This window comes from Ctenocephalides felis, unplaced genomic scaffold (genome assembly GCF_003426905.1).
Source record: "Ctenocephalides felis isolate EL2017-DRISC unplaced genomic scaffold, ASM342690v1 CF-g0.4_SCAFFOLD_01170, whole genome shotgun sequence".
NCBI classification, from domain to species: Eukaryota; Metazoa; Arthropoda; class Insecta; order Siphonaptera; family Pulicidae; genus Ctenocephalides; species Ctenocephalides felis.
In genome coordinates, this window is record NW_020537324.1 from 87,267,829 (window position 1) to 87,339,917 (window position 72,089).

General features: G+C 23.6%; 4 protein-coding genes across 4 annotated transcripts; all 4 read right to left on the minus strand.

Moving 5' to 3' along the window:
* Positions 1 to 19,097: 19,097 nt before the first annotated feature.
* Positions 19,098 to 23,309, minus strand: LOC113367907 (uncharacterized protein DDB_G0290685-like). Its single transcript, XM_026609481.1, has 7 exons — positions 23,114 to 23,309; positions 22,951 to 23,049; positions 21,004 to 22,881; positions 20,769 to 20,961; positions 20,259 to 20,638; positions 19,415 to 19,474; positions 19,098 to 19,138 (listed from the first exon to the last, which is right to left on the minus strand). The coding sequence occupies exons 1-7, from the start codon at positions 23,307 to 23,309 to the stop codon at positions 19,098 to 19,100; spliced, it is 2,847 nt and encodes a 948-aa protein (XP_026465266.1).
* Positions 23,310 to 30,617: 7,308 nt separating this feature from the next.
* Positions 30,618 to 32,140, minus strand: LOC113367908 (glutamic acid-rich protein-like). Its single transcript, XM_026609482.1, has 3 exons — positions 31,975 to 32,140; positions 30,961 to 31,017; positions 30,618 to 30,889 (listed from the first exon to the last, which is right to left on the minus strand). Exons 1-3 carry the CDS (start codon positions 32,138 to 32,140, stop codon positions 30,618 to 30,620), a joined length of 495 nt encoding a protein of 164 aa, XP_026465267.1.
* A 14,699-nt stretch (positions 32,141 to 46,839) lies between these two features.
* Positions 46,840 to 50,696, minus strand: LOC113368125. Its single transcript, XM_026609689.1, has 4 exons — positions 50,590 to 50,696; positions 50,061 to 50,108; positions 49,921 to 49,986; positions 46,840 to 47,131 (listed from the first exon to the last, which is right to left on the minus strand). The coding sequence occupies exons 1-4, from the start codon at positions 50,687 to 50,689 to the stop codon at positions 46,887 to 46,889; spliced, it is 459 nt and encodes a 152-aa protein (XP_026465474.1). The 5' UTR covers positions 50,690 to 50,696; the 3' UTR covers positions 46,840 to 46,886.
* Positions 50,697 to 60,540: 9,844 nt separating this feature from the next.
* Positions 60,541 to 62,267, minus strand: LOC113367909 (holotricin-3-like). The gene is made up of 3 exons (XM_026609483.1): positions 62,189 to 62,267; positions 61,827 to 61,997; positions 60,541 to 60,689 (listed from the first exon to the last, which is right to left on the minus strand). The coding sequence occupies exons 1-3, from the start codon at positions 62,265 to 62,267 to the stop codon at positions 60,541 to 60,543; spliced, it is 399 nt and encodes a 132-aa protein (XP_026465268.1).
* Positions 62,268 to 72,089: the final 9,822 nt, after the last annotated feature.

Genomic DNA, 72,089 nt, shown 5'->3' on the forward strand with positions numbered 1-72,089 from the left:
GTTATGGTTATGGTTATGTTATACCGTTTAAGAGACTTCAATTTCCAATATACAGTGTTAAGAATTGAGACTCATCATCTTATTTAAAGCAGTTCTACATTTAACATCGCTCATATTATAAATGTATATGCATTTTGGCGTAAAGAGTAATTTAAAAAACAATAATTATTATTTTTAGTAAACGGTAAATATTAGTATATTGTATTTTAAAATTTGTAGGCATCGGTACAGGACAACGTCTGTCGGGTCATCTAGTTTATGTATATAAATAAGTAAACAACTAATTTATTACAATTCAACAATTGAGATTAACAATTAGCCAATATTAAACATACGCTGTTTTTTCATAATTTGGGTGTTTATTATTCTGTTCGTTCTTTTTCTGAAGATTTGGTGCGGCTGCAAAATACAATATTATTATTAGCAATTATATCATTATATAGATAGTGTGATGTAATACCGTTTTTAGTATTTTTACCTGGTTTCTTAGGTTTTGGTGTATCTATATCACTTTCAGTTTTTTTGATTACATGACCACCACCTCCAGTTGCCAGCATTAAGGCTCCTGCCCCAATTGCTCCAGTTACCAATGCGCGTCCGACTAATAAATTTTTATTAATTTATTCAGCATATTCATTTGAAAATAACAAATAAATTTACTGAATCAACAATGAAATTTCTCATTTGACATACTCGATACTTTTCATCTTCCCATAAGGTGAGTTACAGTAATGGGCCGAAAATCGAAAATGAAATTTTTTGCATTTCTCGACGTTTTCACTTATACTGTGCTTAGCTTGGCGGCATTTTCACATTTTTCAATAGTTTTCACAAAATTGGAAAAGTGCTCCATGCATAAACAGTCTAAACGCACTTGGTAAACATTTGTACCAGAGTGGCGCTTAGACTGTGCTTAGCCTGGGAAATTTTTTCAATTTTTAATATATATATATATATATATATTTATGACATATATCATAGTTAATTTAAATAAAATCAAAATTTAATAAAATACTGAAAAGAAAAAGTGACACTTACAATTAGTATAGTATCATTTTTCACTGGTAAAAATACTTCAAAATAAAGAATAGTTTGAAATTTATGTTAATTATTAAACAATTTCGAGAATGCTAAGATAATTAAGAACTAGTGGTGTATGGCACCTAAGGCAAATTGCTGCAACTTACTGCAACCCGTACCGTAATGAAATATTCGAGAAATTTTAAACGTTTCAAATATATTATTACAAATACCGTAACTTTCATTATTATTGCTATCTTGTTATATCTGAGCAAATCAAATGAAAGTCATAAATAAATAAATTTATTTCCAGAACATTAACAATCGTCATTTCATTTCGAATTCAATTTAAATTAAATAGTTTAGTTACACAAAATTGTTAAAGTGCTCCAATACTTAAACAGTCTAAACGCACTTGCGAAAACATTTGTACCAGAGTGGTGCTTAGACTGTGCTTAGCCTGGGTTTAAATTAAATTAAATTTTTTTAATTCAGAATTACAAAATATTTTATCGAAAATATAAAAAGATGTAATATTTTTTTATCCTCAAAAGCAATTGTTTGTCAATACAAGCAGAAACTTTTTTAGATCATTCAAATCGGACGCTTAGTTCATTCAAAAACTGCCATTTTTTGCACATTTAGCTCTGTATCTCGAAGAGCGGGACCTGTCTTTGCCAAAAACTAATCACCTCTTCTGCCCTTTCTGCTCTTTATCTCCGTAAATGCTGGACCTTTTGCCAAAAACTTCTGCACTCTTTGCGTATCCCGAAAACGTGGACGAAAAAAAATGCGGACATACAAAAACACACACACATACACACACACAGATATTATATGATATGGCCCCAAAATGTTCAGAAACCTTCAAAACGTCGAGAAATGCAAAAAATTTCATTTTCGATTTTCGGCCCATTACTTAACTACCCTACGGGAAGTTAATAAAGAATAGTTTAAAAATTTGTGTTAATTATTAAACAATTTCGAAATTGCAAAGATAATTAAGAAAAAATATTTAAGTGTAACTTACGGAATCCTTTTTTTAGGCCTAGCATTCAAAGGTTTTATTATTGTACAAAACAAAATAAAAAATATTAAAAAACTTTTAATATTCATTTTATGCAGAATTTCAATTTAATAATTGTTGTATCCAAAATTCATACAATGAATAATTTGTTCTTACAAAATGATGCTCTCTATATTTTTTGCCACATTATTTCGCAAGAATAAACCATATTTATTTTTTTCAATATTTTGTACATTTTTGTGAAAAACTAATATTTGATTTGCCAAATATTTTTTTGGTATTTTATGAAATATTTGTCTTTTCTTTATTGATTTTTAAGTATATGAAAAATAAGAAAAATTTTAAACACTACATAAATATTTAACGTTTCATTAATTTGTTAGAAAGTTATAGTAAAAAATTATATTTTTATATTAACTCAAATTTTAAAATATTTAATTTATATTTCTTACTCATTCTAATCAAAAAAGTGATTTTATAAATTTGTACTCTTTGTGTGTGTGTGTGTTCGGATGCAAATTTTCGTCGACCATTTCGTTTTTTTTTTGAAATTGAATTTGAATTCAAATGACGATTTTTTATGGTTGGTTTACATTTGATTTGCATTTCGGGAACACGGATGTAGCGATTTAAATAATTCAAAAAGCATTCGATTCTTATTGATAAGGAGACGTGCTGATTAGTTTTTGGCGAAGGCAGGTCTAGCCGTTCCGAAGATACGGGGCATAATGTGCCAAAACCGGTAACTCAGTTGTTAAGAGAACTGGGCGTCCGATTTGAATAATTCAAAAAATATTTCACTTTTATTGACAAGATGAAGAACTGATTCATGAAGGCAGGTCTAGTAAAAATTCTTTCAGTTTCTGACTTTAAGATTTTTATGATGTTTTCGGTACATTTTACGTGTGGTATTTTAATTATTTTTATTATGTATATGTATTTATTTAATTAATATATTTTAAACAGAGTATATAAATAAATCAACAACTAAATTATTACGATTTCAAAATTGATATTGACAATATTGAATAGTTTTAAAACGTGACTGTTCTGGCTTTACTTGATGCTTTATTATTCTGTCCGTCCCTTTTCTGGCGATTTTTTGCAGCTGCAAAATACAATATTATTATTAGTAATCATATTATTATATATACATTGTGGTATAATGTTGTTTTTAGTTTTTTACCTGTTTCTATATGTTGTTTTGTAAGTACATCACTTCCAATTTCTTCGATAGAATCTTTACCATTTCCAATTTTAACTTTACTTTCTCCAGTTGCTGCCAGTGTTGCTCCAAGTCCAGCTGCTCCATTTACCATTGAGCGACCTATTAATAAATTTTTATTAATTCTACATGTTTTAATTACTATATTATTATACTATATTTGTAACATCTAGTAACAGTAATAAACAATCATATAAATTTAATAAAAAGAGCACAAAATAAAGGATAGAAAATTGACATACTTGATACTTTTTATTTATTTTGTTTGAATGAATTAATTATGTTGAAAGAAATGCATTTTAAAATAAGAAAAAAACTAATTCAAGCTCAAGTATTTAATAAAAATAGATAAGAACATATTTCGGAATTTTGTGCTTGTATAATAACATATATCATAGCTAAATTTAATAAAATTTAAAAATTGTTAAAATACTGAACGTTGAAAATTGCTACTTAGTATAGTATCACTTTTCACTCTGCTTGTTGTAATCAATTTTTTCAATATTTTTGAAGTGTATTGTACTAGGTGAAAATTTTTTAAAATAAAGAATAGTTTAAAAATTTATGTTAATTATTAAACAATTTGGAAAATTGCATTACTGCAAAATAATGAAGAAAAAATATTAAAGCTTAACTTACCCATTCCTTGAAGCAAACAATTCAAAGGAATTGTTAAATAAAACAAAATAAACAATATTAAAAAACGTTCAATATTCAGTTCATGCATTATTTCAAATTAATAATTGTTACATCCAAATTACAAAATGATGTTCTCTAGATTTCTTTGTCACAATATTTCGCAAGAATAATTCATATTTATATTTTGCAATATTTTTACACTTTTGTGAAACACTGATATTTAATTTGCAAAATACTTCTCTAGTATTTTATCAAATATATTTCTCTCTTCTTTTCAAATAACAAAAATTTAAAACACTACATAAATATTTAACGTTTCATTGATTTGTTAGAAAATAATTTTGTTAAATCGTATTAAAAATTTATATTTTTATAATAAATATTGTGATGAAAAGGGGATTTTGAGATATCATAATCATCCAATATTTAATTTATGTTTTTTACTCATTCTCATCAGTTTGTATATAGTGTATAATAAAATTTATAAATTAAAAAAATAATAAATATTTAAACACATTTCTATTAATATCGATACTTCTTAAAATCTATTTAAAAATTATTAATTAAAAAGTTAATTTTTACTTGATTTTACTTTACTGCATAAAATAGATTATTAATTAAAAGAATAATTATGATAACACGTATAATAATAATACAAATATGATAATAATTTATATATATTTATATATATATATATATATATCTATATAATTTAACTTTTTGACATAATAATACCTACTAAGAATATTTTTTAAATTAAACTAAATAATGATAATAAATAACAGTAATAATGCATATAATATTATTTAGTTTTAATATAGATTATAAAAAAAACATAGCTTTTATTTAGTTATCTATTTTATGACTTAACTAAAATATTTTAATAATTAATATAATATTAAGCAAACTGCAGGAACAGGTAAATTTGAAAGTTGACCCAATAAGAGATATTTTTATGATTAAATTTTTAATTTTTCTTTTATTATTATAAGTTATCTGACCAAAGACAGGTTCATATTTATTTATAATATTAAAAGATGGCATTTTACTTGTCCTGTTAACAACTTCTAAATTTTTGTATTTTCAATACATAAATTCATAGCTTCGGATTAATATTCAACAATCGTATTATGAATCCAACCCAGTTTCTTTCAGAATACTTCCAAATTTTACCTGACTTATTTATTGATTATCATACTCAATATATATTAACTTCTTTATTCATTTTATTATATCACATTTTACTAAATACATAATTCTAGTCTTCACACATTTTATTAACAATTTTATAAATTGTTGTTTTATTTTACTCTAAACATAGGTACATCATTTTTTGTTTATTAGCGACCTAACTATTAAATTACAAATATATTCCATAAATGTATATTAACTTTTTGGAAAATTTTGTAACTAAAATAGACCAGTTTGCAAAGCTGTTTGAACACTGGATTTTTCTGTAACAGCACTTCCAGAACTGCTGAAATGAAAATCCAACATTAATAATTAATAATAAGAATATTATTAATATTTTTTTACTTTTGTTTTAATATATTTAAATTGTATATGGTATTTTTTTTTCAAATTAAATAATACATTTTTAAATTCAGCTTAGAACATAAAATATATATAAATATAATACTAAATACAGAAATACAAATTATTACAACAAATGTTGAATTGATTTGAACAAATGAGTACAAAATTATAACAGAAGGGAATAGTTTTTTTTTGGAAAATTACTGAGTTTGAGATTTTTTAAAAATGCAATATAAAATTAAGAATATTGAAATTTTGTTAAAAATATCTAAATTTTATATTGCATAATGAAATTTCATAAAATATTTAAAAGAATTCTAATTTTTAAGAATTTCAATAAAGAGTAATGATATTTTCTAAAATATATAAAATGCAATAAAGAAAATTAATAATTTATGTAATAAGTTGTAAATTTATAGAAAATCTGATAAACTTACCCTTTGGCTTTATCATCAGGCGATGGAGCTGTAATATTTTTATTAAAAAAATATCATTAAATTTAAATTGCTTACACATTTTAATTTTTTTTATATTAAAATTTATTTATTTACCAGGCTGCGAAAAACAATCCGTTACATAAAAAACACTCAAAATAAATGCAATAACAAACATAAAATTCAATAATTTCATTTTGAAAATATAATATATTATTAACGACGATTAGGAAGAATTTGTGGAAATAATTGTAGAGTGATTAAATTTATAATTTTAGTATACGCAATAATAATTGTTTGATTTGGATATTTATATTTGTTTAAATCTTACACAAAACTTGATTTGCGCAAAATGTACGCATTTAAAATTTCTTAACATAAATGAAATTATTATACATTAAAATTTATTTATTTATGTATGTAATGAAAAATAAAAAAATATATTAATTTTAGAAACTTTTGTTTTTGCACTTAAATGTTAATACTAGTACAATTTATGAAATATAGGTAACTAATATTTTAAGGATAATTTAGGGAATTTTTAACAGTATTTTAATTCAAACTAACGTACATTTCCGGAGCATTCATATATTTAAAATTATTTTGTATAAAAAATTACATGGTCAGAAAATTAACACAAATAATAATGCATTAAATATTTTACAACACAACTCTTCTACCTTGGTTGTGTTTTTTAGCTTCTTCTTCTTTTTTCTTTTTTTCTGCTATAATTTGTTGGGCTGAAAAATTGAAAAAAAAACAATTTTAAAAAAACCTTAAAGTATCAAAATATTTTTAAACTATTTATACTATACAACAAATTTTCAATATTGTTATTAAAATTCCAACGCACTATTCTAGCAAATATGTAGTTTAGTTAGTTTTAAATTTATTTTTAACAAATTCTATTAATTTAATATTATATTTTATTTATTACCTCGTCTTTTTTGATCTTCTGTAATTATTCCTCTACCAATATTTTCAATAGAATCTTCACTTTCCCCAATTTGTATTTTACTTTCACCCATTGCATTTGCAAGTGCTCCAATAGTTGCTGCTCTATTTGCTGTAGTTTTTCCTGAAAATATAATTTAAAATTAGAGTACACAAACCTTTAGTTAATTTAATTACTTTTCAAATGACATATATAATTTTTTTTAATTTTCTTTAAAAAATTTTAACGTTGAAGCAAAAGCCTAAAAAATGTAGCGATCGTACAAAAATTAAGAGAAATTTAGTTGACTCGAAAAATTCGTAATAATTAAGGCAACTAATTATACTAACTTAAACTAATTCTTAATTGATTTTAAAATATTTTTGACTCAATCTTATATTCATGTTTTTTCAGACTCAAGAAATACAATCTAATCATGTTGGAAAAATGTGATAAAAATATAAAATAAAATATCTATATATATATATATATATATATATATATATATATTTGTATTTTATATTTTTGTATCACATTTTTCCAATTTAATTAGTTAGTATTTCATTAAAAAAATTGTTTTATTTTTATCTTACCTGATTCTGTAAATTTTATGCAATTTAAAGGAACCACAGTACAAATTATTACAAAAATTATAAACAAATTTGTCAAATACATTTTTGTATTTGTTCACTACTTAGTGGTCTAATATTAAAAAATTATTTGGCATATTTGTTATTTATATTTGTTGTCAAAATAATGTTTTTGTAACAATTATGCAATATGTTTTTGATAAATTTTCAATTGAAATTTTCCTAGTGCAGTTATTTGTGTTTACTTAATAAAAAATATTTTTAGCAAAATATTAAATAAAACAATCAAATAAACTAAAAACACATACACATACATTTAATAATAAATAATTAACATTAATAATAATAATATTTTATATATAAATATGACTAGCTTGGTAAATTATACAAATCTTATCATGCTTTTTTTAGATGCATTTTTTTGCTATTTTTGACTTCTTTTACATGATTTTTTATCTCTGAAATATTCAACAACCCCATAAATTTATTTAAACATTTAAAAAATTTATAACAAATTAACAATAAAAATATTCAATATAATTTTATGGATAATTACTTCATTAGTAACATTTAATTCTTCAATAATTTTAAAATTTATCATATTTGGCATAATTTTATTACAAATTTTCTAAATTAATTTCTCTGTGCAAAACATAATCATTTTCATTTTAAAATTTTATTATATTTGGCATAATTTGATTACAAATTCTCCAAATTAATTTCTTCGTGCAAATACTCACACATTTGCATTCTTCTTTTATATTTTAATCTAAGTCCAACCCAGTTTCCCTTTCACTTTAGATTTAAATTTAATTGCGTTATTCTTCACTAGAAGTTTCAATTTTAGATCACATGTATACTAAAACAAAATTCTAATTTTTGTCTAATATTTTTTTTTGTTTCAGGTGTGTGAAAAGATTTTCTATTATTCATATTGAATATGCAAAAATGGTATGTGGAATTTATTTAATAAACATATATATATATATATATATATATATATATATATATATATGAATATGAATATATCTCTTAGAAATTTATTATGTAAAATATTTTTCTTACAAATTTTTTACCAACCACTAGAAGTGCATTTACATCTTAGAATACGTTTTAACTAAATATTTAATAATCAAATATATATAACAAAAAATATATTACAAATATATAAGTATATAAATATATATAAAAAAATTATAGACTATTAGTTCTTTAACACAAATTTTTATTTATTGAATACAAAAAAGTATGCAACAAATAAACAACAAATAGAAATGTCTTTTGATACGATTTTATAAAAAATAGTAACTGCTGTCGATTTTTTTAAAATTTTATTTCAAAAATAGCTTATACAATATTGCTTAATTTTAATTTCGTTTTTTGTCTTTGGGAACTTTGTATGAAACATGGGTAGTTTTTACATTTTTTTCATTTGTTCCATATTTTAGTAGTTCATTTACTGCACCATATGTTATACTGGTTTGTGGAGTTTTTACAGGATAATTGTAATTATAACTTGATTTGAAATTGTTTCCTAAAAAATAAACATTTGAATTTAATAAATTTACAAAAATCTTCCTTTAATTTGAACTATACTTGGTATTAAAAAATGTATTAAAAATTAACGCATTACAAGTAACATTCACGGTTATTTGATTTTTATTTATTATCTGATTTATTCTGTATAAATTTGTAATAAATTCGGTATTTTTAATTTTCATTTAAACTAAATTTCAACATAATCATATATATTTTTAAATTCCTGAATCACTTTCTAAGTAAAAAATTACTAATACCTAAAAAATGAATAACGTGGAAAATTCTTAAAAGAAATAAAATTTGATGACGGTTAGATAGATTTTTAATTATTTTCACATAAATTTATACCAAATATTTTTTTTAAATTCAAACATTTAAACTAAAAATCTCAAATATTTTACACATATTTTTTATTTTATTTCTATATTTACCGGTATATTTAGTTTCACCAGGTGTATCAAATTGTTTTGAAAGTTGTTCTATTGCTCTTTGGCCTGAAAGAGTACTATAAAGATAATTATTTGCATTTGGAGTATACTTTCCAAAAATATTTTTTAGACAATTACACGAAATTAAAATTATGAAACATATTATCCACATAAAATTTATTTCAACTTCTTAAAAAACAAAAAAAAATCGTTAGTTATTGTAGTTAAATTTTTATATTAAATTTCGTGAAGAAATTTTGTTTTACGTGACATTTACTGTTTTTTTTTTACTAGACAACGATATTATTTAAATATATTTTTGGAAAGACTTGCGAAACAAATATTATTTTATTTTGTTCCAAAAATTGGTAAATATTCATATTTGAACAAGTATATTTTGTAACATTTTTGTCTGTTTGTATTTTTATACAAATGAAAATTTAGCAAAATACAAGATTGATAAAATGTTGTGTTGAATTTATTAAATTGTGTTTATAAATTTTTGACAAATTGTAAATTTAAAAAAAATATTAGTTATATAACATTTTATTCATTTTTCATTTTTTTACGAAATAGGTTTATTTGTGCATTTCGAATATTGAGTAAATATAAAGTTCACTACAAAATAAATTTTGAAAATAATTTTTAACTTCCCGAAGGAGAAGTTTATATTTTCGTAAAAAAATCCGACTCGCTAATTTTATGTTTTCTCGACGTTTCAAGCCATTCTGAATCGAATGAGACGAAATTTAGAAAAAGTACGTGTGTGTGTGAACAGATTTTTTGCCTTAAATCGACATTTTCTCAAAAACGGCTGGACCGATTTTAAAAATTTAAAAGCCATTCGATGTATCTCGATGAGGACTATTGTTTGTGTATTGTTTGCGTGACAATCTGCCAAGCCGTTTCTTTGTAATTTGGAAAAAAGTGTTAAACTTTCCGTCCACATTTAAGCTCATACTACCGACTCGATTTTAAAAAATCAAAATTTTTCGAAAGATATTAGTTGGGAATGATATGATTAGTTTTAGGTGAAAATTTTCCGAGCCGTTTTCTTGTAATTCATTGTTGAAAAAAAAATGAGCCGATTTTTATGAAACTTTTTTTGATGATATATTTCATGGTCTTATACAACTTACTGAAAGATCACGGCCTTACGACAAGTAGTTTAATTTTAAAAATTCATCAAAGTTTGAGAAAATGAGTAGTTTTTTTGACGTTTGTTAAAATTAAAATTAGATGATTTACTTGGTATAACGATAGAGTAATTGGTCTTAATGAACATACTAAACCATTAGAGTTCTACGACTGGTTCAATTATAAAAATTGTTGATTTTTAAAAAATTGCCTTTAGAAAATACTCCGAGTCAAAGTGTTTGTTCGTTTTCAATTATGTGTAATAAATCCACTCGGAATACGTTTAATGACTTATAAATTAATTTATTTTTTATTGATTAAGTCGATTATTTATACATATTGGGAAGTTCATGTAACTTGCCTCAAGGCAAAATACCAATACCAACTAGTTTTTCATTTCATTAAAAAAAATAGTGGCAATAGCAAAATATATATATATATATATATTTCTTATACTCCAGAATTTTCTCAATTTATTTAAAGAACTTTATTATTATTAATTAATATTTTGGTGAAAATAAAACAGCGTGCAAATAAATATATGCGTACATATTAAAACAAAATATTAACTATTCAGATAAATTTTATTTTTATTAAATTGATATTTAAAATTATAAGTACATAATACAATAATTTATCTACATATTCAAGTTTTGTACAAAATAATTTAAAACAATCGGTTTTTTGAAACAACTAAGTATAAATGAATATAAGATTATTAATATTTTTTTTTAATTTTTAACTTGTGATAATTCCAAAATAGTAAATAAATTGTACGGTCATTTTATACTACTATTATTTTACTTTTGAATATTATTACTTATTTTCTAGTTTATTTTTGCATCATTGTGATACGTATTAGTAAAAAAAACTGTTATTACAATTTTTTTTAATTTATTTATTAATAGCAATCAAGATACAATTTAATCTTATAAAAGCTATCGTGATACAAACGAAATCGAAATAAATAGTACAAAAAATAATAATAATAAAAGAAAAAGAAAAATATTGCAAATGAAATTAAAAATTATACAGTATTTTGTGATAAAAAATCTATGCTAGGACAATTTTAATGAATTCTATATTTTATCCGATCTTTTAGTTTAAAGTCGAATGATTTACTACAAAATTGAATCTTTCAATTTGTTATAGGCACAAACCACAGTATAAAATTGTATAAAAATCGTATCACAGAATTAAAATCTAATTGTTTGAGTAAAAAAATCATTTTTTAATTTTAATTTTAAGTTTTTGAGTTTTTACATTAGGATTGCCTGTATGGTTGAGAAGACTTCCAATTGCCTGATATGAGATATGAGAATTTTGTGCACTTGGAATTTTAAAATTATTCGTTGTTGTATTTCTTCTACTACTTCCTAGAAAAATAAATAAGAAATAAGTATTTGTTTTTATATTCTTCAAGCAATTATAAACAATTTTGGAATCTATACCGGAAAGCCGGTGGAGCGATTTGACTTTACTTAAAAAAAAAAAGATACCAAAGCCAGCCATTAAGAAAAAATCAAACATAAATATCTTTGCCAAAAATTCATAATTTTAAATTTTTACTGTAAAAGTAAAACAGTATGTGATTTTTGTTTAGTTTTTATGAACTAAATTCTATTGTATATAATTCTTATTTTTAATTATCATTTATTACCTGTATTTGTTCTATTCGAAGTTACAAACTGTTTTGCTAATTCATCAGCTGCTTTAGCAGCTTGTGGTGTTAAAATCGATCTTCTACTACCTAAGCTAGATAAATAATTTGCAACTGTTAAATTTAAAATATACATAAATAAAACTCCTAATAACTTCAAATCCATTTTGAAAATCTAGTTATGAATTCACCTTGAGCATTTGGCTTCTTGTATGGAAATCAATTGTTATTTAAATAAAACTATTTCATATTTAAATAAAATAAATAATTAAGCAATATAATATAGTTTTATATCTATTTATTTATTTTATATCTTGATTGAGTATGTTTGCATAAAAATTAATATTGAATAAACATCCATGATTTTCTTTATTGAGCAATAAAATCACTTCAGCTTGTAAAAGTGAAGATATCATTTACTTTGGTATTTTCATAATTATGATTGTATATAACTTTGATCAAGTTTTTGAAGAAATATTTAGAATGTGAAGAAACAATTAGTTTTCATGGAAAGCGAAAAAAAACTTTTTGATATAAACATTTCAAAAAAAAAAAATTGTAATTTTCAAAATATTTTTTTTTTGAATATTGAATATGATTAGGATTTTACTTACTTATATGCTTATAAGCATAATTGAAATTTAGACTTTTTTCTATATTAATAAAATCATTATTATACACAATATTAATCTTCAATTATTTTCATGTAAGATCTTGTTTTTATTATTTTGGACTAATTTGCATGTATAATATTTTTATATTATTTATAAAGAGAATTTACTTTGACATGACAAATGAAAATAAAAAATCAGCGAAATTTGTATATTTATAAATTATTTGATACATATCAATTACATACTATTTTGAACAATACGAAAAATCAAATATCTGACATAACGTTTAGTTAGATTTTTTTTAAGTAAAATATTTACAAATGCAATATATAATTCTTTTGTCAATCCACTATTTATTTTTGTATTTAATTATGTGATTTTATTTAATCAAAACCAAAAATATTCAATTTAACAAATAATCATATAAAAGAAATTGATACCAGCTATAAATATTAAATAAAATGTTCCATTATATTGATTTACCAGTTTTGCTTACGATTTTTTATAAAATCTTTAACACCAATTACTAATTATTGATTTTATTCATTTAAAAAATATTTCAAGAAAAGTTGTAGCAATTTTTTATTTAATTTCCTTTAATACTGTTTTTATAGAAAAGTCTAGCAATACAATATGACTAAATATGATTCAATTTTCTATTCAAATAGATGTATATTTTATTATTCATAAGGGATACTAATATTCTTTAAAAAAAACTGTTTTAAAATAATATTTTAAGTTGGTAATGAATTTTAGTATATAAAGTCAGTAATTAAATAAATAAAAGTCAGTAATTTTAATAAATAAATAAAGTCAGTAATTAGTAGTATTTTTAATATATAATATACATATTTTGCTCAATATATATTTTTGTAAAGAGTAGGATTTCATTTATTTACAAAAGCAATAGGTACTATTCTTTTGTCAATAAACAATTTATTACAATATTATTTTAGGTGACTTTGTATATTTAAAACGCAAATAATTTTAAACTTAACAAATTTTTTATAGAAGAAAAATAATAATGGCTATAAATTTTTCAAATGTTTCATCAGTTATTTTTTTGGATCAAATTTTACTTACGAAAATTTCTAAAACGTTCAATACTACTAGTTATTGATTTTATTCATTCAAAAAATATTTCAAGGAAAGTTGTATCAATTATATATTTAATTTTCTCTAATAATGTTTTCATGGAAAAGTGTAGCAATACAATGACTAAAATGACTAAATATAATAAATTTTCATTTACATAGTTCTATATAATATGATTTGGAATGGATACTAATATTCTATAAAAACCTGCTTTAAAATAAAATTATAATTTGGTAGTTAATTTTAATCTGTAATATACAATATAAACTAATATACAAAAGAACATTTTACTAAATTATTTTAATAAAAGTATTAAACTGTACATTTCAATAAATATATATTATTATTTTTCAAAACTACATTTGAACAATTTTAACAACAAAATATGCATTTTTTATATATTATCTTATTACTTTTTGTAGAATTTATTTTCATTGATTTATTGAAAACATTACATAATCTTTTTATAGTTGCTCTATTCGTGATAAAATAAATGTAATATATAATTAAACAAACAAATAAAAAATAGTAGCTTTTATGCTATAAAATTATGATTACTTTAGTAATTTATTTAAAATGAACTTTAATCAGACCACCTCCCTCAAGTTATATTGTTTATAAATAAATTTTTGTTTTGCAATTTATTGATTACTGATGATACACAAAATTTATTTAAGTATATTTAATCATTGTAAAAATTTTTTTTATACAATTAGTTCGTTACGGCATTATATTCATTTATAATTTATTAAATTAAATTATTCCTCAGAAGTTGTATTAGTTCCTCGAGTTGTATTATTTTTCGATGTTAATTTGTTGTACACATGTTTTGTTAATTTGGCAGCTTGGTAACCTGAAATGAACAAAAACAAAATTTTACTAGATGAAAAATCTAAATTTTAGTTTGATTTCTATAAATGTTCTTCAATAAAAAAAGTATGGGACGTAACTAAATTGTATACAAAATTGCCCACAAAATTTCCACTCTCTTAAATTGATTCTAGCGAAAGTTTTAAGGTGACTAAATAAGCTTATTTCAAAATAAAATTTAAATAATATACTTACCATAATATAATGGTACCAAAGGTGGTACAAATAGCAAAGGAAAAGGTGGTGTAATCACTTCATGTACTTTTTTAGCTAAATCAACAACTTTATTTATTGGTCCTAAAATTCCATAAACTTCAGGATTTAAAATTGAAAATATCAAAATACAATATATGAACTTGTGTTTCAAATTCATATTACCATACTAAAACTTACGTCGTAAAAACAATTTGCTAAAGTACATATTGCAAAATATATTTATTGTAAACTTAGGAAATATATTTGCCCTTAACAAATATTTCATGATGTTGACATATAAATCCAATATAAATTATTTACATAATATTGAGAAGTCGTTATTATAATTTTATTAATTAAATACATTTGTAAATAATATTTCTACAAAACATGTTTGTAATGTATCGCAATTTTTTTTTTTGCAGTACATTGAAAAGTCAGAAAAGTTGATTGAAATCAAATAGTACTCATAAAAAGAAGCTTATTTTTATTTGTAATTATAAAATAACTTTATTTTTAATAATGTTACTATATTAGATTATATTACTATAATATTACATTTTTTTACTTGTTTTTTAGCATCACTCCATGCAATTTTTAATTTTTAATAAATTTTAACAATAAATCACTACAAATGACAGCATTAAATTTCAAACTGAAACTTAAAATTAATATTATAATTATACTTTAATAATTTCATTTTCTTATTATCGATATTAATAATGAACATATAAAATACAATTAATTTTGTAGACTTAATTGGACAAGGCTAATTTGTAGATTAATTTTGCAACGATATAAAGTACTCCATCAAAAAGTTTGAAACTTAAATTTAAATATTATAAGCAAAAAATATATATCTATAGTAAAACTGTAGAGTAATTAATGAATTTAGCCACTGAAATGGAAAAAAATAAATATTGCTTTTTTTTTAATTTTAAACGTTAAAATATTTTTCGTCCCAGAATAAAAGTATAAGTTTGATGTTTAGAACGATATTTATTGAAGCCAATACATTTTTAGGTTTTAGTATAAAGTTATTTGCCCGGTAATTATTTTATAATCAATGAAGTATTTTATTTATACTTCTGGATAATCGATTTTGCAACGATTCAAATAGTTGGATATTGAAGTATTGGCCATCATATTTTTTATATAGATTTCTATCCCCTTAACTGTGCTAGAGGTTGGACTGAAAAAAATTCAATAAATTACTAATTCTAGTAGAATATATTTTATATATAGAAGTTCTAATACAATTTCTTTATTATATCTTACAAATGCCTGTCAAAAGCCTATAACCGCCTGCGCCAAAATCTGATAACCCAAAAATGCTGGGAATTTTCAAAGAATATACGTTACTTGGGAAAATTACTAAAATAATTGCAAAAACTGTGAACAAAATTGAATTTAGATTCATTTTCTTAGTATATACTAAACTTGATCTAAGTTTATTACTACAATCTAAGATAATAATGAACTAGAAGTCGACATTTCATTTTAATTTATATCAATCCTGACAAAAGATGTGCTCATTGTGATTTACGTATAAATAAATAAATAATCTACGTAAATCTGATTTCTACATGTTTATTTAATAATTGTTTATTTATATTTAATACTATTTTGCACTAATCGATCTTAATTGAAAACATATACTTGGAGAGAACAATTTGAGACAATTAAGATAAAATTAACATTTTATTTGAGATGAAATTATGCTCTTTTTATCTAACACTTATTACAAGTATTATAAAAATGAAGTTGATAAAAAAACTCTTGAAATATTTATCATAATATAAAACATAATTTATTTACTATATATATATATATATATATATATATTATTTTATTTTATTTATGGCATATGACCGTGAAGTCATTTAACCTCTTATTACATAAATAATATTTTACAAATTTATAAATACCAGAAAAATACATATTTCACAAATTGTTTACTACATAAGATTGTGACTTAATTCATAAAACCTAAATAACTAATACTTTATTTTTAGTTCTATATTTTAATATTACATTTTTGTAAGAAATTCACAAAAATTGTATATATATTTTCATCATTAGTGGAAAAGGCTATTATGGTGTTAATAGGAAAATATTATTATATATAATAATTTCCCAATTAAACATTCACAAAACACAAATGAAAAACTGAAAATTCTGAAAAAATTATTGAATATTTTGAAAATCTTGTTTTTTGAAACCCTCAAATCGGATGTTCAATTGTCTTACAATCGATATTTTTATTCAAAAAATATTTTGAAAAACTTAAAAATTTTTAAAACTATTAAACCGAATATTCAGTTGTCTTATAAGCAATATTTTAGCTCTTTTCTAATCCGTACCTCCAAAATTGCTGGACCTGCCTTTGTTAAATACTAGTCAGCACGTTTTCCGAATGTTTTTTGATCCGTTTTTTTAGAACTTGCTAAATGACATACATACAAAACGTACAAAATAAAACAAATTACTTTGTATTGTAACTTTTCAAACGTAAAACTTTATTTAAAAACTCTAATTTCGTTATAAGAATTGACGCAAAAATATTTTGCAATAACTTTTATACAGTTATATTTTGATTATGAAAATTAAATTGAGTTTCTACTTACAAAATATATAAATATAAATTATATATTTACATTGTTTATTTTTGCAATATTTATGATTTAGTTAGAGAGTAAAATTTATTCGTATTCAGGATGCAGATGATTAGTTTATTAAATTTTGTTTTAATATTTTTGATTTTGATTACGATGGTCAATTTAAACGATGCTTTTCCAAATCCGGGGTTGGATCCAGGTGAATATTTATTATAAAATAAATATTTTTTAGTTATGTATTTAGCTTATAAGTTGATTAGATTTTATTATTAGTCAAGTGTTTCTTTTAAAGTTACAAATATTTGTAACGTTTATCATAATTTTAATTCAATTTTTTACCTCTGAAGAAAACAAAAATCATTTACCTTTCATTGGTACAATTATAAAAAAAATTACACAACTTTTGCACATAATAATATTTATTATTTTTATATAACAATTTATTTAAAACATTTTCTTACATTATAAACAATGTGTTCATATTTATTAGAATTTTCAATTATTATTTTTAAAAATATCTTGTGATTTTTTCTTCAACAGCAGCTTCATCTGCTTTTTGGCTGCTTCAACCACAATCTTTACTAACTGTAAAAAAAATAATTTAGTTTTTTTTTAATTATAATTTTTTTTAATTATAAACCTTCTTATAACTTCTCATGTACAGAAGATATTTAATAAACAAATTTTCTCATTATTGGCATATATATAGACTTATAATTAGTGATTTTTTGTTCCGCAAAAATTCGGTTTATAGAGGAGTAAGATAAATCATAAAAGATCAGAGTGACTCAATTACATTTAAATTTTGTAATAATAAATTTATTTTATTATTTTTAACTAAAATAGTATTGGCTGCTAGACAAGGAACAACGAAAAGAGATGGGGATGCAATTATTATAACTTTGACAACAAAAAGTCCATTGGGTTTGGCAAAGCAATCTGTCGATAGATTTTTACAACAAATTTTTTAGAACTAACAATAAGTGACTTTAAATTATAAACATAGAAAAAACTATATATACAATATATTTAATATACAATATATTATATATACAATATATTACATATTCCGTTTTAACATGATCGTCCAAACCGTTTCTTTGTAAAAGTGTAACGATCATAATCGTCAAATTTTTTAAGTCCAAAAAGATTGATAAAATTCCAAAATCTATATTAATAATTTATAAAAAAAATCTGTACGATTGAGTTATTTCAGAATGCGCTCCCAATTTTGGTGTTTGCAAAGTATATCCAAAATTATCATAAATAATATTACAAAAAATAGTTAAATAACAAATTAACATAATTAATAATTAGTTGTAATATTTTAAATAATGAGATTAGATAATAAAGCACCTTTATAAAGATAAAATTATGTAATGTTTAAACATAATTTTTGGACAAATTTATAGCATAAATTACATAATAAATTCAGTTACTATTCTGGAATATAATAGTTAAGTTTTCAGAAAAATAAAACAAATAAATAAATACATGATAAACAAAATAATACTTACTGAAAATATTTATATTTTGTTATCCAGTAAAAGCTCTAGCAAGTGATGCTCCACTGCCACCTAAAATATATAAAATATTAAAAAATAAATTATTGAAATAGAACATACTTATACATCGCATATGCTTTTGTCTTACAATTTATAAATTAAAACATAATAATTACTACTTATTAAATAATTTACTTTGATTTTATCTTTATTTTTTATAAGTATCATAATACTAAACGATATACTATAATAAGAATTCAGTTACTTCTGCTGACTTAATTTTTAGTAAAATAATAAAGACATATTATTACTATGCATAACATTTTAATAAATATTAATTTTATTTACCAGTATTTTGATAAGGTTGTTTGGTCTGAGAACTTGTAGGAACATTATTTGCTTTTGATCCTGATATTAAAATTAAAAAAATCATGCTTATAAAACCAAATACAAAATTTAACTTCATTTTTGAAAATATTAAACTGATTGATTCAATTAATCCACTGAATAAGTAGAAATCACAGCTCCATTAATTTATATCAATCTCAGTTTGCTTATGATAATTTTATTTCAAAAAAATATTCTTAGTTTGTTTAATATTGCAAAAATCGACAAAAATGTGCTGTGATATGTAAATATTGATACTTTGTTAATACAATTGTGTAATGTTAAATAAATAATTTTGTAATACTTCATTCTTATAAATATTTCAGACGAGAATGAAATTATTTGTTAGTAAAAAGATGAGTTATTCGAAATATCTTCTTAGAGAAAATTCTTAGAATTTAAAACAAACCTATAATAGATTATTAAAAAAATATTTTTGTATGTGTTGTATATTATATGTATATACTTTTTGACCCAAGTTTCTTGCAAAATTTGATGAATGGACAAACCATTTGATTTTTATAGTCCTATAAATTAATGTACTAAAAATTACTATCTTTAAGCCAAAAATAAATCTGTATTTGTACTTTTAAATTATTTATTTTTTGTCAAAAAGTCAGGTCATACAACTCTTAAGGCAAAATAACACTCACATCTTAAAATATTAATTCAAAATCAATTTAATATGATCATGGCTGTACATAAAACATATTTATTACAATTTTAAATATGTTTTGACATAACATTTTCAGGCTAATGAAATCGAGTTTTTTTTGTCAACTTGATCAATTTTGTTTTTTCTTACTTTTTTTGGCTTTCTTAGAAGAACTTCTTTTTTTATTTTTATTCCTTTTTTTGTTGGACAAAACTTGTTTATTATTTGTACCATCATCTTGTTGTTTTTTCAACTTTGGAGGTACAGTTGATAAATCTACCTCAGATTCGATATTTGGTTCAGAAGTTGACTCAGATGGAGACAAAACTTGACTATTTTTTTCATCTTTGGTAGAATTTTCAGAAATTTTACTAGAATCTGAAACTGTAGCATTTGGAATTTGGATATCCACGTTTTGATTACTAGAATCTGTATTAGATTCACTTATTTTTTGCTTTTTATTATCATTTGATGGTACTGAATTGCTTTGGTTACCATCACTATTTATGGCTTGAGATTCTTCCAAAAATCTTCATAGGAATGTATTGATGTAGTTGTTTCTGGAATTTGCTCTTTATTTATACTAGTTTCAGTACCAGGTTCATCAGATTCATCAACGTTTTTTTGACTTTTTGGACTTCCAGAAGATTCATCAGTTACATTTGTAGATTTTTATCAGTTTCTGTACCTAGATTTTGTTTATTGGTACCTTGTTCTGTAAAATTTGTATTTGCATATGACGGATCCTCTTTAGGTTTAATTTGTGATTTTTTACTTAAAGTTTGTGGAAATTCTAAGTTATCATCTTCATTATTTGTGATGGAACTTTCAAGAATTCTATTAGATTCTGATTCTGTATCTTAGTTGTCCTATTTTTGTTCATCAGAATTTGTACCAGATTTAGCTTGTTCTTTTGATTTTTGTTCTCCAGGATTTTCATCTGTATTTTTGCTTTCAGATTCACCAGAATTTTCTAAGTTATTATTTTCACTATCTTTGACAGAATTTTCAGGAATTTTATTAGTTTCTGATTCTGTGTCTTGATTGTATATATTTTGTTTACTAGAATTTGTACCAGATTCAACTTGTTCTTCTGAGTTTTGTTTTCCAGTACCCATATCACTTGCTTTTGGAAATTTTGGATTGTTATCTATATTTTTGCTTTCAGATTTACCAGAGTTTTCTAAGTTATTATTTGCATTATCTTTGATGGAATTTACAGGAATTTTAGCAGGTTTAGAAACTCCATCTTGGTTGTCTATTTTTTGTTTACTAGAATTTTTACTAGATTTAACTTGTTCTTCTAATTTTTGTTTTCTAGTACCATCACTTAGTTCTGTAGATTTTGGATTTTTATCTGTATTTTTGCTTTCAGATTTCTCAGAATTCTCAATTGGTTTTGATGTAGTAGTGCTTTGAATTTGTTTTGACTCTTTACTAGTTTCAGTGTTAAGTTGATCAAAATCATTCTGTACTTTGTTTTCTAGAGTTTCAGAAGACACGTCAGATAAATTTTGTCGATTTGAATTTTGATTATTAAGATTATCATTATGTACAACTTTTCCATCTTGAGTTTCATTTTTAACACCTTGATCTTGTATTTTTATATTATGTTTTGAATATTGTACATCTGTGTTTTGTTCTTGTAATAGATGTTTTGAAGATTTGACTTTTTTGTCACTTGATATGGGTGTAGACACCACGTCATCATCTTCTCCATCTTTTTCAAAACTTGCACTTGAATTTAAATTTGCAGGACTTCCTAAAGTAGTTGATTCTTGAGTATCTGCTACTTGTTCACCAGAATCTGTACCAGATTCATCAAATTCTTCTGGTATCTGTCTTATAACATTATTATTTTCCTGTGGAAGATCTTGGTTTTTATTAGTACCCGTATCTTCAGAAAGTTTTAGATTACTACCAGTATTTTTGTCTTTAGATTTTTTCAAATTCTTTATGGGTTTTTTTGTAGTAGTTTCTTGGTTTTGCTCCTGTTCTGCACCAATTTTAACACTAAGTTCATCAGAATTACTTTCTCCGGGACTTTCAGAAGTAGAATTTTTAGCCTTTTGTTGATCTGGGTTATCCACATTATCTTCTTGTTCGCCAGATTTATTCACATCATCCTTTTCTTCAATATTATGTGATGTCTGTAAACTTTCGTGGTCGTCATCATCATTTTTACCTTCAGAAGAATTTTGGTCGTCATCATTTTCTTTGCCGTCAGAATTTTCTAAAGTTTCAATTTGTTCTGATGTTGTAGTTGATTTGTCTGGGATTCCTACTTTCTTTTTACCAGTTTTAGGATCATTTTGACCAGATTTATCCACTTCCTGGTTTTCTGGACTCTCAGAGGAATCTTGTAATGCACTTTTATAGTCTTGTCCAGGCTCTTCTGTGCCTTCAGATTTTGTATCTTCAGATTCTTCAGAACTTTCAATTGGTCTTGATGTAGTAGTTGTTTCCAATGTTGTGGTTTCTTGGTTTGACTTTTTATTTGTACTAATTTCAGAATCAGATCTACCAGATTTATTTGATCCAGGATTTTCTAGACTTTTAGAAGGTTTATGAGGAGCATCTTTAATATCTTGTTTTTCATTTGAATAGGGACTTGGGTCATCTCTTTGATCTTGATCATAATCTTCATAACCTTGATCATCATCTTCATAACCTTTATATTGTTCTTTTGGATCCGGATAAATTGATGGATAAACACTGTTCTTTTTATTGTCCAAATTATCATTTAGTTGTTGCAAACGTTTTAAATATTTATCTATAACATTTAAGTAAAATTTTAGTTATTTTTTAAATATTATATATATTTAACATCAAAATACAATACCTCGTAAAGTCCATGGTAACTTAACAATTTTAGCCACAATATCCTTCATAAGTTGCACCAATTTTGATATATGTTGATTTAAGGCTGATGCTCCACCACCTTGCATATAATCATGAATAAATTATTGATTATTATAAATAAATATTTGAATTTGTTTCTTTACCTAAAACTAGAGGAATTGACCAAGGACTACCAGAAGCCATATTCCAAGAAGGCGAAAAACTATTAGTAAATCTATCAGCAGCTTTTGTTAAACTAATATCATTTTTACCAAAATTCAGAGAAGGATTTCTTAACAAATTAAATCCATAACTAGACAAAACACAACTTGATACTAATAAAACTATAGCCAAATGCATTTTCGGTGCAATTTTTTAAGCACAAAATTTTAAAGTGATGCATTTTTAAGATGGATCTCTATTTATACAGATTTTTTGTACAATTGGCGTTGTTTTGGAAAATTTTGATTTTAAATGGTTTGTTTTTGTGTATTTGGTTAAATTGTGCAATATTTATATGAAAATATTTGTTCACAATTTGTATAAATTATATCACAAATAAATTTGTTTTGATTGTTTTACATAGAATTTAAGAACACGTAAGAAACGTGCACAATTATATAGCATATAAATAATAAACTATTATTTTTTATGAATAAAAATTAAGCTTGTTGTAATCTTGATTAGAATTAAAGCTGAATTTTTTTTAGTAAAGATTTTTTGCCAAGTCGTTTCCAAGAAGATAATGAATCTTTGCACAGTTTATTGTGCATCGTAAAATATTAGAGGCTTGCGAAAAGCAGTTACAAAAATTGCAGTTGCATTATAAAAATTCTTTGAAGTTTTGTTTAAGACATATAATTATAGATATTTATTTATTATCAGCTTGTTTGAAAAATATTAATTTAAAATCGAATTGAGTATTTTTCAGTGATTTTTATTTAAAGTAAACAGTTGCAAATTTTGTAAAAATAACTAAATCTCAATTTTTATTGAAAAAATTATTTACACATATTGGCAAGTTTTTGCAACTTGCCTTAAGGCCCATGGACACTTACATCTAGTTTTCTTTTCATATATTTTTATTTGAGAAGAGATTTGTGGTGATTTCTTCTATTACAGACATATACACCGAAATTGTTCTTTCATTTTTATTTAAAAAAATATTTATATAAGATGGGCATATATTATATGATTTTATTATGCTAAATAACAAACAACTTATAATCTGTTAAGACACAGAAAAACAAATCTTTTAAAAAAAAGTAGTTTTTTATTTGTTTCTATAAATTCATAAATAATATAACAAAGAAATGGCAATACCGTTTTATAGATTATCACAAATTAAATACATATTTATAAAAATTTAATAAATATTTAACAGAATTTTATCAATATCAGTTATTTCCACAAAAATAACTCTAAAGGCGCAAACTTGAAGAACTAGTGGTATTTTCTCCATTATTTGGCAAATTAAATTTTGTTTGCAACATTTCGACCAATTTTGCTAAAGTCTGCTTAATTTCTGCAAGTGGCTGAACTGTAAAAATATTTATAAAAATATTATTATTATATATTATTTATTCATTCATTACCAAGTAATAATCAATTTTGAGAAAGGTATATTTTTCAAACATTTTTTTTAAATTATATCACATATTAATTTATTACTTACATATAAGTGTTAATATTTTAGTACCACGTTGGCCAAAATCTCCAAAAGGTGAAAAAGAATATACAGTTGATGGAAGTATTAAAGAAATTAATAAAATTCCGAAAAATAATTTCGAAAATTTCATTTTTTCTATTTATAAAATTTTAGTTATAAACTGCCAAATTGAAGTGATAAACTGAATTTACTTTTCATAATTATATATTAAATTTTAGACTTGTTTATTTATTTAGCTATTTATTTAGAATTATGAAATTTATTAATTAAATTAATATATATTGATATAAAATTATTGTTCATAACATTTTGTTTTGTATTTGATTTGTTTGACGTCATTGAAGTAAAATTTGAAAAACTAGATTCAAAATAGAATTTTAAAGTGCAAAATAGTTACATTTTGCCAATAGGCTAAAATTGCATGAACTTTTTTATATGTGTAAATAATATTAATAAATTTATGCTGATTTTAAAAGATTTCTAAATTTTCGTTTTTGAGTAAACGTCGACGTAAGGTCAAAAATCTGTTCACACACACACACACACACACACATTTTCAAATTTGGTCTCATTCGATTCAGAATGGCTTGAAATGTCGAAAAAAACATAAAATTGGCAAATCGGATTTTTTGGCAAAAACATAAACTTCGTAAAGTTAATATTGTATACAAACATAAAAAACATAAGGTTAATAATGTATCAATTTTTTTATATTGAAAACACAATTTCAAAATCAAATAGTTCTTAATATATTGTTATGAATGTATAAACAATATAACAAAGAAGTGGCAATACTTTATTTTACAGGTTATCATAAATTAAGTACATATTTATAAAAATTTAATTAATATTTAACAGAATTTTATCAATATCAATTATTTAAACAAAAATAACTCTAATGAACTAAATTTGAAGAATCAGTGTCACTTTCTCCATTATTTGGCAAATTAAATCTTGTTTGCAACATTTGAGTCAATTTTGATAATAAGTCCTTGATGTCTGACAGTGGCTGAACTGTAAATATTTTTTTTTTTAATTTATTTATTCAATAATAATTATTATTTTTGCAAGGTATATATTTTAAACAAATTACAATACTTACACTAATTTTTATTACTTACATATAGCTGTTAAGAATCCGAAGCCATTTTCACCCCAATTTCCTAAAGGTTGGAAACAAAAAACTGATGGTAAAATTATAGAAATAAGTAAAACTACAAAAAATAATTTTGAATATTGCATTTTTTATTTTTTAAATTTACTTGAGAAAATTGCCAAAATATTGCCAAATTCGAACTGATAACGAAATTTGCTTTGCTCGTTTTTTATATATGAAATTTTGTGCCTTGTTTATTTATTTAGCATAAAAATTTATTCAAAATTATGCAATTTATAAACTTAATTTAAATTCTGAATGATAAGTATCTTGTAGTTATTGTTTAATTTGTTTAACGTAAAATAAATGAAATTTAACAGAAAAAATATTCACTTTAATTCTATAAAAAATTAGCAGTTAATTTAATATTTTTTTTAAGTTTCTGATAAGTTTTTATTAAATAACATAAAAAATACTGATTTGAAAAAAAATGTAAAAGTGCAACAAAATGTCATAAAAAATGTGCTAAATGAATATTTATCAAGGTAAAAGTTGTATATAAAATTTTGCTTTAAAAAATAAAATTCAATGATTTTCTCAATATTTATTTATTATTTTGTGATGAATAAATATATTTTCTTAATAAATTTTCTGAAGGTTTTTTCTAAGGTTAGGAAATTATAAAGATTTATATAATGTATATTTTTTCATATGCACTGTATGCAATTTATTAAAATTTAAAAAAGTATTATAAATTTATAAAGGAATATGTAAATTTTTTCACAAAATATTTCTTAAAAAATGTATAAACACTGTATACAATTTATTAAAATTTAAAAAAGTATTATAAATTTATAAAGGAATATGTAAATTTTTTGACAAAATATTTAATAAAAAATAACTTATCAATATTATAAATTAATTTGGAGTAAAATTCAAGAAATACTGATTTGAATAAAATTTGAAAGTACAACAAAATTTCATAAAAAATGCTAAATATATATTTATTAAGGTAAAAGTTTTTTTATAAAATTTTGTATTAATATTAATTTAAATTAAATGACTTCCTCAATATTTATCTATTATTTTGTGATAAATAAATGGTTTTTTCTTAATAAATTTTCTTCTGAAAGCTTTTTAATGATAAAAATTATAAAGATTTAGATAACAATTTAAATAAAAATGTACAATGTATTTTTTTACTTAATAAATATCTATTTAACAAAATAATTTAATAATTAACAACTTGGAATAAAATTCAAGAGTTTAAAACTAAAATTGCTAAATTTGTTAAATCACTATACAAATGAATATACATAATTTTGTCAATACTATTATAATTTTTATCAAACAATTTTATTTAATATCATTGTCCAAATTAAATAAATATTCTGACATTTATTCAAGTAAAACCATTAAAGTTAAGATATTATTTAAAATATTTTTGGCTTGCGTTGAATGAAAAAAACTCAATTTTTTTATAATTGCATTTATTTTAATAAGTCGATAACAAAAAACAAGTTAACAAAATAAACAATTAATCACATATTAGTCATGTCCAGAAATTTTTGCGGAATTTTTTTAACCTGCTCTCATAGCTGTAGCAATTTTTCCTATTAGTCCAGGAAGAGTATCAGGAACTGCAAAAAAAAATTAAAAATATATGATTTAAATATTTTATAAATTTTACATATATAATGAATATATTATGTTCAAAAGGTTCATATAGTTCATATAATTTTTAGAGAGATTTATTACGATATAGTAAAAATTAAGGGTTGTAAGTGGTTTTCGATATTTTTTTACAACCCTAAATTTTCACATTCTCACCTTAAACACCTTATCTTGTAGTAATTAAATTATTTTTTCCTCTTTTAGTCAATGAATTTTTTTTTCATTATATGTATAAATTGTAATTAGGATTTTTTTGAGCTTTTGGAAAAGCTCAAATTTTACTTTAAAAATGAATTAAATTTTACAAGTAATTTTATTTTTTTGGGTCAAATCTCTATTTTTTATAATGCAGTATTAAAAAGCACATATATCATATCACAAAAGTCTATTTTTATTAAATTAATCAGTTTTGGAAAAGTTTAAATTTTACTTTTAACAGCAATTTAATTTTATGAAGATTTTTAATTTTTTTAGATTAATTTCTTTTATTTGTTTTTATAATGGGGTATTGAAAACCACATACAACCTTAAATTTTTACCCTACTATCACAAAAGTCTATTTTTATAAAATTAATCAGTTTTCGAAAAGTTTAAATTTTACTTTTAACAGCAATCTAATTTTATGAAGATTTTTAATTTTTTTAGATTAATTTCTTTTATTTGTTTTTATACTGGGGTATTGAAAACCACATACAACCTTAAATTTTTACCCTACTATCACAAAAGTCTATTTTTATTAAATTAATCAGCTTTTGGAAAAGCTCAAATTTCAATTTTAACAACAATTTAATTTTATAAGAATTTTTAATTTTGTGGGTCAAATCTCTATTTTTTTATAATGCAGGACTGATAAGCACATATAGCCCTAAATTTTTACCCTGCTACCACAAATGTCTATTTTTATTAAATTATTCATGATTCATCATTTTCTGAGAATTGTTTTTCAGAGAATTTCAATAAATATTTTCTTGATGCTTAAAATTTTATAAACTGTTTTTAGTTTTTGTGCAAAAATATTTTTTGATAATTCAGAGTATTATTTGTAAATAAATAGTAAAGCTAAATTTGTATCGACGATTGAAAATCTTTATCAAAAATCGCAACTATATTTTGTCTAAAAGTGAGCATTATTTATGCTTTTTTTTCATTTGTTTGGGTCAATAATATAACCCTCTATTTTTATCCTCTTAACACAATCTCTATTTTACTAATTCTATCATTTTTTGTGAAAGCTTTTTATTGATTGAAAATTTTCCTAAGGTTCGAATTTTGTGCCAGAAAATTTGTCTAGAAAGAAACTCTTGCAATTTAGTATATAAGATACAAATGTAAAAAAAACTTTCACAAACTTTCTGCTAAATCCATAAATATAATAAAATTATATAATTATTTCTCTAATTTTTACTTAAATTGTGCTCTATATATTTTATTTTTATAAAATGCAGGCTTAAAAGCACATACAACCCTAAATTTCAACTCTTCTAGTAAATATCTCTATTTTATTAAACCAACAATTTTTTTCTTTTGGTGAATTTTGCAAAAAAAAATCGTAAAGCATGAATGAATTTTGTGTCAAACTCAAATTTTTTGTAACAATTTTGTAAAATATATTTATTAGAAAATAAATTTTGTAAATTTGTGAATGAATCGTCATACAAAAATGCAGAATTCCTGCGCCTGAAAAAAATCTTTGGCGATCTTTATATATATATATATATATATATATATATATATATATAAATTCTTGCAACAATTACGTAATTCTTGAATTGTAATACAATTTGGATAAATTTAAAAAAATTATACTCACCTTTTAAATTTCTACCAACCCCAGGACCATTTTCTTCAGCCCCATCACCTCGAAGATCATCTTGTCCTAGGACAAAATTAAAAACCATCACAAAATAAATTACAACCAAAAATAACAAAAATTTGTTGTTAATCATTTTTAACAAAGGGATTTTTTTTATAAATATATTCATATATTTTTATCACTTAAAATGTTTTAACATTTTGGTTCTGCTGCATCTTTTTATATAGTCACAAAAAATCATTCAAAATCTGTAAATGAAATAATTTTTTATTTATTCTGAGCTACAAGATTGTAAATTATTTTGCAACTTTTTTTATGAAATCAGAAGTCAATTGATTTAAATTGTTGCTAAAGTAAACATTTGCAAAATTTCTTGTTTATTTTTTCAAATTGGAAAATTGTAAATTGCTTTCTATTTAGGTACATGATTTACAAACTAAAATAAATAGAAATTACTAAGCAAATACTAATTTGTAAGTTACTTTATTAATTATTTATTTTTTATTACATTGTTTAATTTTTTTGCGTAAATTGAATATTTCTTAGTTTCTAATACTATCTTTCGTACTTTTTTTAAAATTAAATTTATGTTATTGTTTATTATTATTGTTAGATGTTAAATTATTCAGCAGTTGTAATAAATATTGTATTTAAAAAAAACTTCTTAGTGTCTGATTGGAAAAATGTTAAATAAAATTGCTTTTTATTTAGGTATACGATTTACAAACTGAAATAAATGAAAATTACTAAATAGATCACTTCAGTTTGCAAATTAATTTAGTTAATTGTTATAATATACAAGAGTGAAATTTTTGATTATTAAATAAATTTTCTAAAATTTTTTACATATAAAATATTTTTTTGTCCATTAGATTGTCTTGACGAAAACTAAAACTGATTGTTAACAATTGTATTTGTTTATTAAAAATTGAAATTTTTGTTAACTTGTATGTTGGAATTTAAAATTTTGAATATTTTATTTAATGATAAATATTTGTAAATATAATAAACTAGTAGGGTTATAATCAATTTAATTCCATTTTTGTTCAATTATAATTTTAACTTCTGAAGAACTTCTTTTTAAGGCTTTGAACATTCTTTGTGTAATTTTATTTGTAAATATAATTGATTATGAAATTTATAAGTTTTATTGAATTATAAACAATCAATTAGTTTTTGAATAAAATTGTTCTTATTCGTTTTGTTTAAAAATACCTGTATTTTTTAATTGTTTTTAAATAATTTGTGTTTCAGCAAAATGTTTAATAAATTATATTGAGAGCATTTAATTTAATATTTAACGTACAAATTTTGTAAACAATTTTTCAATTAATTTTTACAATGTACAAATTTTATACAATTTTTAAAATATTTTTTTTTAAACAATAATATAATTTTTTTCAGCAAAATTTTGATTTATTCTGCTAAATGGTCATGGTTTTCATGTTCATGTTCTTTTTCATACATTTCAAGATATTTCATAATTTCATTAAGATCATCTAAATAATGATAGTTCCTATGCTTTCTATGCTTTCTGTGCTTTCTATGCTTCTTTCCACATTTATGTTTTTTAGATTTATGTTTTTTAGATTTATGTTTCTTCTTCGGTTTTTCACGAAAATGTTCCTGAAGATCTTCAAAATCTTGTTCCAGAACTTTGAAATCTTTTGTTAACTGAGGTCTTCCATCTGAAATTTGATATAAATATTTTTAAAATAAAAAAAAAATATTAATAAATAATATAGAGATAAAATATTACCTGTTGAATGTGGATTTTTAATATGATTCAGTAGATTGCCATTTTGTGTTTGAGGTTCTGTAGAAAGAAAAAATTTATATTAATAATTCTTCATGAATACGAAAATATATTTTGATTAGATTTTTATTTTATTTATTACCCTACAATTATAATATAAATTTAGCCATACTAAAATCTATTAACATTTGTTAACAAAATAAGATGATACTTTTTTAATTAAAAAATCTTCAACTAATATAATATTTTTATACGAGGTGTGTTCAAAAAGTACCCGGAATTACTAATAATTAAATTTCGCGGGTCTGGAGTGTCTGATTGTCAAAATTTTTTTTTATTGTGTTGGTATACATGCCCCTAAAGTATGATGAAATTTTCAGCTATATTCACTGTTTACTTTGTCTGTGGTAGTCGCTAAGGTTCGACGTGTTTTTCTGAGCTCGGCGATTTTTACAATGGAAGAATTGAAAAAGTCAAAGAATTTGTATTAAATTTTGCGTAAAAAATGAAATAAAGTGTTGCAAAGTGCAGAAATTCACCAGATATGGCTCCGTGTGACTTTTTCCTATTCCCAAAGTTGAAGAGACCCATGAAAGGACGGCGGTTTTCCTCGATTGAAGAAATAAAGGCCGAATCGCCGAGAGTGCTCAAGGACATATCAAAAAGTGAATATCAAGGGTGCTTCGAAAATTGGAAAAAACGCTGGCATAAGTGTATTATATCTGGGGGGGACTACTTTGAAGGGGACCACATTAATGTAGACGAATAAATAAATATTTTTTTGAAAAAACGAAAATTCCGGGTACTTTTTGAACAGACCTCGTATATCACAAGAACCAATTTTACTTAAAATATCATTTTAGTAATAAAAATTTTCTATGTTTAATTAATTTTTCAATTTTTTCTGGTTATAAAAAACAGATACTAATTTTTGAAACCTTATTATTAATATTATATATTTTAAATAAATTACTAATAATTAATACATTACTAATGTATAAATATTTAATAACTTGCCTGAAGGATCTCCTCCAATGAATTTTACTGGTTGAGATTTTTCGAAATTTGATTTTTCTTCAGGATTTGCATCTTCAAGTTGTTGTTTTTTCAAATTTTCACATAAAGATTCTTCAAATTGTATTAAAATTACAAAATATACACAATATAGAAATATGTACTTCATTTTGAAGACAGCAACAAGTTAAAAAATAAATATGTGTGTTAAAATTTTTTAGATATTTATTCCAAAATTTTATTATTTCATCACATGTTTTTACGAATTTGTTTGCTCAAATTTTGAAATAGCCCGAAAATAAATATTTTTATACAAAAATATTATTGCACAAATTTGGCATAAATAATAGTTTAGTTATAAATAATTATTTATAAATTTGTGGACACTGCAAGTTGAAATTAAATGAAAATTAGTTGACGCAGTTTGAAAATATTTTTGTATATTTACATTTTTTTTTATTTGATTCAAAATGTAATTTATTTCTCAGACTTCTGTTTTTTTTTTTCAAAAAAAAGTTATGTATGTGTGTGTATTATTTTGTAATAATATATGACTGACATGGCTCTATATGATACTTTCATTAAAAATTCAAATATTAAGTATTTGAATTTTTAATAAAAGTATCATATAGAGCCATGTCAGTCATATATTATTTAAAAAAAAAATTAATGATTTTCCAATTCCAAAAATCATTTATCATAATTTATAACTGACTGTAAAAATGTGTTAATTGGCAAAAAAATTATCTCTATATAACAAATTAAATTTTGCAATGTATTTTATATGAAATATACCTATATAAAAGAAATCACTTAACTAAATTTTTAAAAATCGTAAATTTACATAATTTTGTAATATGTAGTTACAATTTTCACTTATACCTCAGAAGAAAGATTACTGACTTTGTTGTAAAATTTTTAAATTTGAAAACAGTAGATAATTATAATTACTCTAAATAGCAAATTAGTTTTTATGTATATCAAAATGATTAACAAAAAATATTCCAAGGATTATAAAAAAGATAAATTTACTAAAAATGATTTTTGCAAGTTGATAAAGGAGTTATGTGAAAAATTAACCTTTAAATTTATTGGTAGTTGAATATTGGTTTTAAAATTGTTTTTTTTTTTTTTAAATAATGAATATACTGAAATGTGTATGAAGATGTCATTAAAAATTATTTTATGTGCGAGTTATATTAAAAAATTAAAACAACGAAATATTTTGCTTGATTATTTATTATAAGTGGTGATGAAAATATGATTCATATAACAATTTATTTATTTTATTTTAATATTTGAATCTTCTGATTTAACCTAGTTTGTTGACTAACTGATCACTAAATGTCTGGGCATCTAAAATAAGGAATACAGTATTGTTAATATTGCATAAATATTATTATTACATAATAATTTTCTTAGTTTTAATTTAACTTACGATCTTTTGCTTTATCAACTAAGCCTTTTAAAGTATCAGTCCATGCTCCTTCTGCAACATTTATTGACATTGACAAAACCACCAAAATAGCAAAAAAAATCAAGAAAGACGATTGCATTTTGTACTATTTTTTTAAATAATTTTTAATAATATTTTTTGATATTTGGATTGTTGTATATTATTGTAATACACTTCACCAAGTTATAACAAATCTCTCTACCGACCTGATTTTATATACAAAATCTATATGATTTAAAAAAAACCACATTATTTTTAAGAAATATATTTAACTGAATATGTGATTTATTTAAATCATTGCAAAATAAATACATGCACATACTACAGTCTAAGGATAATTATTAAATATTGCAATTTCTTATGAAATAATAAAAGATTTCATAAAATATTAAATATTGCATATTCATATTTTATAACGTTATTTTATTTAATTGCAATTTTATTTATTTTAATTTCACCACTTCTAGACAATCGTATAGAAGACTAACTAATTGAATATCAGTCTTTGTAGAAAATGGATTTGATTTAGAGCTTAATTTTTGACAAAATCTATATGTAACTAGTGGTGTGTATGGCTTATAAAAACAAAAAGGATTTTAAGAAATTTTGTTCGAATATAATGTTACCATTATACGATAGATTTATTTCACAATATTATCACACAATATGTATATTGTCAAAAAAGTAGACAAAAATAATCTTGCACTAAATTGATTTTGTTCGAGTAAATTTTTTATATAAACAATATAACTCTACTTTGTATCTAGTAGTGCAAACAAAGATTGCAAGTTACTCGATTTTTTTTAAAAATGTAGTCAATAATTTAGTCGCAGATTTATTTCGAGTCAAGTTTTTGTTACAATTTATATTTAAAAAAATCATTATTTTGATACTAAGTTATATATAACTACTATATATATATATATATATATATATATATATATATTACAATTAATAATAATTAATAAATAAGCTAGATATTGTTCATTATTGAGTGAGTATTTGTACGGAATTGATTTTAGAAGTTTTATTAATTTTAGAAGTTTTATTAAATATTCGACTTTTTCTGATAGACTTTATATCAATAAATATTGTTTATTTGATCTTAATTAGATGTTACAATTTTGATTCATTTAAAAGATATAAGTAAATATAGGCAAACAAAATTGTCTATAGTGAAATTTAACATTATAACACATAGTGGGGTGTGTGGCATCGTGCCTTAAGGCAAATTGCTAGAACTTCCCGTACCGTAACGAAATGTTCGAGGAATACTGAATGTTTTTAAATAGATTATTATTAATATTGTAACATTGTCTAATATTTATAAGAATTATATAAACTGAATTGCAAAGTTAAAATTATTTGTTTAAAGTATATTAGAACTATAGTCAGAATTAAAATTAAAATCTAAATTGTTTTTGATATACAAAAAAAAAATCTTGAAACATTTTTTTTCCAAAAGCAATTATTTAGTTGAAACAAGCAGAAAGTTCTTTGAATCATTCAAATCGGACTCAAAAACTGCCATTTTTGCGGATTTAGCTCCTTATCTTCTAAACGACTGGACCTGTCATTGCCAAAAACTAATCATTACGTCTCTCCGTCCTTGATAACAAATTGAATGTTTTTTAGATCATTCAAATTCAATACTCCGATCTCTCAAAAACTCTATTTCTATTTTCTGCACTCTTTGCCAAAAACTAATCAGAACATCTCCCTATCAATAGGAATCGAATGTTGTTTGAACCATTCAAATCGGTTGATCCGTGCGCCCGAAAACGTGACCGAAAAATTGTATCCATACACACACACATCCATTAGTTTTCTTAGGTATGCCAGTAAAATCTTCAGAAACCTTCAAAACGTCGAGAAATGCAAAAATTTTCATTTTTGATTTTCGGCCCATTTCTATAAAACTACCCTTAAGAGAAGATAAAAAAATCAACTTTGAATTAATATAAAATAATTACATTTTGTATGTTTTTAGTATAGTGTTTTAGATTATGCGTAGAATAGTACATTACGTCAATCGTACAAAATAAATGATTTCAATGGACTTTCTTTAACATCAGTTAGAAAAATTCTTCTAATCTTCACATAAAATAGCAGATAAATATCCAAACCAAAATTAAGAAATTAAATGAAATGGATTTTAATATCATCATTAAATATTTGGATATATACTCGTATGAGAATTATAAGTAAAAAAACACCTTATTATTTATAATCAACTTTTATTTACTTTTTTATTAAAATGAATTTTAAGAAAATTTTGATCAATTGTGCTAAAGTTCTCTGATAGTCTTCAGATTCAAATTGCAAACCAATAGAAATCGTTATTAGCCACAGTAAATCCTGTCCAGTTGTTAATTTTATTGTTTTACTTTATAAATGTATGATGTGGCATTGCTCCTCCAAAAATCCCACTAATGCTGTCCAGGGCTGTATATTTAAGAAAAATTTTATTGTTAATAAATAATTGTAAGCTATATTTATAAATTTCATACAATTTCTTGCTTTTTCTCTCAATTGCTCTGGACTAAGTAGAGTATTTGCTTCAACACTAATAAATAACATTGCGAACGTCATAATCACGAAACAAAATAACAAACTTTTTGACTCCATTTTTTACGTTGCTTCCTCAAATATGATATTTTAATAAAACAATATACAACTATTAATAAATCATGCCATCATTCTGATTTTATATACAACAATTTTGCTCAATGAAGAATTAAATTATGTATCAAGAATATACTTAAAAACAACGTAATTCACGTATCTGTTACAAAACTTAGCAAATTTCACAGTAATAAAAAGTAAATATTTAATGAAATATTGCAAGAAATAAAAATTTCATTGCAAATTATCTACCGATGTTAATTTCAACATTTAAAATTGAATATTTTTGAGTAAATTAAATGAAGACGTTTTGAATGAATCACATTTAAAATCGGTTCAGTTGTTAACTTCCCGTAGAGCAAGTTATAGTAATCGCAAAAAAATTGAAAATGAAAATTTTTATATATCTTTACGTTTCAGAGGTTTCTGAACATTCTGGCATACCTTAAAAAAAAATAGATTTGTGTGTGTATGTATGTGTGTGTGTGTGTGCGGATACAAATTTTTGTCGACGATTTCGGGAACACGGATAAAGCGATTTGAATAATTCAAAAAACATTCGATTCGTATTGATAAGGAGACGTGCTGATTAGTTTTTGGCAAAGGCAGGTCTAGCCGTTCCGAAGATATGAGGCAAAAAGTGCCAAAAACGGTAACTCAATTTTTAAGAGAACGGAGCGTCCGATTTGAATAATTCGAAAAACATTTTATTCGTATTGACTAAATAAAGAATTGATCAAATTTTCATGAAGGCAGGTCTAGCGGTTTTGGAGATCTAACAAAAAAATTAGAAAAAAATGCCACTTGGCGGTCAAAAATGATCATTAGACATGTGCACATCAAATTATCTGATATTTTATAGAGATTTTAACAATAAGTATGAATTTTGTTTGCATTTCTATGGGTTCCGTACCAATGTTTACCCGTTAGACAGCGACGCGGCGCTTACGCGCTTTATATTTTGTCTCTATGCAGTTAAAGTAGTACGATTGCTTTGAAAAAAAGTTCAGAATTTCCAAAATATTTCAAAATAAATGATTTTATATAGAATGATTTAATATGGTTCGAAATTTTATTAAAAGTTTCAAATCATTGATCAACTTTTATTGATTATTTTTAATTACTCGAATTTTGAATTACAGTACGGGAAGTTCCAGCAATTTGCCTTAAGACACAATGCCTTAATTGTCTTAAGACAGAATTCCACTTACAGCTAGTTTAGGAGTGCATTTGCGTTCACATTGTAATGTGTCTTCTACATCCTCATATATATAAACTAGTTGAAAGTAGCATTTAGCCTCACAAAAGTTGCATGAACTTCCTGAAATGTGTAAAAATTGACTTCAAAATCGCAATTGTAATTTAGATATTTAGAAAAAAATATCAACTGTTTATTAGTTTTTGCATATCTTGACGTTTCAGGGGTTTTTGAACATTTTGGCATACCTCAAAACAATGGATGTGTGTGTGTGTATGGATACAATTTTTGGTTCACGTTTTCGGGCTCAATCGGTATCAACCGATTTGAATGGTTTAAAGAACATTCGATTGAGCTGATTAGTTTTTGGCAAAGGCAGGTCCAGCCGTTTCGGAGATACGAAGCAAAGAGTGCAGAAAATATAAATCGAGTTTTTGAGAGATCGGAGTATCCGATTTGAATGATCTAAAAATAACTAGCTGTAAGTGGAATTCTGTCTTAAGGCAATTAAGGCATCGTGCCTTAAGGCAAGTTGCTGGAACTTCCCGTGCCAAAAATTATTATTTTTTTTAAAAACGATTAACATTTTTGAAAAAATTTCACTTCGAAAAATAAGATTTTTTAGAAATTTTAAATCGGACAAAAAATTACTTTTTTTTGAAAAAAAAATTTTTTTTAAAAAAAATTTTTAAACAATTTTTTTTTATAAAAATTTTTTTTTGAAAAAATGTTATCTTCATTTTGATATATTTTGGAAGATCTGAACTTTTTTTCAAAGCAATCGTACTGCTTTAACTGCATAGAGACGAAATATAGAAGCGCGTAAGCGCCGCGTCGCTGTCTAACGGAAAAACAATAGTACGGAACCCATAGGAATGTAAACAAAACTTAAACTTATTGTTCAAATCTCAATAAAATATCTGATAATTTGATATGCATATGTCTAATGTCTAATGATTATTGTTGACCGCCAAATGTTATTTTTTTTAGTTTTTTTTACTAGATCTCCGAAACCGCTAGACCTATCTTCATGAAAATTTGATCAAATCTTCATCTTATTAATACAAGTAAAATGAACTATACAAATCGGACGCTCCGTGCTCTTAAAAACTGAGTTACCGTTTTTGGCACTTTTTGCCCCGTATCTCCGGAACGGCTAGAATGTTTTTTGAATTATTCAAATTGCTTCATCCGTGTTCCCGAAATCGTCGACGAAAATTTGTATCCGAACACACACACATGCACGCACACACACACACACATACATCAATTTTCTCCAAGGTATGCCAACATATTCAGAAACCATACCAGATATATAAAAATTTTCATTTTCGATTTTTTTGCGATTACTTACCCTATGGAAAATTAATTATAAATAAATCAATTTATCATCTCCAGAACTTTAACAATCGTCATTTCATTTCGAATCAAATTCCAAAAAAAAAAAAATAGTTGCCAAATTTACCCAAAATTGAAAAAGTGCTCCCGCATAGTCACAGTCTAAACGCATTTGCAAATAATTTTGTGCGACATTTTCACTTATACTGTGCTCAGCTTGGCGGCATTTTCACATTTTTCAATAATTTTCACAAAATTGGAAAATTGCTCCAGTACACAAACAGTCTAAACGCACTTGGGTAAACATTTGTACCAGAGTGGCGCTTAGACTGTTCTTAGCTTGGGTGATTTTTTGAATTTTTAATCCAAAATTACAAAAAAATTTTTTTTGAAAAAAAAATTAGAAACAAAAATTTTTTTTTTCCAAAATCAATTATTTTGTTGAAAAAAGCAGAAAGTTCTTTGAATCATTTAAATCGGACGCTTAGTTCTCTCAAAAACAGCAATTTTTTTTAAATTTAGCTCTGTATCTCCGAAACCTCTGGGCCTACCTTTGCCAAAAACTAATCAGCACATCTCCCTATCAATAGGAATCGAATGTTTTTAAACCATTCAAATCGGTTGATCCGTTCTCTTAAAAACTCGCTTTCTATTTTTTGCACTCTTTGCTCCATATCTCCGTAACGGCTGGACCTGCCTTTGCCAAAAACTAATCAGCACATCTCCCTATCAATAGGAATCGAATGTTTTTTAAACCATTCAAATCGGTTGATCCGTGCGCCCGAAAACGTGGACGAAAAAAAGCGGACATACAAAACACACACACACACACACACACACACACACACACACACACACATCCATTTTTTCTGAAGTATGCCAAAATGTTCAGAAACCTTCAAAACGTCGAGAAATGTAAAAATTTTCAATTCCGATTTTTGGACGATTACTATAACTTACCCTACGGGAAGTTAATAAATTTGTAATGATTGGGAGAAGTGGTGATTAGTTTTTAGCAAAGGCAGGTCGAGCGGTTTCGTAGATACAGAGCTAAATGTTCAAAAAATGGCAGTTTCTGAGTGAACTTAGCGTCCGATTTGAATTTGAAACTTTCTGTTTGTGTTGACAAAACAATTGCTTTTGAGGATAAAAAATTATTACAACTTTTTTTTATTTTCCATAAAATATTTTTGTAATTTTGGATTAAAAATTAAAAAAATGACTCAGACTAAGCACAGTCTAAGCGCCACTCTGGTACCAATGTTTACCAAAGTGCGTTTAGACTGTTTTATGTAATGGAGCACTTTTTCAATTTTGTGAAAACTATTGAAAAATGTGAAAATGCCGCCAAGCTAAGCACAGTATAAGTGAAAATGTCGCACAGAATTATTCGCAAATGCGTTTAGACTGTGACTATACGGGGGAACTTTTTCAATTTTGTGTAAATTAGGCAATTTTTTTTTTTTAAATTGAATTCGAAATGAAATGACGATTGTTAATGTTCTGGAGCTAAATTGATTTATTTATGATTTACATTTGATTTGCTCAGATATAACAAGATAGCAAAAATAATGAAAGTTACAGTATTTGTAATAACATATTTGAAAACGTTTAAAATTTCTCGAATATTTCATTACGGTACGGGAAGTTCCAGCAATTTGCCTTAAGGCACGATGCCATACAACACTAGTATTTAATATCATGGTCCAAATTAAATATAATATTCTGATATTTAATTAAGTAAAACCGTGAAAGTTTAGATATTATCTAAAGTATTTTTGGCTTGCGTTGAATGAAAAAAACTCAAAATTTTTTATAATCGTATTTATTTTAATAAGTCTATAACAAGAAAAAATTAGCAAAATAAACAATTAATGATATATAAGCTATGTATAGATTTTTTTCTTTCTGTTTTTTTAACCGTTTGTAAAAGCTGATATCATTTGTCCCAAAAGTCCAGGAAGACCATCTGCTACTGCAAAAAAAAATTTTTTTTTCAATTCTAAGGATAATATATTCTTTTTAAAAAGTTCATATAGTTGTATATGATTTATAGTATTATATAAAACTTTCAACTTACATTTTAAACCTGCACCAGCGCCATGTACTTGGACAAAATTAAAAACCATCACAAAATAAATTACAACAAATATCAAGAATTTGTTTTTAATCATTTCTAACAATAATCGGATTTTTTTATGAATAAATTTATAAATTAATTTTATTAATTCTTCAGTTCAAATGTTTTAACAATTTGATTATGCTCTGTCTTTTATATAGTCAGAATATACGTAAATGATATATATTTTTGTTTATTCTGTATTACAAAATTGTAGATTCTTTTGTGTGATCAAAAGTCTTTGTTAACGTAATTTGTTACTAAAGTAAATATTTTGATAAAATTTATATTACTTTAATTTCTATTTAGGTGTACGATTCACAAAGTAAAATAAATGAAAATTACTAAATATTAGGTTGTCAAATATCTCCCTTCCGCTTTTTTGCTCTTGGTTTATAATACAAAAAGGCGGAAGGGAGATATTTGACAACTTAAATTTATTAACTTAAATTTGACAACTTAAAAACTTATTAGATTATCTTAAATTGCAAGTTGATTCAATAATTGTTATAATATACAAGGAACAATTTTTGAGTAAGAATTTTTGTTTTTAATTTTATATATATATATATATATAAATTTTTTGTTTATCAAAATTTGTTCTTTTATTTGACGAAAGCTAAAACATCTTGTTAACAATTGTAATTGTTTATCAAAAATTTAAATTTTAAATAAAATTTCAAGCAATTTATTCAATGGTAAATATTTATGAATATATTAAACTAGTGGTGTATATTTTAATTTAATTCCATTTCTTTTTTTAAATTATTATTTTAACTTCTCAATAACTTCTTTCAAGACTTGGAACATTCTTTGTGTAATTTTATTTGTAAATATGATTAATTATGAAATTTATAAATTTTGTTGAATTATAAACAATCAATTAGTTTTTAAATAAATTTTTCTTCGTTTTGTTTAAAAATATTTGTATTTTTTAATTAGTTTTAAATAATTTGTGTTTCAGAAAAATGTTTATAAAATTATATTGAGAGTATTAAATTTAATGCTTCAATTTTTTATTTAACGTACAAATTTTGTAAACTATTTTTCAATTGATTTTTTTAATGTATACATTTTATACAGTTTTTTAAATAAATTTTTATTCAATCACAATTTTTTTTAACAAAATTTTGATTAATTCTGCTAAATGGTCATGGTTTTCATGTTCAAGATTTTTAATAACTTCAATAAAATCTAAATAACGACTTTTCCCATGCTTTCTATGCTTTCTATGTTTTTTTTCACATTTATGCTTTTTACATTTATATTTCCATAAAATTGTTTTTGAAAATCGTCAAATTTTTCTTCCAGAACTTTGAAATCTTTTGTTAACTAAGGTCTTCCATCTGAAATTTAATATAAATATTGAAAAAAAATATTAATAAACAATATAAAAATAAAATATTACCTGTTAAATGTGGATTTTTAATATGATTTAGTTAATCGCCAATTTGTTTTTGAGATTCTGTAAAACAAAATAATTTAAATCAATAATTGTTTATAAATACAAAAAAATATATTTTTATTAGATTTTTATTTTATTCAATACCTTACGATTATAATATAAATTTGGCTCTGCTAAAATCTATTAACATTTATTAACAAAATACTTTCTTTAAAAAAAATATTTCATCTGATATAATATTTTGTATACCACAAAAACCAATTTTACTTAAAATATCATTTTAGTGATAAAAATTTTCTATAATAATTATAAAGAATAGATACTAATTTTTGGAAACTTATTATTAGTAATATCTACTTTTGATGAATTAATAATAATAAATACATTAATAATGTACAAATGTTTAATTAACTTGCCAGGATTTTTCTGAATAAATTTTACTGGTTGAGATTTTTCCAAATTTGATTTACATTTTCATGTTGTTTTTCTAAATTATCACATGAGGATTTCTTGATTTGTGATAAAATTAAAAAAAATTCACAATATAGAAATATGTGACAACGACTGGTTAGTAATAATTTGAAAATAAAATTAATTTTAAGAAATGTTGTAAGTTTCCAGATACTTATTCGAAAATATATTGCAACATTTTTCGACTTTGTTTACATAAATTTTGTAATAGTCTAAATTTAAATTTTTAGTCAAAAACAACAGTATTTGTAGATAACACTACTGTTGTAGAATTAATATTAATTTTTAGCAAAATGTATATAATTTAACCAATATTTTTGAAATTGTAAAAAAAAAATTATGGTGTGAATAGAATAACTCTGCAATTCCCTTAGGGTAGTTATAGTAATGGGCCGAAAATCGAAAATGGAAGTTTTTGCATTTTTCGACGTTTTGAAGGTTGTTGAACATTTTGGCATACCTCAGAAAAAATGTATGTGTGTGTGTTTTGTATTTCCGCATTTTTTCATCCACGTTTTCGGGCGCACGGATTAACCGATCTGAATGGTTCAGAAAACATTCGATTCCTATTGATAGAGAGATGTGCTGAATAGTTTTAGGCTAAGGCAGGTCCAGCCGTTACGGAGATACGGAGCAAAGAGTGTAGAAAATAGAAATCGACCTTTTGAGAGATTTGAATGATCTAAAAAACATTCAATTTGTAATGATTGGGAGAAGTGTTTATTAGTTTTTGGCAGAAGCAGGCCCAGCCATTTCGAATATACGGAGCTAAGACAGTTTTTGAGAGAAAGCGTCCAATTTAAATGATTCAAAGAACTTTCTGCTTGTTTCAACAAAATAATTGCTTTTGAAAAAAAGGTTTTTTTTTCAAAAAATATTTTTGTAATTTTGTATTAAAAAATAAAAAAATTACTCTGGTACAAATGTTTACCCAAATGCGTTTAGACTATTTATGTATGAAGCACTTTTCCAATTTTGTGATAAACTATCGAAAAATGTGAAAATGCCACCAAGCTAAGCACAGTATAAGTGAAAATGTTGCACAGAATTATTTGCAAATGCGTTTAGACTTTTTCAATTTCGTGCAAATTAGGCAACTATTTTTTTTTTAATTGAATTCGAAATTAAATGACGATTGTTAATGTTTTGGAGATAAATTGATTTATGATTTACATTTGATTTGCATAACAAGATATCAAAAATAATCAGATATAACAAGATAGCAAAAATAATGAAAGTTACAGTATTTGTTATAATATATTTGAAAACGGAAAGTTCCAGCAATTTGCCTTAACGCACGATGCCACACACCACTAGTTTTATTAATATAATTCAATTAAAAATTGGACGCATTTTAATACAATTTTTTATCTTAAATAATAACTATATTTATTAATATAACTATTATATTTTATTCTTTAACTTTGAATATTATTCTCAGAATTTTGGAAAGCATAATCCCTAGTAGAAATGAATATGAATATGAATATGTTTTTACGTAAGCTAAATATTGTTTTTATATAATTTATATAATTGTTATTATATAATTATTGTTTTGAATTAGTCTCCAAAATTACTAATTGTAAGGCCAAACACTCCTCTAGATGAGCTACTAATTCTATTCAAGGCTGCAAAAATAAAGTTATGTTATTACTAATAAATTGCAAATTTTAATATTTATAAATCACATACATCTTTTAGCTTTATCCATTAAAATTTTTCTCTCTTCTTCAGAAAGTGCAGGAACTGCTTCAGCAATGTTACATAACATTGCGAACGTAACAATTACGAAACAAAGTAGCAACAGTTTTGAAACCATTTTATAAAAGAAAATATATAAAAGAAATCGTTAAATTAAAAATAAATATATGAAATTTTATTTAAATAAGATATAACTTATTCTTGTTTTATATACAAAATTTGTATGTCTAGTAATAATAAAAAATTGTTTCCAAAAATATATTTACTTTACGTGCATAAACAAATATATTTTTTCCAAAAAAATTCCAAATATGAAATAATCAAATATTGCATATATTTAATATCAATTGTTTGTGAATTTTAATACTTCATGTGTAGAAAATTACAATCAGCTTTTTTTTGTTAAGTATTATGGATTTATATTTCTTTTACATTTTTTAAATTTCAGTCTAACTATTTTATTTAAATCAACAATTAATAAAAGAGAAAAATCAATTTTTGCGTCAAATTCTGAGGTATCTAATTATGAAATTATATTGAAAATTAAAACTGAAATTATTATTTTAGTAACTCTTAATATATTAAATAATTTTCTACTTACAGTTATCAGTTTCGTATTTAGAACTTATCATGGTTTTATACATCATCATATATTTTATTGATAAATAATAAATAATTTTTGTCTAAAATATAATTTGCACACTTTATTTATATTATATTAATTTTATTGGCAAACTTCGAATATTTTTTTGAATTTTAGATTAACCTCCAAAATTACTAAGACCAAATACTGCTCCAGAAGGGCCACTAATTTTATCCAGTGCTATAAAAAATAAAATTATAATATCAATAATAGATCATAAATTTTAATATTTATTAATAACATACATTTTTTAGCTTTATCCATTAAATCTTTGCGTTCTTCATCAGAAAGTTCAGGAACTGCTTCAGCACTGTTACATAACATTGCAAACGTAACAATTACGAAACAAAGTAACAAAATTTTAGAAACCATTTCATAAAAGTTTAATAATATAATAATAATATATATTTAAATATATAAGTTTAATTACTACAAGAATTTGTGCATTACCAATTTGATTTTATATACAAAAATTATATTCCAAACTTATATTTATTTAACTAAGTGATTTTCATATGTAAACAAATTTTTATTTGTTGCAAAAAAATTACCAAATATCACGATATTAAAAAATAAATATTTAGTAAAATATTGCATATTTTTTTAGCAAGATTTGTTTATTTAAGATAATTTCAAAATTTTACGTGTGGAATTGCAAAACCAGTATTTTTTTTTTTTATAAAATATTTGATGTTATTTTAACTATATATTTTTTAAGAAATCTTTATTGCAAATATATGACAGATATTTTTGAAATGTTTTAAAATTTTGATTATTTTTAAAAAATGTTACATAACTAAGGTATAAAATAAATAAGTAAAAAATAAGTTATAAAATTTTCGTGCTCGTGTTTTTTAGTTTTCCTTTACTTTAATAATTTTTTTCATACTTTTTAATAATTTTAATGAATTTATGTTCGTAATTTTGTGAAAATTTTGAAATTTTTAAAATTGATAATAAATATTCAATAAGCTAAATATTATTTATTTATAAAATAATATGCGAACGGAACTTTTAGAGGTTTTAGTAAATAGTTTTAGAATTTTTGGGAGAGACTTTAAGAATTAATTTTTTTTTGAATTTAATTATATATGTATTACAATAACTAAAAATTCTGCTTGGTTCAAATAATTTTTACATAAAATTCCTATTAGGTTATATGAATAATCTAAAATTAGAATTTACATAAATTTGTCATTGTCATTTACACAAATATTGATAATTTATATTAAAATGCTAAAAATATTTTCGGGTTTATTATTAGTTTATTAAAACCTCTTAAAGTTGTTTTTGGAGTTACAACCTTACTTAAAAAATTTGGAATTTTAATATTTAATATTATGCCGATAATATCAAATAAAATTTATTATTTATTTACTGGTAATTTTAAATACTTAGTTTTCCATAATGTGTAAGAAATTCGTATTGAAAATTAAGAAGTAATATTTGGATTGAAAAATTTTAAGTCTAAATTTAATGATAATAATAAACTTCAAATTTTTTAAAATCCATATTTGATGAATTATAAAATTGGAAAGTATTTAATTTTTATTCAAAATTTTAAATTACAAGCACTAAAAATAAATTAATGGGATTTTTTATAGATATATTTCAAACACACTTATTATATTTGTAATAGTAATAATTATAGTATACAAATTATTATTTTAAACTTTAATCAATTCTTATGAATAAACCACTTTTGGTATGTTTCTAATATTTTAGAATGTTTGTTATTATCGAGAATTTTTACAAAAATTGTCATTTTTTTTAAATGATTTCTAACTAAAACATACTAGCACGTTTCTCATCTAATATCTCTCGAAGAGTTCTTGAATTTTTAGTTTAAATAATATTCTTAATTTAGTTTAAATAATATTCAAAATGTACTCCATTGCAAAAATATATTTATTGAAAAAATATACATTATAAAAATAATTTTTATGTATATTTATTTATTTAACTTTTTTTATTGTCGTTTATTTGTACGAGACCTCTCTCCGCCGGATTCCCTGATCTTTGCTCGTCTTGAATTTGTTTTAATCTTTCTAGGGCTTCTTTTTTTTCATCGTCTAACTTTATTTGCCTTACTCTATCTTTACCCATTGTATCTAATTTCTTTTTATATTCATCAACAACTTGTTTAGCATTATCTTTCATTCTTTGCTTTTCTTCCTGGAATTTCTTGACAAAATCTGAACCACCTGGAAAAATTCTTTATTAGTTCTACTAATTTTACTATTTCGACGTTTATAGCTCAAATAATTCAAGGGGCGTCTATTAATCACGTAATAGATTTTTTAGGATTTTTTAGCACCCCCCCTTCCCCTTGATATTCAAAATTGCTCCCCTCCCCTCGCGTATTTTTGAATTTTTTGAAAATGTTGGGCTTTTTTTTTCAAAAAAAAAATCTGGTAAAAAATAAATACACGTGATATCTTACTGAACTCGCCCCCTCCCTTATGTGATCTTTTGTGATTTTTTGTCAAACTCAACACCAAAAAACTCACGTGTTTATGGACGCCCCCTTAAATAAACTAATAAAATTATTATATTTAATTAAACTTTAATAGATTAATATCAGTACTAAAATTCGTAATATTTTATTCTTAACTTATATTGATTTAATAAAATTTTTACTGTTTCATTACAAGAATTAAATTTAAGTATTATTTTAAATGCTAACGACAATGATCAAACATAATGTATGAATTTTATTAAATATCATAATTTACGTATTTTATATTTTCAGACTTCGCAGATTTAAATCACAAACAGATTTAAATTTTTAAATAAAATAATATAATTATATAAGAATGTCAAGTAAAATCGTAAGTTCAGTACTAATAATTGTGTTACCAAAAAGGGTGTTTTAACTTCCTGTAGGGCAAGTTATAGTAATCGGAAAGAATCGAAAATGAAATTTTTTATATATTTTTACGTTTTAAAGGTTTCGGAACATTTTGGCATACCTTATAAATAATGGATGTATGTGTGTTTGTGTGTGTATGTGTGTGTGCGTGTGTGTGTGTGCGGATACAAATTTTCGTCGACGATTTCGGGAACACGGATGAAGGGATTTGAATAATTTTAAAAACATTCGATTCACATTGATTAAGGAGACGTGCTGATTAGTTTTGGGCGAAGGCAGGTTTAGCCGTTTCGAAGATACGGGGCAAAAAGTGCCGAAAACGGTAACTCAGTTTTTAAGAGAACGTAGCGTCTTATTTGAATAATTCAAAAAACATTTCACTTGTTTTAACAAGATTAAGAATTGAACAAATTTTCATAAAGGCAGGTCTAACGATTTTGGAGATCTAATGAAAAAAGTAAAAAAAAGCCATTTGGTGGTCAAAAATGATCATTTGACATATGCACATCAAGTTATCAGATATTTTATTGAGATTTTAACAATAAGTACAAATTTTGTTTTCATTCCTATGGGTTCCGTACCAATGTTTATTAGTTAGACGGCGACGCGGCGCTTACGCGCTTTGACATTTTGTCTCTACGCAGTTAAAGCAGTACGATTGCTTTGAAAAAAAAGTTCAAAATTTCCAAAATATGCCAAAATAAAGAAAACATTTTTTTTTTCAAAAAATTTTTTTTTTCAAAAAAAGTAATTTTTTGTCAAATTCCTAGTTTCTCAAAAATCTAATTTTTTTGAAGTAAAATTTTTTCAAAAATGTTAATCGTTTTTAAAAAAATAATAATATTTGGTACGGGAAGTTCCAGAAATTTGCCTTAAGGCATGATGTTCTAATTGCCTTAAGACAGAATTCCACTTACAGCTAGTAAGATTTTTTTTTGACTCGAACTTTATCTGTCGCAATTGTAAGTAAACTGTTATTTTTTGTACCATCACTATCAATATTATTGTATATTATTTTTCTAATGTTTTTAAATTACAATTTAACATATATTTGCATTTAAGTAAAAATTGTAAAAAAATTTTTATTTCTAAAACTGTCCATGTAGCAAAATTCATGTATTATATCATTTTTATTATTTACTTTAATCCTTGATATATTTTAATGATTTTTTGATAATAATAGTGCTTAAATTGCATTTTCTTACGCATAATTTAACATATATCAACATTTAAAGAACAAATTATCATTAAATTGTTATCTACCAAAATTATTAAATATATTTTGGCAAGGTCAAAACAATTATATTTATCTTTTTTATGATATTTAATATTCTACTTGTTTGTTTTTTTTGTTTTGATTGATAATTCTTAATTTTTCTGTCGAACTAAAAATGTTTTATCGAAATTAGAATAGCCATTTAAGAGTTCAATTATATACTCGTACATATGTATATTTGTTAGGGTGGTCCTTAATATGGACATTTTCGAATTTCTTTGCTCCCAAGGGCTCAAATGCTTTCAAATTAATAAAAAAAAATCTTTAAAAGTTTTAGTTCCTAATATTAACATTTAGATAGTCCGCAATTCAATTAAAAATTTCGTATATTTATTTTTAACATCTATCTTTAAGTAAATTCTTGCGCCATCTGTGATAGCAGACCTGTAAATTTGATGGCAATTTATTACTGATAATTTGAGTGTCAACATCACCAATTAAATAAATATTTTGCTGCAGAATTAATTTTGATGCCACGATGAATAAATATTTCGTTAAACAGTCCACATGGATTTAATTAGAGGTTAAATGATTTTTAGTGTCGTAATATTGGAGTTCACAAATGCTATCACAGATGGCACAAGAGTTTCACTTAGAGACATATGTTAATAATGAATGAAAACCAAACTTTTAATTAAACTGCGGACTATCTAAATGTTAATATTTAACTTTCAGAGATTTTTTTTATTAATTTGGAAGCATTTGAGCCTTTTGGAGCAAACAAATTCGAAAATGTCCATATTAAGGACCACCTTAATATATATATATATATATATATATATATATATATATAACAAAATACTCAATATAAATTAAAATCAATTAATAAATTATTTTGTCCTTACCTTGATTTCTATTTGATGTTCTATAATGTTTCATATCTAGATTTCCGGGGTTAACTGGATGTTGTCCTATATTTTTTTTAAATATTAATAATAAATTAATTATTATTAAAATTATAATGAATAGTAAAGTAGCTATTTACCTCCCCCTTCATGTTCTTTATAATATTGCAAACTTTTTGTGGGATCACCTGTTAGAAAAAAAAAAATGTAGTAAATTGCCTGGAAATTTTGTCTAAAATTGTCTAATAGTGGAAAAAAGTGGTTAATTATGAGAAATTGTTGTAAATATTTTGTATATGTATTTAAATAAAATTTCCAAAACTATCCGAAAATAGTCTGATAATGTAGTTAGTTCGGTGAAAATTTTGACTCCAAATGTTGTAAATTATTCAAATATGTTTTACTTTGTAAATTGTTAAAAAAAAAATGTTTATATTTGTCTGAAAATATTATAAATTATTTGGCAACAACATACTTTGTATGAAAATATTGTGTGTACGAAAATATTATAAACATTCTGAAAATATTATATATCCTAAAAAAGTTGTAAATCTAACTGGGATTACAATTGATGTATTTTTTGCAAAAAAATTTGTTTTTTGTAAAACCGATATGTATTATTGTGGATTTTCAAAAAAATTAAAATATAGTCTTAAATATTATACTTACGATTTCCAGAATTTATACTTGATGTCCTACCAGTATTATAGGCAGTAGAAAAATGACAAAAAATTGCAACTAAAAAAAATCCTACAAATATTCTCATCATTTTTGAAAAAAATAATTGAAACACCGTAGGTACTATTTGTTACTGAATATAATTTGTCGAGTGTTTTATTAACTTTTATATATGTTTTTTAATAATAATAATTTAGTGTGTCGTCAAATATTTTTGTTTACTTAATATTAAAATTTTTGGTCAAAATTTCTTTATTATTTGAACAACTGTGTTTACGTTGGAGTGTTTTTGGGAATATCATTTTTCGAAAATATCTAAATGCAAAAAATATTTTTTTTTTAAATTTGGACATTATGTATGCTTATTGATGTTATAATTAATAGCTTAATATAATAAAATATAATAAAATAAAATAATATTAATATAATAAAATTAGTAAAAGATTTTAGGAATTATATTTTTGTAACAAAAATAATAATTAACACATTCTTAACAAAATTATCAAACAAATAATGTTGAGAATACGACTAACTACATAATTAACATTTAGTTAATTATTTTATTAAAATAAATAATAATTCATTTAATTTTGTGTATTGTGTTTTTTCTGGTTGAATTTGTACGAAATGAACAATTAATTATTTAATTAAATGACTCTAAAATATGTTTTGTTTTATAATCATTATTAATAATTATTTTTTTATTTTTTTCAGGTAAGCGAAATTTTCTTCCTATGATTTTGGGCTCCAATAAAGTTAAGGTATGATTTCTCATTATAATTTTGAATTAATTTTATTTATTTATTACAAATGAAGAAAATTTAAGTTACAAATCAGCAAAACTTAAATTCTTTGTTATAACATTTAATTATTCGTCTATTTTTTTAATTTAATCAAGCTTAAAATTACTATTTTGGATGAAATATTTAGAATAATCTAAAAATATATATATACAAATGCGATATTAAAATATCGTAAAAAAAACAAGCTCCATTTATTTCTTGAAAAAAAAATAGTGAAAAAAACTCACATGTTTAAGTTTAAAGAAAATTTTAAGGTCTAATAATAAAATTTTTCTATATATTTATTAATTTTTTTCGTCAAATTCGTAATTATTTGTGATTTTGTTTAAAAATCAAAAATTCTTTTGTTCATGTTAATTTACTAAATATTTTATTGAGATCTAAAAGTTCATGTAACTTTTTTTTTGCAAAATTCTTCTTAAAGCTAGTTTGTATTTAGAATGTTTTTTTGTTCTTTATATATACATATACTTTTCAATATATATTAAATAAAAAAGTATACGTTTTAATATGTATATTTATATTCAGAAAATCATTTGTACATTTCATATAAATAATAAATTAATTATTACACGTTGAATAGTTTGTCCATAAATTTGGTTACAAAATAGAAATAAATCAGTTACTTTCTTAGTTATTTAAAAAAAAAGTCAATTTCAAATATAATTGTTGATTTTAATAAAATATAAAGATCGGTCAAACCGTTTTTTCATAATCATCAATATTTTCTTGTTGATCAAATAAAAATCTGGAACCTAGTTTCCACTTACACCTAAAATTTTTTTTAATGAAATATTTATTTTTTACTAGTTATAATCTTGATTGTAAAATTCTTGCAAATACTAATTTTTTAGTTTGAAAATTAAGTCCATAATTTTAGAAAGAATAAAAATGTTGCAACTTAAATTATGTTTTTGTTAATATTTTTCTTATAGTTTCTGGCAGTCCTCCCAAAGCTATAAAAATTAATATTATTGTTAATATAATATCACATAATTTCATATTTATTTATCACTAATACCCTCTGAAAATTTTTCTCCTGGACTCGGAATTCCTACCGGTATAGAAAATCCACTGTTACATAACATAGGAAATGTAACAATTATGAAACAAAAAAGCAACATTTTTGTAACCATCTTGAAAAAGATTTTTTGAAAATTTTCTTAAATGCAGCATAATGTTTAAGATGATTTTAAACACTAATATATATGTAAAAGATTTCAAAATAGTATAAATATATAACTCTATAATAAAAGTTTATTCATTGACGTAAAACACGTTTATTCAGATTTATTTAATATTTAAACAACTGTGACTTAGGATTTTTACGGTGGAACGTTTTTTTTTTTTGGAAATCTGCTTTTTGTTCAATTAAAATATTATTTTCAGGTTTATTGCACCTTTTTGCAATAATTAATATTTAAAAAATAGTGTTCGCAATTTTGTCAATTTGGTGTAGTGCTTTTTATAATCGAGTGGTTAAAAATTGGATTTATTTAAATAATACAGGAACTAAAATATTTACATATTTTAAATAATACGCAAAAAGGTATATTATATATAAATGGATTTATAAAATATTAGTAACAATTATTATATTTTAAATTTAAAATTATTTAAAATCTTTAACATTTGCTTTGAGTTGTCTAAAAGGCTTGAAATATTATCTTTATCAATTAACAATAAAAATTGATAATTAAAAAAAAAGTACTATAACGTAAAATTCGAATACATTTTTCAAACATTCTAGCCTTATTAAAAATAACAAGAAATTTTTGGTATTTAGACACACAGTTTTTTTATAATTTAATATTAAAATATGGGAAATAGTAATTTTTGAGTGTTTATATATTTTTAAAGGACGAATACATTTAAAAAAAATCAAAATTCATTGGAAATTGAGTTTATACAGTGTCAAAACGTACACAATGAAAAATTATTTAATTAAATGACTATAATATATAATTTGTTTTATATTTAATATTAATGTATTTTTTATTTTTTTTGAGGTGAGTGGAATTTTTTTTCCGTGTTTTTGGACTACAATAAAGTTGAATAAAGATGATTGAATTCTTATTATATGAAATACTATGAATTATTATATTTCTGAATTAATTTTATTCATTCGTTAGTTATTACAAATGAAGAAAATTTAAATTATAAATTAGTAAAATTCACATACATTTATTGTTAAAAAATCTATTTTTTTTAAATCTCGGAATAAAGATAAAATCGTTCTTTGGAGACGAATAAATCTAAGAATGCTAAATGCTTTTTTGAATAAGTATAAAACTAACAGATAATTTGTAGCTTAATAAACATTCCAAAAGTTAAAAAAAACAACACATTTCTTAAAATAAAAACTTATCACATTCAAGTTGCATGAAATCCTAAAATTTTTAAATCGTAATAAATAAATTATTTAAATTATATAACTATATGTATAAATTATATTATATTTTATAATATAATTAATAGGTATTCGATTTTATAATATTTTTTAAAAGTTGTTTTAGTTCTTCACGATTTTCCTTATTATATAGTAATTTTTTCATCTTTTCTGAAAAGGAAGGAAAAAAATGGCTGTAAAAATACAAATGCTTTCAGCTATTGTTGAAATTAATAATTCAAAATTAATAGGAATTTGTTTTAACAATTTTTAATAAATATCAGTCAATCTGTGCAATTGCAGCATTTCTAATTCTAATAGATTTAAAAAAATCAAAATGAATATCCTAATCTAATGAATATCAATTGAACATTTTATCTGAATAATAATTTTATTAATACGCTTTGAATATTATAAATATTAAAATTTTATAAATTGAGTAAATAAAATTTTGCATTATGGATTAACTTTTGGCTAAAAATTAATATACTGGTAAGATAAATATGTGAATAAACTAAATTTCTAAAATAATAGTTACACTATTTAAATATTTTTAATATGCTAATTTAAATTTAAAATTATAATTAAAATCCAAAGAAATAATATTGTTAAAGCACAATTCCAATAATTTATTCAATCTAGCAAGTTTCAGTCAAACATCAATTTGTTTTTAATTAAAAAAACAACTAAAGACGAATATTTTCATATTTTCGAAATATGATCGTATTGGTTTTATTTATTAATCAAGGTCGGTCAAAACCATTTTTCATTAGAAATTAGAAACCAAAATTTATTTAGAAATTTAACGCATATCTATTCTTATTGACATTCTTTTTTTGAAAATGTGCACAAATTTTTACTTACATTTGACATTATATTTGGAACTTCTTATTGAATTATATAATTATAAATACAATTTTAACATATATTAAATAAAAGCAGTATACATTTCAATATATTTATTTTTAGGTAAAATACCAATTGCACATTTCATGTAAATATTATTATTATTAAACTTTGAATATTCTGCATATATGTTTTTGGAATGCTTAAAATTGCTCGTTTTTGATTATTTAGTTCCTATAATTTTTTTTAATTGATCCCCAATTCCGTCTATTCCTATGAAATAAAATATAGTTAATTTTGATAATAAATTATGATATCTAATTAAGTTAACATATTTCTTATACCTGATGAAATTCTCTCTCCCCAATCACCAAAACCACCACCCCAGCCACTTGACGATTCCGCAGGAACTGCTTCAGCAGTGTTAAATAATATTGCAAACGTAACAATTACGAAACAAAGTAACAATAAATTCGATTCCATTTTCCTAAAGTTTCTTTGAAAGCCTCAAATATAATATTTGAATACAACAAGATGATCAAGATGATTTTACTGTACTCACACTCCGTATATATACACATTCATAACAAAAGAATATATCCATTGACGTAAAATACGTTTGTTTGAACAAAATCATTTTTACTATATTATCTACGTAACTGTGACGTCATTTTGTTACGTGGACTGTAATTTGTTATGTATGTATACAATTATTAAATTTTGCAACGTTAGTACGTATTTAATTAAATATTTACAAAGTGGATCTTAGTATAAAATAAGTGCAAAAATTTCAACCTTTTTCGAAATTTTGAAGCAGACTATTATAGATAATTGTAATAAACGATTTTAATGATATATTAAAAATATTATTTGTTAAATTATTAACTTCCCGTAGGGCAAGTTATAGTAATCGCAAAAAAATCGAAAATGAAAATTTTTGCATTTCTCGACGTTTTGAAGGTTTCTGAACATTTTGGCATACCTTAGAAAAAATGGATGTATGTGTGTGTGTGTGTGTGTGTGTATGTATGTATGTATGTGCGTGTGTGTATGTATGTGCGGATACAAATTTTCGTCTTTTAGATTAGACATATGCACATCAAATTATCAGATATTTTATAGAGATTTTAACAATAAGTATACATTTTGTTTACATTCCCATGGGTTCCGTACCAATGCTTATGCGTTAGACGGCGATGCGGCGCTCACGCGCTTTGATATTTCGTCTATATGCAGTTAAAGCGATACGATTGCTTTGAAAAAAAGTTCAGATCTTTCACAATATGTCAAAATAAAGGAAAAAAAATTTTTTTTCAAAAAAAAATATTTTTTTTTAAAAAAATTTTTTTTTTATTTTTTTTTTTCAATAAAATCTAATTTTTTGTCCAATTTATAGTTTCTCAAAAATCTTATTTTTTCGAAGTAATTTTTTTTCAAAAATGTTCATCGTTTTTAAAAAAATTATAATTTTTGGTACGGGAAGTTCCAGCAATTTGCCTTAAGGCACGATGCCCTAATTGCCTTAAGACAGAATTCCACTTACAGCTAATTTGTTTAATAACAAAGAACACAGAGGTGTGTAATGAAAATGACGTCCTCGCCGCCTCTTCTTAGTTATTTGCAGATTGGAGATTAAATACTTTTGTTTGTTAAAATATTAAATAAATATGAATACTTTTATTAATAAATTTTACTTATGTTTTTATAGAGTATAAAAATTAGTTTCTTGATTGGAGTTTTCAAGTTCTTGAGAAAAATGTAAAAAATGCCCCTAAGATATATACATAAAAAAATCACACAGTATTCACAGAATTTATTTAATTAATTTATTTTAAGCAGATGGACGTCCTCGCTACCTGTCTTCAGTAATTAGCAGATTGCCTTAGAAGATTTGTTATACTCTAAATATACAGTAGAATCCCGTTTATACGAGGAAATGTTAATTTTTTAATAAACATTGATTTTCCTGCATATCTATGTATGTATTTGTTATTTTTAATAAATACATAAAATTATTCTTTATACATCCGCTTATCCGAATTTTTGATTATCCTAATGCCAATCAACAACAAATAATACGGTTAATCAATTTTCTACTGTAAATATTTTTCAATTGTAATAGTTGCAAACTTTACTAATGTATTTTTAAAAGTACAAAAAATAGTGTCTTTATTAAGGAAATTGTAAAAAATGCCCCCAAGATATATACATAAAAAATTCACACAGTATGCACAGAATTTTTATTAAATTAATTAAATAATATTTATGATAGTTATATTATTATCAACACATGTTTCATTTAAATTTTCTGCAAAGTTCAATATTCATTTTGTGGTAAAAAGAGTTCTTTTTCATATCTTGCCATTTTCTTACGCAATTCTATAAAATCTGCTTTTATTTTTGAGTATGCTTTATTTAATTAACCATCCGTCGGTCGGAAATTTTTTCACCTTCGAACGGTCGGAAAGGTCTGGCTGGACCACCATTCATTTTACATGCATTTATATAGGATAAATGAGTTTTTGGTGTCTTATGTATTAACGATTATATAAAAAAATCAAGAAATGTAAAAAAATCGTTGCTTTTTTTGTTAATTTTTTTGTTTTAAATCAATGAAAAACAATATTTATTCTTTTTCGGCGCCTTTGAAATGAATGTGTGCATTACTCATCCGATTCTCAGTGTTTGCGATAACCAATAAGTTATCCAATTATATAAGTTATCCAATTATATAAACCAATAGGTTTTCAAAGAACTCTCGTCATGAAAATACTAACATTCATGTTAGAACACATAGCAAAGAATATAAACAACGCAGTTTGAATAGAAAATACCACGAAAAAAGATGAAATACTGGTTTACATATATCAAAAAGCGTATATTTCATACAAAATGTATGGGTGGTCTAGGCAGACCTTTCCGACCGTTCGATGTATAAAAAAGTTAATATCCTTATAATTATCCTTCTGTACATTTTTATTTGTCCTGATTTTTTCATTGATCGACAGCTAATGAAATTTTAGGAAAAGTCAAGAAATTTCAAGTCGATAGGATTACTAGAAGTATTTTTTTTTTTAAATTGAAGTCGAAAAAAGTCTGGCCAGACCACGCCGACCGACGGAGGGTCAATTTTCTATTAACTAAAAATTTATTTTTGTCGTCTAAATAAAGAAATTGCTTTTGAGAATAAGTTTGTTTTCACCGTAAAATTCGATTTGATAATTACATGCATTAAATGGATCATTGAAGTTATTCTGAATCGTTTGACACCAAAATTGGAAAAATCATGTATGTGTAAAAAAAAATTAACTCTTCATCGACGTTTTCTCAAAAAACAGCTGAACTGATTTAAAAAAAAATTAAAATCTATTCCATGAAACTCCATGAGGAACTAGATGATTAATAGTGTTAATTTTTTTGACAAAATTTTTAGGCTTATTTTGAAAATTCAAAAACTGTTCGAAAGATAACATTTAAAAATAACTTAGTGATTGTGCAGAATTGTTTTTGCTAAAGATTTGAATAAAAATTCACTATTGCAAATAATTTTACTCTTGATTTAAGCAAACATATTATAGGCATACAAAAAAAGTGTTTGAATCTTAAAAATTTATTAAAGTTGGAAATGATGGACGGTTTTAGGCAGGGGCGTAACGTGCCTTGGCGGGGCCCCATATCAAAATCGGTTTGGGGGCCCCCCTAAAGATTATTCATAATTTAAAGAAACATAAAAAGATTAATAAATTCATTTAATAAAATTAAAAGAACATTTATTTATCAAATTTTCAAATATACATCGAATATTATTTTTAATATTTTACAAATAACTAAAATTAAATATTCACTCTCCTTGCCTTTTTATCAGCAAACTGATTTATTAAGTCATTTAAAGCTGATGATGTTTTTAGTTTTTCTAATGTTTCTGCCTCTATGGACAATAGAGACAATTCTGATAGACGTTCCTGTTTTATTGATGTTCTGAGATAATTTTTGATTAATTTTAATTTTGAAAAACTCCTTCCAGCAGTTGCGGTTGTAACTAGAAGTGTCAAGAATAAAATGCAAGCTGTTATTACATCCAGAAAACCGGATGCAATACTATTAAATTTTATTAATAATAATTCAGCGAGTTCCTTAATGGAATGATTATTTTCGATTTCTGATTTTAAGCATGCTTTTAGAGCTATCAATTGATCGCAAAGATTACCTGATAGATCTTTGCAGTATTTTGTCGTCAGTTTTCCGGAAGCAATTATTATTTCTTCATTTAAAGAAGACATGAGTTTTTCCGGTTGCAATATTCTGAACATACTATTTACGTCACAAAGGTTTTGAAACCTTTGTTTTGTTTGAGAAATTAAAATATCTAAACAGCAATAGTACACGTTTACTTTAAAATATGATTCAGCGTCTAAAATTCTCTCGTCTTGTGATAACTCATCGAAAAATCCCTTTGTTATCTTCCGCCTCTTGTTTTTAAAAATTGTTTTTATATTCCAATTCTTTGCTAAATCCTAACAAAATAATGAATGAATTTTTATGCCTCAATTCGCGCAGACTCTTTAAAAGATTTCTTAATAGTATGCTAGTTTGTTGTAAGTCATTACTGACATCCTGTAGAGCTTTCGAAATTGGATTAATAAATTGAAACAATAAAGAAAAAAATGTTACGTGCACTAAAAAATCATAGCTTTCTGAAAGGTTAATTAAATTCTTACATTCTTCACGTTAATCTTTTTTTTAGAAATCAAATTTAATTTATACAGAGTTTTTACTATTAATGAATAGTTTTTGCTTATTGCTAATAAGGAGTCGTTCCTTGAAGACCATCTGGTAGGGCATACCCTTTTAAGTGTTACTAAATATTGATTTAGCATTGACCAGCGTTGTATGCTATTGCCAAAAAAGTGTATATTTTTTCGATTTAAAATTTTTTTGGCACTTTTTTTATGACTTCATCTTTTTTTGTTTAATTTTTCGTTTCATAGCTTCGCTGGCGTAATCTCTTTTCTTTTCACTTATTGTTTTCTTTAAATCACCACAAACACTTTTCCACAAATCACCACTAAACCAAAACACTAGTGGTTTGTATTGTAATACAAAATAATTCACAATCAACTGAAATATGTAAATAACCCCCGCTGTCTTTCAATATATAAAACCTTTGACTAACTCTGGCAATTATCATATGATTGTATTTTTTCTAACGTCTTTAGTTCTGTACCAAATGTTGTACTTCTTGTCCATTTTGGGTCAGTTGTAAATAATATTACTTATTAAAAGAAATCCCTGCTGTTCGTCGCTCGTCAACATATCATTGTATTTTGGGTACGCATAACTGTACATTGTTTATTGATGGTTTTTCATTGATTATTAAGGGTTAAACGCGGATACCCCGTAGGCCAAACATGCCAATAATCGATGTAGATTGTTTCGACAATAAAAATAAATTAATTTTTTGACTTTGTCGTTTGTGAAATTAATAAAAAGTTTTTCTCAATTTCTGTTAACGCTCGTTGGGGGCCCCCTGGGCCCGGGGGCCCCGTATCATTGATACGGCTGATACGGCGGTAGTTACGCCCCTGGTTTTAGGACATACACCGTGCGTCTTAAATCTTATCAATTACAAATTTTATTTTTGCAATAAAAAGTTGAAAATTCAAACTAAATCGATAAATATCAATATTTATTAAGTGGCTGATTTTCATGTATCACTAAATTCATGCAACTTGCCTTAAGGCAAGGGCTTACTTAAATTTGTTAAATTTATAAATAAAACATACAAATTGATTTTTTTGTAAATTTTTTTATTACGCCTTCACAATACACAATTTATCACAAGTTGGAAGAAATACTTTTGTATATGCGTTGGTAATATTTGCAAAATTGTGAGCTACGATTTCTTTATTTCTTAAAGGTAGTTGTTTTAGGTCCTGTAGGTCCATTATGAGTTCCATCATGAGGTCCATGGGTATTGTGACCTCCAGTTCCTCCAGGTTTGTGATGGTTACCTCCACCGGATTTTGGATGGGGATGGTGACCTCCATGTCCACCTATTTTTTAATAAATAGTTAAATAAAATTTATGAGACTGAATATTGACTTGTTAAAAAAATATTAAGTATACCATACATACATATCAGTTATTTTATTAGTTTCACTTTAAGGGGGTATTCTAGTGTAGAAATTCAAATAAATCGATTTTTTTTTTATTTCATATTTTCAAAGTTTAACTATCTAAGAATATAAGTACGAGAAGATTTTTGAAAATTTGAATTATTTTCGAAGATATAGGCATTTTACTGATTCGGCCTCCATACTGGTTTGGTTTCACACAAAACTTTAAATGCGTTTTTTCTCAGAACTTACTTTTTCACTACTGTTGACACGATTTCTCGAGTTCTACTAGACCAATGTATTTGAAATTTTCAGAGAATCTTGTTTATAGATCTATCTATAGTCTGAACTAGAATCATTCCGAAATTCCTATTTTTCCTATTTTTAAAAAATTCGAGAAACTCAAAAAAACAGTAAAAAAACTTTTTTTTTCAGTTGCCAATTTGTAAAAAAAAATTTTTTACTCATCGCTAGTTCAGCCGATTGCGACATCATTCTAGATTAATAATCTTTTGATTTTTTGCATTTCCGATGGCTAGGAGGACTGAAATCATGTCAAACCCGAGGTGCCAATTTTTTGAGACCACCCACTTCGTCAGCTGCCAGATTTTACAATTTTCAACTTTTTTATATTTTAATTTTTGTTTTGTATTTCAATAATAATAAACAAGTGGTAAAAAAATGGATAGTAAAAACATTCATTGCTTTCTTTTACGACATTTTGAAAATGACCTAAAATTCATCGCTGTACACTAGAATACCCCCTTAAATGATTTATCTTATAAAATTTTAGAAAGTAAATTTAATAAACAACTTTTTGTTAAATTAATTCGTAACTCATAAACTAGAATTTGGTATTTTTATTAAGTTGCTTTGCTGACAGATATAAATCTTGATGGAAATATATCATAAATACTTCCTAAAAATCATTTGAGACCAAATCTTAATCATATGATTAGGATTTTACCACCAAATTAATGTTTTAAAGATTTTTTCGAACTTGAATGTATAAAATTATAATATATTTTTTTCAAATATACAACTAGTTTTATAAAAGAAAAAAAGTTAAGTTACCGTTGCCATGACCACCACCATGACCACCATGACCATGACCACCTTGGCCATGACCTTGACCATGACCTTGACCATGACCTTGACCATGACCTTGTTTTCCTAAACCATGGTTACCACCATGGGTACCACCATGGGCACCACCATGACCACCACCATGATTATTTCCACCACCTGATTATTAAAATTAAATTTAATATTTAAAATAATTATGAATTATTACTATTTTATTGATCATATTTGTTTAAGCATCTGGAAACGAATATATTATATTTTTCTACCCTTAAAATTTGTCTCAAACCAAATAAAAAAATGTAGTACTCTAAAATTTTAAACAATTTTATTTTGAAATATTTTTTACTTACCATGTTTCTTTTTAGCTTCAGCAAAGCTAAAAGCTATCACAGCAATAAAAACGAACAAAAATAATAATTTCAAATTCATTCTGAAATCTACTTTATGAAATCAGAATTAATATCAAACTAGGAATTCTGGGAAAACAATAATTTTCCTTTAACAAAGTTGTGAGGTTTATATATTCAAATATTGCAAATGATTCAGGTAATTGTTGACGCGAATAAATATTGGGAAATGTTTGATATTTGCATTGAAATAATTTCTGGACGTCAATAGAATTTATATATATATATATATATATATTAGGGTGGTCCTTAAAAAGGTCATTTTCGAATTTCCTTGCTCCCAGGGGCTCAAATGGTTCCAAATAGATAAAAAACAATTTTCTGAAAGTTTTAGCTCTTAATATTAACGTTTAGATAGAGCGCAATTCAATCAAAGTTTGTATGGAAAGAGCATAGTAAAAAATTTTAAAATTTAAAAAAAATGTTTTAGGTTTAACTTAGCGACAAATGAATGAGTTTTATTCATTCTTTTGTTCGGTAAATTACATCTAAAAATCATTTTTTAAATTTTTGAAAATTTTTGAAAATTTTTTCATGCTATTTCCATACAAAACTTTGATTGAATTGCGCTCTATCTAAACGTTAATATTAAGAGCTAAAACTTTCAGAGAATTGTTTTTTATCTATTTGGAACCATTTGAGCCCCTGGGAGCAAGGAAATTCGAAATTGACCATATTAAGGACCACCCTAATATATATATATATATATATATATATATATATGTATATATATTTGTGTATATATATATATAAATAAATTAATAAAAGACGTTCTAGTTGATTTCTCCAATATATGAAATGATATAAAGTATTTATTTAACAATATTTTTGATCATTCAATAAATATTGTACGAATTTATTAAATAAAATTTAAGCAAAAATATGCATTTTTTATACAAACACAAATATAAATTAAGTTACATTGATACATATTTGTTTTTTATAAAATCTTGAAATTTTGTACTTAATATTATTTAAATCTATAACAAAACATTAAATACTTCATAATCTACTGAATGAAGATGATTTTTTTTAAATATATAAAGTTTCATTACGTTTTTAGAAAAAGTTTCTTATAAAATTGTTTTTAAGGATAAAATTCATATATTGTCACTTTTAATGCATTTTAATTTTTTTATTTGTTCATATTTAAGTTATTATATATTTTTATACCTTTGTTTATTTTTTTGCTTCCATATTTTGTATATTTTATTTTGTTTAAATTAAATATAATTTAAAATTTTCATTCTTTATTTTTTTATATTATTTATGATATTAGTGATGTAAGAAAATTACATAGAAAATTATTATTTATAAGCTTTTATTCTAACTACAAAATTTTTTTCGGAGCTTTTGCAAAAATTTTGCAAAAAATATATAAAATAGAAAGCATAACTAATTGCTTCTTTTTTCAATTGAAGTATTATTAATATTTATTTTATCATGAAATAATATATAAACAATTTTGTTTATAATATATATTAAAAAGCATTAAAAGATATAATATGGATTCAAAATCTGCAATTTTTAAAATACTGTTTTATTAAAATATATCATTTTCCTAAAATGTTTGTTTCTTTAAACACATATATTTAAAATTATGAAAAGGTTTTTTAGGAGAACTATTAGGAAGAAACATAACAATTTCTATTGTAACATTTTATGATTTCAACATGAAATTATTTATATTCAATGAAAACATACTAAATTTTGATTTTATATAAATAAAATTCTATAATAAAAATATGAAGGATTTATTACATAATCATGAATGATTTATAATTTTTAACAACTTGTATGAAATTTCTTTTCAAACTTTTCCCAACAATATTATAATCTTACAATAATCTAAAGTAGATAAATAAATGTTGTATATACAAAAAATGTAGAAAATGATTTAAATAATATTATTAACAGTGCAAAGAATTTTCATATTGATTCAGAATTTATTGATTTTAATTATTGAAAAATTAAAATTAAATAATTTTAGCAAAAATTTGTTTAATAATTTCCACATTTTTGTATTCAAACTGAACCATTTTTTATGCTTTTAAAATATATTATTTTCCACATCAGGATTCAACCGGATCCTGAAAATTAAAAAGAATTTATATTAAAATTTAAACATTTGTAATGTTAATATTTTCTTTCACTTTTTACACCATTTTATAAAATTAAATATTTTTTTTACCCAAACAACAAGTACATATCTTGGTAATTAATATATACATAGTTTTCAGTAATTAATATTAAATTAATAAATTTTATTAATTAAATTATAACTTACTTTCAGTTGTAGATTTTTGACCATGTTTCCACCACATATTTTGTATGAAAATTACACTTATTGCAAAAAATAATAATATGCTTCTAATTTTTAAATGCATTTTTATCAATAAATTTATTAATAGATATAAATATATTATTTGCAAATTTTATTAGAGAGTTTGAAAAGTCAGAGAATGGTATTGCTTATATATAGATATATTGATTTATATTATTACAAAAGCAAAAATTGCAATATTTCAAAATAAATAAATCTGTATTTACTTTTGATTTTGCATTATTAACTTCCCGTAGGGCAAGTTATAGTAATCGCAAAAAAATCGAAAATGAAAATTTTTATATATCTTTACGTTTCAGAGGTTTCTGAACATTTTGGCATACCTTAGAAAAAATGGATGTATGTGTGTGTGTGTGTGTGTGTGTGTGTATGTGTGTGTGTATGTATGTATGTGTGTGTATGTATGTGCGGATACAAATTTTCGTCGACGATTTCGGGAACACGGGTCAACCGATTTGAATAATTCAAAAAACATTCGATTCGTATTGATAAGGAGACGTGCTGATTAGTTTTTGGCGAAGGCAGGTCTAGCCGTTCCAAAGATACGGGGCAAAAAGTGCCGAAAACGGTAGCTCAGTTTTTGAGAGAACGGAGCGTCCGATTTGAATAATTCAAAAACATTTCACTTGTATTGACAAGATGAAGAATCGATAGAATTTTCATGAAGGTAGGTCTAGCGGATTCGGAGATATGGAGGAAAAAGTAAAAAAATGAGCCATTTGGCGGTCAAAAATGATCATTAGACATATGCTCATAAAATTATCAGATATTTTATAGAGATTTTAACAATAAGTATACAATTTGTTAACATTCCTATGGGTTCCGTACCAATGCTTATGCTTTAGACAGCGACGCGGCGCTTACGCGCTTTATATTTAGTCCCTATGCAGTTAAAGCAGTACGATTGATTGCTTTGAAAAGAAAGTTCAGATCTTCCACAATATGTCAAAATAAAAAAAAAAATTAAAAAAAAAAATTTTTTTTTAAAAAATTTTTTTCAAAAAAAAGTAATTTTTTGTCCAATTTATAGTTTCTCAAAAATCTTATTTTTTCAAAGTAATTTTTTTTTCAAAAATGTTAATCGTTTTTAAAAAAATAATAATTTTTGGTACGGGAAGTTCCAGCAATTTGCCTTAAGGCACGATGCCCTAATTGCCTTAAGACAGAATTCCACTTACAGCTAGTTTGTTATATTATTAAGAAATAATGTGCAGCCAACACGTACAATTTTTAACTTCCCGTAGGGTAAGTTATAGTAATCGCAAAAAAATCGAAAATGAAAATTTTTATATATCTTTACGTTTCAGAGGTTTCTGAATATTTTGGCATACCTTAGAAAAAATGGATGTATGTGTGTGTGTGTGTGTGTGTGTGCGTGTGTGTATGATTGTGCGGATACAAATTTTCGTCGACGATTTCGGGAACACGGATCAACCGATTTGAATAATTCAAAAAACATTCGATTCGTATTGATAAGGAGACGTGCTGATTAGTTTTTGGCGAAGGCAGGTCTAGCCGTTCCGGAGATACGGGGCAAAAGTACCGAAAACGGTAACTCAGTTTTTAAGAGAACGGAGCGTCCGATTTTAATAATTCAAAAAACATTTTACTTGTATTGACAAGATAAAGAATTGGTCAAATTTTCATGGAGGTAGGTCTAGCGGTTTCGGAGGTATGGAAGAAAATGTAAAAAAATGAGCCATTTGGCGGTCAAAAATGATCATTAGACATATGCACATCAATTATCAGATATTTTATAGAGATTTTAACAATAAGTATACATTTTGTTAACATTCCTATGGGCTCCGTACCAATGCTTATGCGTTAGACAGCGACGCGGCGCTTACTCGCTTTATATTTTATCCCTATGCAGTTAAATCAGTACGATTGCTTTAAAAAAAAGTTCAGATCTTCCACAATATGTCAAAATAAAGAAAAAGAATTTTTTTAAAAAAAAAAAAAAAAATTAAAAAAAATTTGTTTTTTTTCAAAAAAAAGTAATTTTTTGTCCATATATATAGTTTCTCAGAAATCTTATTTTTTCAAACTACATTTTTTTCAAAAATGTTAATCGTTTTTAAAAAATTAATAATTTTTGGTACGGGAAGTTCCAGCAATTTGCCTTAAGGCACGATGCCTTAATTGCCTTAAGACAGAATTCCACTTACAGCTAGTTCTGAACAATCTTTCTATTTAAAAATTTTACCGTTTGTTAAAAACTAACTTTGGAAAAAAAGTTACTAAAAGAAAAATTTTAATAATATTATATATTTAGAATATTTTTCACAGTTTTGTCAAAATGTTAATAATGAATATAATGAATGAAAATATATATTTGTAACTTAAAAATGTAAATATAAATAAACTTTTATCATTATTTAAAACAGTAATAATTATTCGTCTTCCATAAAATGTTTAAAATTTGTTTTTTTCAAAAATAATAATGTAATAATATAATAAATAAAAAATAAAGAAACTAATTAATAAAAATAATATAATTAATAAAAATAATATAATTAATAAAAAAATAATAGTTAATAATAATATAAAGATTTTATGATACAATAAATAAACTAATTCATCATATTCTTAATATATATTTATTCTTGCTATTTTTTTTTTAATGTATGATTTTTTTTTACAGTATTTATTCTTTGGTAACAATTTTTACAGTATTTATTCTTTTGGTAACAGTATTTAAAATCTTTGGTAACAATTTTTATATATATTTACAACAATTTAAAATAACTAAATGTTAAATTTAGATTAAATATATAAAGCGAGTTAAATTATATTATTAACAGTGAAACTATTTCAGTTTTGTAATTTCATATTCAAATTTTAGTCACATATATATTTGGAAATATAGGAATAACTTTGCCAAAACATTCTACAAAAATTTAGTTATTATTCTATATTTGAAATTATTATATTTTTAACTTCCCGTAGGGTAAGTTATTGTAATGGGCCGAAATCGGAATTGAAAGTTTTTACATTTCTCGACGTTTTGAAGGTTTCTGAACGTTTTGGCATACTTCAGAAAAAATGGATGTGTGTGTGTGTGTGTGTGTGTGTGTATGTATGTATGGATACAAATTTTCGCCCACGTTTTCGGGCGTACGGATCAACCGATTTGAATGGTTCAAAAAACATTCGATTCCTATTGATAGGGAGATGTGCTGATTAGTTTTTGGCAAAGACAGGTCCAGCACTTACGGAGATAAGGAGCAAAGAGTGCAGAAAATAGAAATCGAGTTTTTGAGAGAAGGGAGCATCCGATTTGAATGATCTAAAAAACATTCATTTAGTAATGATTGGGAGAAGGGGTTATTAGTTTTTCGCAAAGGCAGGCCCAGCCATTTCGGAGATACAGAGCTAAATGCGCAAATAATGGCAGTTTTTGAGAGAACTAAGCGTCCGATTCAATTGAAAATTCAAAGAACTTTCTGCTTGTCTTAACAAAATAATTGATTTTGGAAAAAAAATTTTTGTACAATTTTTTTTTTTTTTTTTTTTTTAATTTTTTGTATATCGAAAATAATTCAGATTTTATTTTTAATTCTGACTATAGTTCAAATATACTTTAAACAAATAATTTCAACTCTGCAATTCAGCTTATATAATTCTTATAAATATTAGACAATGTTACAATATTTATAATAATCTATTTGAAAACATTCAGTATTCCACGAACATTTCGTTACGGTACGGGAAGTTCCAGCAATTTGCCTTAAGGCACGATGCCACCCACCCCACTAGTTATTATTTTTATATAAAAATATATTATTTTCTATATCCTCCAGAACCAGTTCCTCCATAATTAGAACTTTTATCTTTTGTACTTTGTTGTCTTGCTGTAAGTAGTTCTAAAAATAAAAAATGTATAAATTTTAATTCTAAATCACATATAATATTAAAATTATAAATTTACTTCACATTTTCATATAAATATAAAATTATAAACACAATTTTCAGACAACTAAATGTGTATATATTTGAATGACTGTTCAAATAGCATTTTTTACTAGAAATTGTTTGAGACTAAATTTTAAATTATAAGCTGAGGCTTTGAAAAATTTTTATTAGTTGTTATTATGTTTGAAAATAATTAAATCCATTGGCAAATTAATAACTTTATTTGAAAGAAAAAACGTAAAAATTCTTTTAGACACAAAAATATTAACAAAGTTTAACTTATTCAAAAAAATGATATTTTTTGAAATATACAAATTATACAGTTTTCTTTGTTACAATTTGGTATATAAAATTGGATATAAATTAAAAATACTTCATTCTCTATTATACATTTTCACATTTTTTACAGTATATTGTATAGTCATTTAATATGTAGTTTTTAATATGATTAAAATATTAATTATTTAATACTTACGTTCTTCTACTGTTTTTCCATAATATACACTTTGTATAAACTTTAGACATATTGAAAAATTCATTCATTCATTCAATTCATTTTTATCTACAAAAAATATGGATTTGTTTTAAAGCTTGCAAATAATTGTAGTTTTTGCACTTCTGAAACTTTTGCAAAATTTGTAATCAAGTTTGAGAAATCAGAAGTCATATCGAGCTTATATTTTTGTTTGTTTTTAATTATTGCAAAAGTTTATATGAATTGCAATATTTCTGAGCAAATAAATCTGACCGCAATTTATTTGATTTCTCATCATATGTTATAATTTTTAACTACAAATGTGTATTGCAAATGAGTAATATTATTAAGAATTAATAAGGGACGACATTTTACATTTTAGCAAAAACTACTAACTTTTATCTAATAAAAATGTATATTTTTCAAATTTATACAAAATTACAGCAAAATTTTAAACTAATGCATTCTGAGTAATGTTGTTTTAAATATCTTCATTATAAATATTTTTATATAATATTTCTTTTTAAATTTCTAAAACCATTTTGCTAATGAAAAAAACACAACTAAATTTTGAAAAGTTCTCTGAATGAATTTTATTGGAACAAATACATTATTAATAGGAATTTCCATAATAAACAATTAAAATATAATGTTAATTTTATGTCAATGTTAATTTTTTCTTATATTTTTGAAATATATTATTTTCCAAATCCGTGTTCACCAATTCCTCCAAAATCAGAACTTTTATCTTTTGCATTTTGGGCATGGACTTCAGCAAGTTCTAAAATAAATAATATAAAAATTATAATAATATAAAAATTATAATAATATAAAAATTATTATGATACAAAAATCATAATAATATAAAAATTCTAAATTATTAGGACAAATATATTTTTTAAAGGACAAAAAGTTATGATTTCAAATAATCAAAGAATTATTTCATTTAATATTACTTAGTAATTTTTATAAATTTATTTATAATTTTGAATAAAAACTTACTTTCTGCTGCTGTATTTCCACCATGGACATTTTGTATAAATATTACAATTATTGCAAAAAATAGCAAAAAAATATTGAAAATATTAAAATACATTTTTTTTAACAAACGAATAAATTGAGCTTCAAGTATGCAAACTGCTGTAAAATTCGATACAATATTATTTGCAATTTTTTTTTGAAATTTCTATTTTATATACTTTTGCAACACTTCAAAATAAATAAACAGACATATTTATGCACAATATTATTTAAAAAATACCATCTATTTTTGGCAACAATGTTTTGCAATAATTTTTAGTAAAATTGGTCAACTTTATTATATATTAACATTTGAAAAAAAAATATTACTGTACCAAAAAAATATCTAAAATATAAAAAACAATTTTCTCTAATATTATATTTATTTTTGAATTTTGTGAACAGACACATTGCTAAAAAAAACACCACACTTTTTGTATAAGCATTTTTAATATGTTTATTTTTAATTTTTTATATTTATATACATATGCTGATTTTTTATAAAAATCAAATAACTTTTCATGAACTTCTAGAATTTATTTAAAACAAAATTATATTTTAAATATTTAAAATTTGAGCAACTTAATATAAAAATGCATTTCTGTTTGTAAAATCAATAAAATTATTAAGACCTAATTATTATTATCATATTTTTATTATTCATTCGAAATGCAAGTTTAAAATTTCACTTTATTTCAAGTGAAAAAGAAATTAATTTCAAACCCAACCTTTATTTCGCATTAAATTTTTTTTTTGTTTAAATACTTCCAAACAAATATATACAATTAAAGTAAATTAATTTAAAAAAAAACTAATTTATTTGTAAAAATAATAAAACAATTTGTTTATTTTTTTTTTATTTATTTAAGAAACAAAGTCAAAATTCAAGTGTTAAGAGTGCTAAAATAACATTTTTTTGCATATAATTTTACTGAAATTTATCTTAAAACTAATTGTTATCAATATAATAATAATGAATTATTATTATTATTAACAAAAAGTATTTTATCCAAAACCAGTTCCACCAGTTCCTCCAAAATCTTCACTTTTACCCAAAGTATTTATTTTACTCAATTGGTCGGCCACTGTAAAAATATAAATTTAAATTAATAAATTTAATTAATAACAAAATCCAAAATTTATTTGTAATAAACAGAAGTTTTCTGAATATTTTAATTTTTAATAAAAATAATTTATAGGAACCCAGTGTACTTTTTTAAAAATATTAATTAAAGAATTACAAAAATTAAAACTTTTAGCAATTTTCATCTATTAATGCTAAAAATATTTTTTTGAACATTTTATTTATAAAAAAATAAAATAAGAATCTGAAAGTTCATAAACATGTAAATTAATTTTTTTTTAAGAACTTAATAAATTATTTTGCAAATATATAATGGAAATTGATTTATATGTTAATGCTTATTAGTATATTAATATACTTTCTAATTTTTTTTACTATTTTTTAAATAACTTTTACTCACAGACTTGTCCTTGCATTGTAGAAATTGTTCCTTGAATTTCATAAATAAAACATGATAAAATTACAACAAATAACATGAAATTTGTCAAAAATTTAGTTAACATTTTTGCAAATTTTTATATGCAACTTTTGGATAAAATAAAATTGTTCTGTATTATTTAAATTCAGATAAAAATATATGTATATATATAGTAAATTTATTTCGAAATTTATTTGTTAAAAATTATTTTGTTTTGCGAAAATATTTATACGTTAAAATATCTTGCAAAATATTGTTGATATGATAAATAAAATTTGTTACGAAAATAAATATTACTTATTTAAAAATTTTATTATAATTCGCATCCTTTTTGCGGAATCCTGTTTTATTAAACTATATTATATTTATTAATATTTATGATGTACTTATTTAAATAAAATTCAAAATCAGACTTAAATTTTTGAAAACTTTTTAATTATTTTTATATTTTAAATATTTAACTAATTTGTTACTAACTAGTTAATAAATTAGTTAATTTTAGTCGTTATATATGATTTACATAAAAAAAACTGCGGAGATCTCTGATTAAACTTGTAAAAATAAATATTTAAATTTTTTGGTGAACTC

What these genes read in the sequence shown, in the direction of transcription:
- LOC113367908 (XM_026609482.1), bottom strand. Translation starts at nt 32,140, where the DNA reads ATGAAGTACATATTTCTATATTGTGTATATTTTGTAATTTTAATACAA. An exon ending in CATTGGAGGAGATCCTTCAG is followed by an intron (nt 31,018 to 31,974) that starts GCAAGTTATTAA and finishes TTCTTTCTACAG; the next exon opens with AACCTCAAACACAAAATGGC. An exon ending in TAAAAATCCACATTCAACAG is followed by an intron (nt 30,890 to 30,960) that starts GTAATATTTTAT and finishes ATCAAATTTCAG; the next exon opens with ATGGAAGACCTCAGTTAACA.
- LOC113367909 (XM_026609483.1), bottom strand. Translation starts at nt 62,267, where the DNA reads ATGAATTTGAAATTATTATTTTTGTTCGTTTTTATTGCTGTGATAGCT. An exon ending in TGAAGCTAAAAAGAAACATG is followed by an intron (nt 61,998 to 62,188) that starts GTAAGTAAAAAA and finishes TTTAATAATCAG; the next exon opens with GTGGTGGAAATAATCATGGT. An exon ending in TGGTGGTGGTCATGGCAACG is followed by an intron (nt 60,690 to 61,826) that starts GTAACTTAACTT and finishes ATTAAAAAATAG; the next exon opens with GTGGACATGGAGGTCACCAT.
- LOC113368125 (XM_026609689.1), bottom strand. Translation starts at nt 50,689, where the DNA reads ATGATGAGAATATTTGTAGGATTTTTTTTAGTTGCAATTTTTTGTCAT. An exon ending in AAGTATAAATTCTGGAAATC is followed by an intron (nt 50,109 to 50,589) that starts GTAAGTATAATA and finishes TTTTTCTAACAG; the next exon opens with GTGATCCCACAAAAAGTTTG. An exon ending in AACATCAAATAGAAATCAAG is followed by an intron (nt 47,132 to 49,920) that starts GTAAGGACAAAA and finishes GAATTTTTCCAG; the next exon opens with GTGGTTCAGATTTTGTCAAG.
- LOC113367907 (XM_026609481.1), bottom strand. Translation starts at nt 23,309, where the DNA reads ATGCATTTGGCTATAGTTTTATTAGTATCAAGTTGTGTTTTGTCTAGT. An exon ending in GTCAATTCCTCTAGTTTTAG is followed by an intron (nt 23,050 to 23,113) that starts GTAAAGAAACAA and finishes ATTATATGCAAG; the next exon opens with GTGGTGGAGCATCAGCCTTA. An exon ending in ACAACCTTATCAAAATACTG is followed by an intron (nt 19,139 to 19,414) that starts GTAAATAAAATT and finishes TATATATTTTAG; the next exon opens with GTGGCAGTGGAGCATCACTT.